The 72089-nt window shown below is 41.5% G+C and overlaps 1 protein-coding gene across 1 annotated transcript; it reads right to left on the reverse strand.

Moving 5' to 3' along the window:
* Positions 1-6297: 6297 nt before the first annotated feature.
* On the reverse strand, positions 6298-25728 carry nicn1 (nicolin 1). The gene is made up of 7 exons (XM_075461985.1): positions 25644-25728; positions 23273-23411; positions 20446-20619; positions 13257-13370; positions 11107-11175; positions 8324-8428; positions 6298-6792 (listed from the first exon to the last, which is right to left on the reverse strand). The coding sequence occupies exons 2-7, from the start codon at positions 23396-23398 to the stop codon at positions 6751-6753; spliced, it is 630 nt and encodes a 209-aa protein (XP_075318100.1). The 5' UTR covers positions 23399-23411; positions 25644-25728; the 3' UTR covers positions 6298-6750.
* Positions 25729-72089: the final 46361 nt, after the last annotated feature.

Below are 72089 nucleotides of genomic sequence, written 5' to 3' on the forward strand. Positions count from 1 at the left end.
GCCAAACTCCATCAGAGAATCATCAATAAGTTCAGCAAATGTTTCTCAGAGTCAGACAGTAAAGAACTTTGGTCTTTCAGCATCTACAGAGCAGAATATGGAGGAAAGATTCAGGGAGTCTGGGGAAACCTCAGCGTGGAAAGGCCAGGGACAGAAAGCCGTGCTGGAGGAGCTGGGAGCCCTCAGGCAGCTTCAGGCAGAACACCAGCTCGTCTCAGATGGACAGAAGGACAGTGGACACGTGTTCTGTGGACAGATGAGTCCACGTTTCAGCTGCTGCTGGGAAAAACTGCTGAGAAAGAGCATCCAGGCTGTTCTCAGAGGAAGGTTTAAAGCCAGCGTCTGTGATGGTATAAATTTTCTGTTCCAAACTTCCTCCTGAGCATATATTTATTCTAGGGCTGGGCAACGATTAAAGAGTTTAATCTAATTAATCACATGATTTCCCTGATTAATCACGATTAATCGCATTTGTACGCAGAACCCAAAAATGAATCCAAAAGTAGTGTATAGCTTTTAGCATTTAGTTTTATTTTAAATGTGCTGCCATATGAATGAAAGTGCCATAACATTTGTTGTGCAAACACACTTTTAACATCAGCATCTTTCTGTAGTTTTTAAGTAGAAATTAATAAAATAAAAATAAAATTTGAAAAAAAACTTTAAAAAAAACTGCGTTCATGCGCGATAAAATATTTATCGGCGTTAAATAAATAACGAGTTAACGCGATAATAACGAGTTAACTTGTGTTAACACTTGAGTTAAGTGCAGTGCCTGTAGATATAACCAACTAAAGCTAACGATCCAACAGGTTTAATCGCTGACTCGTCTTGTTGGGAAACCCAGGACAGTCGTGGTTTTAGTAAAGAAAGACAGAAATCCAATGTGACAAAGAAAAGTGGATCCAATCTGAGTCTTATTGTTAGAGTATGTGCACCAGCAGAACAAACAGGCTGCTCTGTGGTCAGAAGGGAATATTCAGATAAGGATGCACCTTTAATTCTGTCTGAAGCTGTTCTGACCTGCAGATGGATGGAGGGGGGGGAGGAGAAGACAGCAGATCTTTCACTCTGCTGCTGCAGGTTCGGGCTTCCATCCGTCTCTATCTGTTTCCCTCCTCCCCTCATTGACTTTTCAGAGCTCCAGAAAGCATCAACCAGCAGGGCGACAGAAGAGGGGAAGCTGGAGGAATTCAAACGTCAAGTGCACGCCCCCCTCCTCTCATCTGTTGCACTGCTTCCTGTCAGATGACCCCGGGGTCCGGGAATGAATCTCAGAGAAACGCTGAGAGAAACCTGGCTGCTGACCGGTCTTCCTCCGCTGGTCGTGCTGCGCCTGTATCTGGGTCATGTCTCTATCAGTAAAATCAGGTTGGATCTGACTCGGACTGCCACCAACTCCTGGACAGATCGTGTTTATCTCCCCCTCAGATGGTCCAGAACACAGCTGAGCATCTGCTGTTCCATCAGCCACAGAACAGAGAACACTCCGTAACTCACGCTGACTTTGGACTTTCTGCTCCGTCCTTTGAGTAGATTTGGTGCTTAATACTTTAAGGGTTTCTTATAGGGCTGGGCAACGATTAAAATGTATAATCTAATTTGTACGCAGAATCCAAAAATGAATCCAAAAGTAGTGTATAGCTTTTAGCATTTAGTTTTATTTTAAATGTGCTGCCATATGAATGTTTCTACAAAGCACAGGCTGAAGGATAAAGCTTTTATTCGTTGTTACAGAGCGGAAAACAACGGATTCTGTCCAAATTACAGCCAGAACCTGCAGTCAGAGAAATAAACTGATGATCAGATCTTTACATTTTGTCACACAAATTGACATATCAGTCAACAGATTTAATCGGGTACAATTTTTCCATTTTAACGATTTCTAATCCACTCTTTTTTCCAATTATTGTAAAGAAATACAATTTGATTAGACTTTCACTGTACAGTGAGTTCCTCAGTGACATCATTTATTAAGTATTTTATCCATCAGTTAGCTTCGACTCTTTATATCAGAGAAAATACATGAACTAACACATGAACACGTTGGCGCTCAAAACCTAAAACACATGGAAAAATTAGCAGATCCTTGAAAGATACAGAGTTTACAGTAATTTATATTCAATGTTTCCTGATTAAACAACCCAGGCAAAGAATCTGAATCTGTGTTTATAGTGACTTCTCCTTTCTATCAGCTTGTAGTCTTCCAAAATGACCGTAAATAAGGCGCCTGTTGTGGTCCCAGCCATCTTTGCGTGCAGACCACGGTAATAGAGAGCAAACTGGAGATTAACTGAAACCACAGACAAAATCAGCAGCATCACAACAGGTAGTTAGACTTGTTTATTGTCACCATCAGGGGACCAAAGAAAGTTTCACAGCAATATTAACATTCAAAGACCAATAAGCTCAGTGAGATGCGCAGTGTTATTGACCGTGTTGATATTATTCTGAATGACATTCAGAGTTGCTGCAAAGCGTCTGAATCTGCTTTGGTTCTGCTGCAGGATGTGGAGTCCTACCAAAAACTTAACAACCCTGTGACTGTTGAGATGTCTTTACTCTGTTTGCAGTACAAGCAGCTATCTGTTCTCTGAAGCGTAAATCAGGAATAAAAAGAACTCTTTATTTCAGTCAGCACTGCTGAAGAAACATCAGGAGAAGCCTGGGCTATTCAAATAAAAGAGCTGGTGTATAAGTAGCACCACTGGGACTCCAGCAGCTGCACTAAACTGTAGATTATTCTTCCTCAACTCCCCAAGTTAACATTGCTTGATAACCGCTTAGCTGAACAAACACAGCAGAGACAATAAGATTTGTTTTATTGATGTGAGGCAAACAAGATTACATCTTCCTGCATCTGTCACGATCATTTCCGCTGTGACAACGCAAAAGTACAAACACGGAAACATTTAGATAAACTTATATCAGCAAAAGGGATCCTGCAGCTCAAATCCAATCACAATCAGTTTGTCACGGATAAAAAAGAAAACTTCTCATTTCTGAAAAGCAGCAAACAGCTAATTAAGATGTCGTCGTGTCAACGTGCCGTTATGTCAACGTGTTGTTATGTCTACATGTCGTCATGGCAACATGTCACCATGTCATCGTGTCAACATATCAACCCGTCGCCACGGCAACATGTCGTTTTGGCAAAATTTCATTATGTCAACATGTCGTCATGGCAACATGTCGTCATGGCAACATGTCGTCATGGCAACATGTCGTCATGGCAACATGTCATCATGTCAAAGTGTTGCATGGCAACAGATCGTCATGTCAACGTGTCGCCATGGCAATAGGTTGTCATGTCAACGCGCCGTCATGGCAACGTGTCGTCATGTCAACGCGTCGTCATGGCAATGCGTCGTCATGGCAACGCGTCGTCATGGCAACGCGTCGTCATGGCAACGTGTCGTCATGTCAACGCGTCGCCATGGCAACATGTCGTCCTGGTAACATGTTGTCATGGCAAAATTTCATCGTCAACGTGTTGCCATGGCAACAGGTCGTCATGTCAACGTGTCGTCATGTCAACGTGTCGTCATGGCAACGTGTCGTCATGGCAACGCGTCGTCATGGCAATGCGTCGTCATGGCAACGTGTCGTCATGTCAACGCGTCGCCATGGCAACATGTCGTCATGGCAACATGTTGTCATGGCAAAATTTCATCGTCAACGTGTTGTCATGGCAACAGGTCGTCGCGTCAACAGGTCGTCATGTCAAAGTGTTGCCATGGCAACGTGTCGTCTTGTCAACGTGTCGTCATGGCAACGTGTCGTCATGGCAACGCATCGTCATGGCAACGTGTCGTCATGTCAACGCGTCGCCATGGCAACATGTCGTCATGGCAACATGTTGTCATGGCAAAATTTCATCGTCAACGTGTTGCCATGGCAACAGGTCGTCGCGTCAACAGGTCGTCATGTCAAAGTGTTGCCATGGCAACGTGTCGTCATGTCAACATGTCGTCTTGTCAACGTGTCGTCATGGCAACAGGTTGTCATGGCAACAGGTCGTCATGTCAACGTGTCGTCATGGCAACATGTCGTCGCGTCAACGTGTCGTCGCGTCAACATGTCGTCATGTCAAAGTGTTGCCATGGCAACAGGTCGTCATGTCAACGTGTCGTCATGGCAACATGTCGTCATGGCAACATGTCGTCATGGCAACATGTTGTCATGGCAACATGTCGTCATGGCAAAATTTCATCGTCAACGTGTTGCCATGGCAACAGGTCGTCGCGTCAACAGGTCGTCATGTCAAAGTGTTGCCATGGCAACGTGTCGTCATGTCAACATGTCGTCTTGTCAACGTGTCGTCATGGCAACAGGTTGTCATGGCAACAGGTCGTCATGGCAACAGATCGTCATGGCAACAGGTCGTCATGTCAACGTGTCGTCATGTCAAAGTGTTGCCATGGCAACGTGTCGTCATGTCAACTTGTCGTCTTGTCAACGTGTCGTCATGGCAACATGTCGTCGCGTCAACATGTCGTCATGTCAAAGTGTTGCCATGGCAACAGGTCGTCATGTCAACATGTCGTCATTGCAACATGTCGTCGCGTCAACATGTCGTCATGCCAAAGTGTTGCCATGGCAACAGGTCTCCATGTTTGGTGGATCCGCCAATTACTTTCTTTTCCTGTTCCACAGCAGACAGCAACAGACTTTTACAAAATAAAAGCCTGTGAGCAACAGACTTTTACAGAATAAAAGCCTGTGAGCAGCAGACTTTTACAAATTAAAGCCTGTGAGCAACAGACTTTTACAGAATAAAAGCCTGTGAGCAACAGACTTTTACAATATTAAAATAAATGTAAAAAATTAAAAAAATTAAGAACTGCGTTAATGCGCGATAAAATATTTATCGGGGTTAAATAATTAATGATTTAACGCGATAATAACAAGTTAACTCACCCAGCCCTAATAAAAACAAATCTTGTTACAGCATATCCAAAAAAATAAAAAATGTATCAGGTCACACAAATATTGCACCAAAGCGACAGGATCGCGGCCTTTAACTTCAACTGAACTGCAACAGATGAACAGAAAGGAATACTTTCCGTTAATTACGAAATGTACGACGTCGAGTTGGTTAGAAAATGTATTAACATGTGTTTAAGGAGAGAAGAAAGACTTTAAAATTAGCCTTACAGTTGAAAAAGTCTTATCCGTGCGACTCTGAACAGAACATTCTCTGATCCGTCCCTGAAAGTGAACTTTTTCACAATATTTCCAGCCAACATCAGAATGTTGTGATTTTAAAAGAGGTTTTTGTTGTGATTAATCTTTCCGTCTGTAGCTTTCAGCTGATCCATTGGCTGCTCTTCAGTATATTTGAACGACCAGTTGGTCGCCACCTCCGTGTCTCGGTATCTCTCATTGGTTCATCTGTTGGATACAGTTTGAAACTCGGCTTTTCTCTACAGCAGGGGTGTCAAACTGATCTGTGAAAGGGCCGGTGCTTAGTGATTAGTTTCCTTCAATCAACTGAACTGGTTCAGACCTTCAGTGCAGTTCAGTTGATTGAATGAAACATGTCAGCTGTGCTGCTGCAGGGTTGGAACAATAACCTGCAGCAGCACCGGCCCTTTCATGGGTCAGTTTGACACCCCTACTCTACGGAAACATGCTGAATAATCAGTTAGTTGATTAATTTCAGCCCTTTTGCTGGTGAACTCTCCACACATTGCCACCATTATAACTACACCTGTGTGTATTTTATCTGATGTTTTTTAATTTTTTTAAAATTTATTTTAGTATTATTATTGTTTTAAATTATATAGCTGTTTTATGTCTTTTAATTTATTCTTGTATTTCATTCTTTTAATTTTTCTGTACAGCACTTTGATCGACTGAGGTTGTTGTAAAATGCTTTATGAATAAAATTGGATTGGATAATCCGGTCAAAATTTTGTTTATGATTCATTTTTATCACCAGATACTTAAACCTGTTATTTATTTTACCAGGTGAAATGAATTGAGAACAGCTTCTTGTTTACAATGATGATCTGGCAGCAGACAAAAGAAAAGAAAAACAGATAAAAAGAAACCGTACACATGAATCCAAGACACGCAAACCAATGATGAAGAGACAAAGAAGTTAAAAACAGCATAAATAACATCTTCATTTAGAGTCAGAATAATTTCAACTTATTTGAATATATGTATGAAAAAAACAAAATTCTTAAGTCTAACTCTGAACATTTGATCTCAAACCAAACCAGATGGATCGGAATAATTGGACAAAGATTTGTCAGGTGTGCATGATTTATTACTGATTACATCGCTGTGTTTTACAGATTAGTCACAAACTCAAACGTTGTCTCGGTGAGCATCCAGATAAGTGTGAGCAAAACAAAGTCTTCGTTCTTCAGCAGTTTGGTGATGAGAACGAAGCTCCGGGTCATCGGTTAAAACCAGTAGCAGCTGCTGTTTACAATCTGCTGCCACCGTGTGTCAGTGCTGAGTATTACACACTTTAGAGCTCTTTCTCAGGTTTTCTATGTTCTTACACATTCAGGCGCCTCGGGATGTTGTAACTGTGTTTGAATAACAGGACTCGCTGAAACCTGCTGCAATCAGGTGCAATTCCACAAATTTAACCTGTAGTCCTATTAAAGAAAAGAAACCTGTTGATTCCATGCTTAAATACTGTCACATTATCATTAAAATGGAGCTTTAGATGGAGCGTCATGTGAAGGATCTGATGCTGTGCTGCAGAAAGGCCTCCGTGTGTCAGCTGTGTTACGTCAGGGAGAGTAAGTTGATGTCATAGCATCCGTCCACCTGCAGCCACAAAGAAAACACCATTATTCATTGTTCCATTCACCTCTGAAACTCCTTTTAAAAGTAAATGTACTTTTTTATACAGCCCTTTACAGACAATCCTTATGGTGTAACCAAAGTGCTTTACAGCAGGTGATCAATAAAGAGAAGAAGAAGTAAAAACAAATAAAAACAATAAAAGAACAGTGAAAGCAATAAAATACAACAAAATCTAATAAGATAAAAGTGTCATCATGCTACTGGGTATTAAAAGCCATCCTAAATAAGTAGGTTTTTAGCCTGGATCTGAAGAGGCCCAGGTCAGAAATAAGACGCAGCTGGACGGGGGGCTTATTCCAGAGCCTGGGGGCAGCTTTGGGAAAAGGCTCGGTCACCCCAGGGTTTGTATTCTGACCTGGGCACTTCCAGCAGAAACTGATCTGTTGACCTCAAAGCTCTACCAGGACTGTTAAAAGCTCAGATAAATACGATGGGACGAGGCCGTTAAGAGCTTTAAAAGTTTAAAAGTTTTGAAAAGTTTCAAATCAGTTCTCTAAAGGACAGGAAGCCAATGGAGGGAGTTAAGAACAGGAGTGATGTGCACACGTCTGTTGGTGTTGGTTAAAGACGGGCAGCAGCTTTCTGCACCAGCTGAAGGCGGCTGAGAGAAGAATTAACCCTAACCTACTCTAACCCTAACCTTACCCTAACCCTAACCCAACCCTAGCCCTACCCTAACCCTAGCCCTACCCTAACCTTACCCTAACCCTAACCCAACCCTAACCCTAACCCTAACCCTAACCCAACCCTAACCCTAACCCCAACCCTAACCTTACCCTAACCCTAACCCAACCCTCACCCTAACCCTGGGAGACGCCAACATAAAGTGCATTGCAATAGTCTGACCTTGAACTTATTAGGGCATGGATGGCTTTCTCAAGGTCATGATGACTTAAAAACATTTTAACTTTGGCCAGGAGACGCAGCTGGAAAAAACTAGTCCTGACGACATTGTTCATTTGTTTGTCCAACCTCAGATCAAAGGTCAAAGGTCACTCCCAGATTTCTGACGGTTGAACTAAGCTTTGAAGACGAGGTGCCAAAGCCAGCCGTCACAGTGTCCCCAAACACAATGCATTCAGTTCTGTCATCATTTAAATGAAGAAGTAATTAATTTAATAGTTTTGTGAGTAAAACTGTACAGTAGAGCAGCCTAAAAGATTTTATTAACATTTTAGATGACGAGCATGAAGCGCAGCCTTTTTAGAGATCTGCCCGAGGATTTCATCTCAGAAAGTTCATGCTGACAAACTGCTGGAAGGGTTTTAAATGTTCTATCCACACATTTAGAAACAGGGTGTAGATCTGTCCTGGGACCATTCCTATTCTTTCTAAATATTAACAGTCCTAATCGACATCCATATCTGTGTTAATCCGAGATCCTTCAGCCCTCACACCCCACTGGAGCTTGCTCAGGTTGGATAGTCGGCCCTTTGACTGTTTGTATCTGTCTGTCCCTAAAGCCTGTGTGGAGCTAAAGAAACGGACTCACATCAAACCGTCCGATTGAGGCCGTTGTTTGGTTGGTCTGCATCACCTCAGTCAGAGCCCACATCTGCTGGATACTGGAGGAAACTGTCTGGGGATCCGGGAGGCCCTGAAGAGATGCCACAAAAACAGAAGTTTGTTTGATGATTGATGGAAAAAAACACAAACATGGGTTTTATTTGAGCTCATAGCGTGAACAAGATTTCACAAGAGAAGAAAATGGCTGCAAACCGTGGTCTTTATCCATGGCTGTGTTCGAAACCGCATACTACACCTACTAACTTTTTGAGTTAGTATGCGAGTTTGAGTGAGCGAGAAGTTCCCGGATGCATACTAGATTCTCTGAAATGTTGGGTATGCATCATGAGGTTACTACTCATACTCAAACTACCCAAGATGCAACGTAACGTGATGTCGCCGATCGTCATTTCCTGTCAAAACGGCAGTTTCAAGCTAGCTACAACGAGGGTAGGTTCACTTCCTGTTTTCAAAACAAAAGCACCAATTGTATGGTAATGGCTTTCCCTATGATAAAAGGCAACGGGTATTTTATTTTGTGAAAATAACCAGAAGCACGTTGCTCACTGCGGCTAGCTTTAGTAGCGCCGAATTCGTGGGAACAAAATTGTAAACAGCCGGTATTTTGTCAGGTTTTCAACACGTTGGGGATCTAAACGACTACTTTCTCACCTGAAAATGTTTCAAATGTTGCTAAAGTTTACAGAGTTTAGAGCTTAAGGGAAATCAGCTTCAGGCCGGCTGATTTCGGCTCGGGCAGGAGCGAAATGCATTGTGGGTAAACGCTCTGCATACTGTCTGATCGATGAGTATGCAGTATGTAGTATGTAGTATGCAGTATGTAGTATGCGGTATGCGGTATGCAGTATGTAGTATGCAGTATGCGGTATGCAGTATGTAGTATGTAGTATGTAGTATGCGGTATGCAGTATGCAGTATATAGTATATAGTATGCGGTATGCAGTATGCAGTATGTAGTATGTAGTATGCAGTATGTAGTATATAGTATGCAGTATGCAGTATGTAGTATGGGGTATGCAGTATGCAGTATGTAGTATGTAGTATGCAGTATGCGGTATGCAGTATGCAGTATGTAGTATGCGGTATGCGGTATGTAGTATGTAGTATGCAGTATGTAGTATGCGGTATGCAGTATGTAGTATGCAGTATGTAGTATGTAGTATGCAGTATGCAGTATGCAGTATGCAGTATGTAGTATGCAGTATGTAGTATGTAGTATGCAGCATGTAGTATGTAGTATGCAGTATGTAGTATGTAGTATGCAGTATGCAGTATGTAGTATGTAGTATGCGGTATGCAGTATGTAGTATGTAGTATGCAGTATGTAGTATGCGGTATGCAGTATGTAGTATGCAGTATGTAGTATGTAGTATGCAGTATGTAGTATGCAGTATGTAGTATGCAGTATGTAGTATGCAGTATGTAGTATGTAGTATGCAGTATGCAGTATGTAGTATGCAGTATGTAGTATGTAGTATGCAGTATGTAGTATGTAGTATGCAGCATGTAGTATGTAGTATGCAGTATGTAGTATGCGGTATGCAGTATGTAGTATGCAGTATGTAGTATGTAGTATGCAGTATGTAGTATGTAGTATGCAGTATGCAGTATGTAGTATGCAGTATGTAGTATGTAGTATGCAGCATGCAGTATGTAGTATGCAGTATGTAGTATGTAGTATGCAGCATGTAGTATGTAGTATGCAGTATGTAGTATGCGGTATGCAGTATGTAGTATGCAGTATGTAGTATGTAGTATGCAGTATGCAGTATGTAGTATGCAGTATGCAGTATGCAGTATGCAGTATGCAGTATGTAGTATGCAGTATGTAGTATGTAGTATGCAGTATGTAGTATGTAGTATGCAGTATGCAGTATGTAGTATGCAGTATGTAGTATGTAGTATGCAGTATGTAGTATGCAGTATGTAGTATGTAGTATGCAGTATGTAGTATGCAGTATGTAGTATGTAGTATGCAGTATGCAGTATGTAGTATGCAGTATGTAGTATGTAGTATGCAGTATGTAGTATGTAGTATGCAGCATGTAGTATGTAGTATGCAGTATGTAGTATGCGGTATGCAGTATGTAGTATGCAGTATGTAGTATGTAGTATGCAGTATGTAGTATGTAGTATGCAGTATGCAGTATGTAGTATGCAGTATGTAGTATGTAGTATGCAGCATGCAGTATGTAGTATGCAGTATGTAGTATGTAGTATGCAGCATGTAGTATGCAGTATGTAGTATGCGGTATGCAGTATGTAGTATGCAGTATGTAGTATGTAGTATGCAGTATGCAGTATGTAGTATGCAGTATGTAGTATGCAGTATGCAGTATGTAGTATGCAGCATGTAGTATGTAGTATGCAGTATGTAGTATGTAGTATGCAGTATGCAGTATGTAGTATGTAGTATGCAGTATGCGGTATGCAGTATGTAGTATGTTGTCTGCTGTTTCGAACACAGCCCCTGAGTGCATCGAATAATGTTTGTGCCAATAATAATAAAAAAACAATAATAATCCAAGAATCTTTACAGGTTTATCTGATGTGAGAAGTGTAGCCGTTGTGCCCCCCCCCAACCCCAACCCTGCCCATCCCAGTTAATTCCAAAAGTAGCTCAAGTTGCAGATACTGAGTACAATAGTACGTGACCGAGCCGATAAAATGTGAAGTGCTGCAGGCTGAATTCGTGTAAAAACCCAAGTGGATTCTGGGTCTGAACGCACACATTCAGACACAACATACCTCCAGATCAGGGTGTTGGTCAACAAGAATCAAGTCAGACAACCAATCAGAAACCTCTTTCTCTGGGTCCTGGAAGACAGAAAACAGTAAATGTTGGAATAATCGAGAGTGAGTTTACTTTGGCGCCCTCTGGTGGAGGCATCCTGAACAGTACTGAAACAGCCCTGATGTTGCAGAGGTTTCCCCTGATCTCCTCCACAGATTCAGACGGGACTCTACAGAAGGTCTACAGATGCTTTCTGTACATCAGGTACATTTATTTATGTAGCAGAAGCTTTTATCCAAAGGGACTTTCAGGTGAGGATCCCATCGGTTCAGCATGTTTCCAGATGATTCTTCAATATGTGATGGGGTCGAGTTGGAGATCAAACCAGCAACCTTCTGCTGAAAATCAACCATGCTTTCAGACATGTGAAGAGTTACTTTAAGGTTCACATTTACAAGCTGTGAGCATCATGGAGCGACAGAGGATGAATCCAAATGCTGCTCATTTTTTCAGAAATACCATACCAACTTTATTTATAAAGCACTTTATACACCCACAGGACTAAAGTGCTATACACAATCATAAAATAGAAGGGTCAAATATAAAAGCAGTACTAAAGTAATTAAAATGTAAACACAATAAAACGAAGTCAAACATCTCAGATTGTGCCAAAAGCCAAAGAAAAAAGATGGGTCTTATGTTGGGATTTAAAAACAGCAAGTGAAGAGGCCTGTCTTATGTCCAAAGGAAGGTCATTCCATAGCTTAGGAGCTGCCACAGAAAAAGCACGGTCCCCTCTGAGCTTGCGCTTTGTCTTTGGGACCCTGAGAAACAACTGGTCAGCTGACCTGAGGGAACGGGAGGGTGTGTAGGAATGTAGCAGCTCAGACAGGTAGGGAGGGGCAAGGCCATTTAGAGCTTTAAAAGCAAATAAAAGGATTTTAAAATGAATCCTAAAATATACTGGCAACCAGTGTAAAGAAATTAAAACAGGGGAAATATGGTCAAATTTTCGTGTACCTGTTAAAAGTCGTGCAGCAGCATTTTGAACCCTCTGAAGCTGGGAAATGCATGAATCACTGACGCCTATATACAGTGCATTACAGTAATCCAGCCGTGAGGTCACAAATGCATGGATTGCTGTTTCAAAGTGCTGTCTAGGAAGAATGGGTTTAACTTTGGCCAGCTGCCTTAAGTGAAAAAAGCTGGATTTTACAACAGCTCTGATGTGAGCTTCCAGCTTAAGACCAGCATCCATCTTGACCCCTAAATTTGTAGCAACCGGCTTGACATACTGAGCCAAGGAGCAAGCATCGGACAGAGAGTCTTCATTGGAACTGCCAAAAATCACTACCTCTGTCTTATCTTCATTAAGTTTCAAGAAATTTAAAGCCATCCAGGCCTTCAAATCTTCCAGACATAAGAACAGAGACCGAAGAGAGGTGGAGTCTGCTTTCTTCAATGGTATGTAAATCTGTGTGTCATCCGCATAACAACGAAAAGCAATCCCATATTTCTTAAAAACAGAACCAAGAGGAAGGAGGTACAACAAGAAGAGAAGAGGGCCTAGAACTGAGCCCTGTGGGACACCACACGACAGTGGAGCAGAGGAGGACCTACGGCCACCAAGACAGACACAAAAAGTACGCTTGGCTAAATAAGATTTAAACCAATCTAGGGCTATATGACCAATGCCCACCCACTTTTCCAAACAGGAAAGTAAAATTCTGTGATTAACTGTGTCAAAAGCAGCTGATAGATCCAACAACACCAAGACAACACAGTCACCAGAATCAGTTGCTAAAAATATATCATTAAAAACTTTTAAAAGAGCTGACTCTGTGCTTTGAAATGATTTAAAACCGGACTGAAAAACCTCTAAAATATTATGTTCAATGAGATAGGCCGTTAGCTGATTACAGACTACCTTCTCAAGAATTTTTTAAACAAAAGGCAGTTTAGAGATAAGTCTATAGTTCGCCAAGACAGCAGGATCCAAGAAATTTCCATCTTAAACAACATGTTGCCCATCAGACACTCAACAGTCATTGAATCGCTGCCTCATTAAGTTCATCGCTCCCTTTTTCCTTCACCGTGTTTCAGATTAACATCTGTTTCCCTAAAACATTCAACACAGTCAAACTGAACAGAAACAGCGACTGACCAGCTCCACATGAGGAAATATCTTGATCTCTTCCAGGCTGAAAGTCAGCCAGGCGGAGGACGGCTGCCTCAGGATCAGTCTCACCGACACCACATGATCCGACTCCACCTGCATCTGGAAAAGAACATTAAAGGACATTAAAGAGCAGTAAAGAACATTAAAGAGCAGTAAAGAGCAGTGAAGAACATTAAAGAACATTAAAGAGCAGTAAAGAACATTAAAGAACAGTAAAGAGCAGTAAAGAACATTAAAGAGCAGTAAAGAGCAGTAAAGAACATTAAAGAGCAGTAAAGAGCAGTGAAGAACATTAAAGAACATTAAAGAGCAGTAAAGAACATTAAAGAACATTAAAGAGCAGTAAAGAACATTAAAGAACATTAAAGAGCAGTAAATTACATTAAAGAACATTAAAGAACATTAAAGAGCAGTAAATGACATTAAAGAACATTAAAGAGCAGTAAAGAACATTAAAGAGCAGTAAAGAGCAGTGAAGAACATTAAAGAACATTAAAGAGCAGTAAAGAACAGTAAAGAACATTAAAGAGCAGTAAATTACATTAAAGAACATTAAAGAGCAGTAAATTACATTAAAGAACATTAAAGAACATTAAAGAGCAGTAAAGAACATTAAAGAACATTAAAGAGCAGTAAAGAACATTAAAGAGCAGTAAAGAGCAGTGAAGAACATTAAAGAACATTAAAGAGCAGTAAAGAACAGTAAAGAACATTAAAGAGCAGTAAATTACATTAAAGAACATTAAAGAGCAGTAAATTACATTAAAGAACATTAAAGAACATTAAAGAGCAGTAAATGACATTAAAGAACATTAAAGAGCAGTAAAGAACATTAAAGAACATTAAAGAGCAGTAAAGGACATTAAAGAACATTAAAGAACATTAAAGAGCAGTAAAGAACATTAAAGAACATTAAAGAACATTAAAGAGCAGTAAAGAACATTAAAGAGCAGTAAAGGACATTAAAGGACATTAAAGAACATTAAAGAGCAGTAAAGAATATTAAAGAGCAGTAAAGAGCAGTGAAGAACATTAAAGAACATTAAAGAGCAGTAAAGAACAGTAAAGAACATTAAAGAGCAGTAAATTACATTAAAGAACATTAAAGAGCAGTAAATTACATTAAAGAACATTAAAGAACATTAAAGAGCAGTAAATGACATTAAAGAACATTAAAGAGCAGTAAAGAACATTAAAGAGCAGTAAAGAGCAGTGAAGAACATTAAAGAACATTAAAGAGCAGTAAAGAACAGTAAAGAACATTAAAGAGCAGTAAATTACATTAAAGAACATTAAAGAGCAGTAAATTACATTAAAGAACATTAAAGAACATTAAAGAGCAGTAAATGACATTAAAGAACATTAAAGAGCAGTAAAGAACATTAAAGAACATTAAAGAGCAGTAAATTACATTAAAGAACATTAAAGAACATTAAAGAGCAGTAAAGAACATTAAAGAACATTAAAGAGCAGTAAAGAACATTAAAGAGCAGTAAAGAGCAGTGAAGAACATTAAAGAACATTAAAGAGCAGTAAAGAACAGTAAAGAACATTAAAGAGCAGTAAATTACATTAAAGAACATTAAAGAGCAGTAAATTACATTAAAGAACATTAAAGAACATTAAAGAGCAGTAAATGACATTAAAGAACATTAAAGAGCAGTAAAGAACATTAAAGAACATTAAAGAGCAGTAAAGGACATTAAAGAACATTAAAGAACATTAAAGAGCAGTAAAGAACATTAAAGAACATTAAAGAACATTAAAGAGCAGTAAAGAACATTAAAGAGCAGTAAAGGACATTAAAGGACATTAAAGAACATTAAAGAGCAGTAAAGAATATTAAAGAGCAGTAAAGAACATTTAAGAGCAGTAAAGAGCAGTGAAGAACATTAAAGAACATTAAAGAGCAGTAAAGAACAGTAAAGAACATTAAAGAGCAGTAAATTACATTAAAGAACATTAAAGAGCAGTAAATTACATTAAAGAACATTAAAGAACATTAAAGAGCAGTAAATTACATTAAAGAACATTAAAGAACATTAAAGAGCAGTAAATGACATTAAAGAACATTAAAGAACATTAAAGGACATTAAAGAACATTAAAGAACATTAAAGAGCAGTAAAGAGCATTAAAGAACATTAAAGAGCAGTAAAGGACATTAAAGAACATTAAAGAACATTAAAGGGCAGTAAAGAACATTAAAGAACATTAAAGAACATTAAAGAGCAGTAAAGAACATTAAAGAGCAGTAAAGGACATTAAAGGACATTAAAGAACATTAAAGAGCAGTAAAGAACATTAAAGAGCAGTAAAGAACATTAAAGGACATTAAAGAGCAGTAAAGAACATTAAAGAACATTAAAGAGCAGTAAAAAACAGTAAAGAACATTAAAGAACATTAAAGGACATTAAAGAACAGTAAAGAACATTAAAGAGCAGTAAAGAACAGTAAAGAACATTAAAGAACATTAAAGGACATTAAAGAACATTAAAGAACATTAAAGAGCAGTAAAGAACATTAAAGGACATTAAAGAGCAGTAAAGAACATTAAAGGACATTAAAGAACATTAAAGGACATTAAAGAGCAGTAAAGAACATTAAAGGACATTAAAGAGCAGTAAAGAATATTAAAGGACATTAAAGAACATTAAAGAACATTAAAGAGCAGTAAAGAACATTAAAGAACATTAAAGGACATTAAAGAGCAGTAAAGAACATTAAAGAACATTAAAGGACATTAAAGAGCAGTAAAGAACAGTAAAGAACATTAAAGAACATTAAAGGACATTAAAGAACATTAAAGAACATTAAAGAGCAGTAAAGAACATTAAAGAACATTAAAGAGCAGTAAAGAACATTAAAGAACATTAAAGGACATTAAAGAACATTAAAGAACATTAAAGAGCAGTAAAGAACATTAAAGGACATTAAAGAGCAGTAAAGAACATTAAAGAACATTAAAGAGCAGTAAATTACATTAAAGAACATTAAAGAGCAGTAAATGACATTAAAGAACATTAAAGAACATTAAAGAGCAGTAAATTACATTAAAGAACATTAAAGAACATTAAAGAGCAGTAAATGACATTAAAGAACATTAAAGAACATTAAAGGACATTAAAGAGCAGTAAAGAACAGTAAAGAACATTAAAGAACATTAAAGGACATTAAAGAACATTAAAGAGCAGTAAAGAACATTAAAGAGCAGTAAAGAACATTAAAGAGCAGTAAAGAACATTAAAGGACATTAAAGAGCAGTAAAGAACATTAAAGGACATTAAAGAGCAGTAAAGAACATTAAAGAACATTAAAGAGCAGTAAAGAACATTAAAGGACATTAAAGAGCAGTAAAGAACATTAAAGGACATTAAAGAGCAGTAAAGAACATTAAAGAACATTAAAGAGCAGTAAAGAACATTAAAGAACATTAAAGAGCAGTAAATTACATTAAAGAACATTAAAGAACATTAAAGAGCAGTAAATGACATTAAAGAACATTAAAGAACATTAAAGAGCAGTAAAGGACATTAAAGAGCAGTAAAGAACATTTAAGAGCAGTAAAGAACATTAAAGAACATTAAAGAGCAGTAAATTACATTAAAGAACATTAAAGAACATTAAAGAGCAGTAAATGACATTAAAGAACATTAAAGAACATTAAAGAGCAGTAAAGGACATTAAAGAGCAGTAAAGAACATTTAAGAGCAGTAAAGAACATTAAAGAACATTAAAGAACATTAAAGAGCAGTAAAGAACATTAAAGAACATTAAAGAACATTAAAGAGCAGTAAAGAACATTAAAGAGCAGTAAAGGACATTAAAGAGCAGTAAAGAACATTTAAGAGCAGTAAAGAACATTAAAGAACATTAAAGAACATTAAAGAGCAGTAAAAAACAGTAAAGAACATTAAAGAACATTAAAGAGCAGTAAAGAACAGTAAAGAACATTAAAGAACATTAAAGAGCAGTAAAGAACAGTAAAGAACATTAAAGAGCAGTAAAGAACATTAAAGGACATTAAAGAGCAGTAAAGAACATTAAAGGACATTAAAGGACATTAAAGAACATTAAAGAGCAGTAAAGAACATTAAAGGACATTAAAGGACATTAAAGAACATTAAAGAGCAGTAAAGAACATTAAAGGACATTAAAGGACATTAAAGAACATTAAAGAGCAGTAAAGAACATTAAAGGACATTAAAGAACATTAAAGGACATTAAAGAGCAGTAAAGAACATTAAAGAACATTAAAGAACATTAAAGAGCAGTAAAGAACATTAAAGGACATTAAAGGACATTAAAGAACATTAAAGAGCAGTAAAGAACATTAAAGGACATTAAAGGACATTAAAGAGCAGTAAAGAACATTAAAGGACATTAAAGGACATTAAAGAACATTAAAGAGCAGTAAAGAACATTAAAGGACATTAAAGGACATTAAAGAACATTAAAGAGCAGTAAAGAACATTAAAGGACATTAAAGAACATTAAAGAGCAGTAAAGAACATTAAAGAACATTAAAGGACATTAAAGGACATTAAAGAACATTAAAGAGCAGTAAAGAACATTAAAGGACATTAAAGAACATTAAAGAGCAGTAAAGAACATTAAAGGACATTAAAGGACATTAAAGAACATTAAAGAGCAGTAAAGAACATTAAAGGACATTAAAGGACATTAAAGGACATTAAAGAGCAGTAAAGAACATTAAAGGACATTAAAGGACATTAAAGGACATTAAAGAGCAGTAAAGAACATTAAAGGACATTAAAGAACATTAAAGGACATTAAAGAGCAGTAAAGAACATTAAAGAACATTAAAGAACATTAAAGAGCAGTAAAGAACATTAAAGGACATTAAAGAGCAGTAAAGAACATTAAAGGACATTAAAGGACATTAAAGAACATTAAAGAGCAGTAAAGAACATTAAAGGACATTAAAGAACATTAAAGAGCAGTAAAGAACATTAAAGGACATTAAAGAGCAGTAAAGAACATTAAAGGACATTAAAGGACATTAAAGAACATTAAAGAGCAGTAAAGAACATTAAAGGACATTAAAGAACATTAAAGGACATTAAAGAGCAGTAAAGAACATTAAAGAACATTAAAGAACAGTAAAGAACATTAAAGGACATTAAAGGACATTAAAGAACATTAAAGAGCAGTAAAGAACATTAAAGGACATTAAAGGACATTAAAGGACATTAAAGAGCAGTAAAGAACATTAAAGGACATTAAAGAGCAGTAAAGAACATTAAAGAACATTAAAGAACATTAAAGAACATTAAAGAGCAGTAAAGAACATTAAAGAACATTAAAGAACAGTAAAGAACATTAAAGGACATTAAAGGACATTAAAGAACATTAAAGAGCAGTAAAGAACATTAAAGGACATTAAAGAGCAGTAAAGAACATTAAAGAACATTAAAGAACATTAAAGGACATTAAAGAGCAGTAAAGAACATTAAAGAACATTAAAGGACATTAAAGGACATTAAAGGACATTAAAGAGCAGTAAAGAACATTAAAGAACATTAAAGAGCAGTAAAGAACATTAAAGAACAGTAAAGAACATTAAAGAGCAGTAAAGAACAGTAAAGAACATTAAAGAACAGTAAAGGACATTAAAGAACATTAAAGAACATTAAAGGACATTAAAGGACATTAAAGGACATTAAAGAACATTAAAGAGCAGTAAAGAACATTAAAGAACATTAAAGAACATTAAAGGACATTAAAGAGCAGTAAAGAACATTAAAGAACATTAAAGGACATTAAAGGACATTAAAGGACATTAAAGAGCAGTAAAGAACATTAAAGGACATTAAAAAGCAGTAAAGAACATTAAAGAACATTAAAGGACATTAAAGAACAGCAGAACATCAGAGGTCACAGAGCCTTTGTTGCATCACTGTTGGGTTTTCGTGCCGTGGACGATTCTTCTGGACGTTATTCTTTAAACTGTATTTTCTAAATGAGCATCGTGGCATTTCCACTCACACCCTGAATCCATCTTACAAATCAGCCTGTTCTCTGACGCTCGGTTCCACAGCACGGAAAAAGGAAATCGTGTCAGAAAAAGAACATTACAGGAAACAAGAAGGAGTTGAACGGTTTGCTTTAAAGTAACATGAGTGGAGGCGGTGGATGCTGACGGTGCCGTCTCTCCTCACAGCTCAGTGGAACGGGAACCTTTCAGAGCTTTGGCTCCACCCAGATTATTTATGAATGATCAGTAAATCTGCTGAAAAGCAAATGTATTGAATTCCTCTATTCAAATCTTTAAATGCCGTTTTCTCAAAATCATTTTTTTTTGTATTTTTCCAGTATCAATATCTCAGCCTATGGAGCACCTACTAACACCAAACTGAAATGAAAAAAGAATTTTGCACCTGGCTTTATCATATGTTCAGATCTATCTTCCGGAAATATATGCAAATGTACGCATATCTAATGAGAAAATGCCTAATTTGCATAATTTAACATACAAATTTCTACAAAACTTGTAATACATTTTTTTTTATACTTGTATAAGTAATGAACTGAGGAAGTTTTATGGTGATATCTATTATTTTAAAATATTACCCTATTCACCTGTAGTGTCTCGCCTTAAATCTTTAAATGCTGTTTTCTCAAAATCAGTTTTTTTCTATTTTTCCAGTAACAATATCTCAGCCTATGGAGCACCTACTAACACCAAACTTTCTAGTTATACACTTAGCAGTATTCTGAAGATATTTACAGAAGGATTTATTGATAAATCATTCCTCGCCTGATTTATGTGACATTATAATAAAAAACATGGCGAAAATTGATGTTTTTTAGGCTATGGGCAGTATATTTTGATTTCCTAGGAACTGAAAGCAGATATCCTGAAATCCCTCTGTAATTTTCTTTTCATTTAGTGTGTAAACAAAATGAAAAAAAGAATTTTGCACCTGGCATTATCATATGTTCAGATCCATCTTCCGGAAATATATGCAAATGTGCGCATATTTCTAAATCTGTAAATTTCTAAAACTTGTAATACATTTTTTTCATACTTGTATAAGTAATCAACTGAGGAAGTTTCATGGTGATATCTATTATTTTAAAATATCACCCTATTCACCTGTAGTGCCTTAAACAGGCCAGGTGTGTGGATGTGCGGTGTCAGACTGGCCCACCTGTGTTCTGTGGACGGAGCAGTAGTCTTGGGACCCCCCTTCGGTGTGGGGGTTGTCCATCAGTGGGAGGTCTCTCAGGGCAGTGAACCACTTGGCCTCCTGCCCGGGGCCCCTCTTCAGCAGTCGCACAGTCACGTAGGCGGTGTAGTAGTTCTTAAAGCTGATCTCCTCGATCTGAAAGCGAGACTGTGGGTTACAAAGCGTCCCGCCCTGGTGAAGCCCTGCTGCTTGAAGATACGATCTGAGCGCATTCCGAGCGAGAGCCAAACATGAAACAAGCTCGGGGGCGCGCTCCTTTGAAGCCGAAGCTCTGAGTTAATGAGGAATCACTGCATTTAAACTGAGTCATAATTAGAAATAAATGCTGGAAAGTAGGTCGGTGCCCAAAAAATGTTGGAAGCCCCTGTGGAGGCAGAAGTGTAGCTTTATATCTGCACAAATGTTTTCATGCTTGTTGCTTTATTAAACAGAGCCGGTGGCAGACGGCAGACACGACGCCGTTACTTCCAGTAACACAAGCGAGCGCAACTGCAAACAAGTGAATGTCATTTCAGATTATACTGTTGCTTAAACATCACATTACTCTGTCCAGAGCAATATCAGGTACAGTTTCCTGGAGTTTAAGATGACATATTACCCTCAGACAGAAGACAAGACATCCCCAGAGAAGGGAAATACATCCTCTGCCTTGGTTTCCCCTGGTGGATAAATCATTTACGATTTAGCTTTTAATCATTTAATGTTTATCTGCTGCAGCTTCTGACCCAACCTGGATATTTAGGTTTTATCAAAGTCCCCCACGAGGTCAGAAATCACGTTTTTACTCTTGCTAACATGTCTACGGGAAGTTTTTTATTTAGGGCTGGGCGAGTTAACGCATTATTATCACGTTAACTTGTTAATTATTTAATGCCGATAAATATTTTATCGCGCATTATCGCAGGTTTTATTATTGTAAAAGTCTGTTGAAAAGTTTTTTTGCTATTTTTTGCCTACGGGAGTAGTGGTACGATCCTGATGTAGTGATTTTTGGTGATCTGGAGTCTGTGCTGTTGCTGAAGCTGTTGGACTCTCAGGATCTTCAGAAGATGCCTTCTGAGCTGGTGATTTTTGATATTGTGGGGGCTGTTCCCTTGCATCCTGATCTGAGTTACAGACGGCGTCTGGCTCAGGAGCTTCATGACTGCTTGATGTAGCTATTTGTGGTTCTGGACGTTCATGAGATATTTTGTGATCTTTCATTTCAGAATCTCCTTGCATGTTTACTGCTCCTGACAGTGTGGGATGTAGCCCTGCAGGCTCATGCTGCCCGATCTTATCCACTTCTACCTGTTCCCTTAGTACTGCTACGCCCTCCTTCAAATTCCTTCTATAGCGAAGACCTTCATTTTCAAAGAAGTGTAAAACTTTTAATTCAAGCTCTCTCTTTTTCTGTCTCTTTTTGCTTTTGTCCTTTGGTTTGTAATCTTTAATTCTTTGTTCCATAATCTCACAGATAGCTACATCGAAAGTGCCACCTTTTGGCCAGGGTGGGAACATAGTTTTTGTTTGTTTTCCCATTTTTGAGATATTTTTTGAATATCTTTGAAATGTTCTGGATGCTTGGCACTGATGGTTATTGTTGGTGTTACATCCATTGTTTCACCTATTTAGTTCCTCCTCTTTTAAAAAAAAAAAAACTCTTGGAAGTAAGTTTAAACTAAACTAACATTAAAACTAATGCTAATTTAATGCTGGGCTAAATTTAACTTATATGCTGCTAATTATGCTAATTGTTGGCTTGGATACTGTCGGTGCTAATGTTAGTGTTAGCCTATGTTAGCTTTGAAGGCTTATGCTGCGGCGCAACCGGAAAAGAAAGTAATCGGCGGATCCACCAAACATGGAGAAGGGTACGGAACTTTTAATCGGCCATTTTCATTTTAAAGTTCTTCCAGACGGCGGAGTCGACAGAACCAAAGTCATCTGTAAACACTGCCAAGTTGAATTGTCTTCTCAGCGTAGTAGTTCCAGTCTAAAATATCACTTAAAGGCAAAACACACAACTGATAGCAGCAAGTCATTCAAGGAAACAGACAGTGGAGCGAGGCTTCTACATAAAAACTACAGAAAGATGCTGATGTTAAAAGTGTGTTTGCACAACAAATGTTATGGCACTTTCATTCATATGGCAGCACATTTAAAATAAAGCTAAATGCTAAAAGCTATACGCTACTTTTGGATTCATTTTTGGATTCTGCGTACAAATGCGATTAATCGCGATTAATCAGGGAAATAATGTGATTAATTAGATTAAAAATTCATGTGCCATCCATGTGGTGGCTGAGGATTTCTTGGGTGGGGATGTACAGCTAATATGCAGGAACTGTGAGATAGTGATGGACTGAGAAACCAGCAAGTTAGGTGGAGAAACGAGTTGATTTGTTTCGCTCTTGTTGAGGAGACCCGACATGATGTGATGGCAGGAAATCAGATTCTGGAAGCCTTCCTGTCTTATCCAAAGATGTTAAACTACAACAAAAGTGGACTTAGCTTATGTTAAAAGCAAAATTCAACCCCAAAGACAGCTGAATTTCACCACTTAACCATAAAGTTTGACACCATCCCGAGCATTTATCCGATTTTTCTCTGTCCCAGGTATTTTTTAAGTATGAAATGATTAAAACCATCCTGATGCTTGCATCTGCATGTAAACTTGTATGATTTGGCTTCCTTTTCTTGAGAATACCTCTCTGATTCCAGCTGACAGCGAGCTGCAGTTCAGAGTGAACACGAGGTCGATGCTGTGCTGTTTCTGAGTGGCTTTCTGTGGTGTGTGGCGGCTTACGTTGACAGGCTTTCCGAACGGGAGGCTGACGTCCACCACGCAGACGCCAGAGTGGGCCGAGCCTGCTTTGCAGTCTCCAATCTGCAGGTAGACCGGAGATTTGACCGTGCACGGCACAGGCTTCATGCTGTCGGCGCTCCTGGAAACAAACAAGAGACTCTTGGGTCACAAAGTTAAGCCTGCGCACACCAGAAGACATGAAGTTTGTGACGTGTTGGTTTCAGAAGCAGGCAGACTGTTGAAATTCATCACTTTAACACCGTGTTCTTCTGCATGCGACTGGCTTCTGACGTTCTTCAGATGACTGAACTCATTTCCATCTCAGTGAGCTCTGATAAACCTCCAGATGGTCACAACACAAAGTGTTGGAGCAGAAACAAACCACTCTCAATGAAAACAAGTTGTAGTTAATTCAATATTTCACATGATGCACACCCTGGCAACCAGTTCAGGGTGATCCCCGCCTCTCGTCCAATGGGAGGCCCCCACCTGGACTAAGGTGTATAGAAAATGGATGGACGGTGTACACTTTGTGAGATTATATCAATACTGTTCCTTTTACGATGTGTGTGTGGCAGTGTGATTACAAGCTTAGACGGATGTTGCTACCATATACGGCCCGTTTCCTGTTAATAACCATATAAAGCCTGTTTCCTGTTAATAACCATATAAGGCCCGTTTCCTGTTAATAACCATATAAGGCCCGTTTCCTGTTAATAACCATATACGGCCCGTTTCCTGTTAATAACCATATAAAGCCCGTTTCCTGTTAATAACCATATAAGGCCCGTTTCCTGTTAATAACCATATAAGGCCCGTTTCCTGTTAATAACCATATAAGGCCCGTTTCCTGTTAATAACCATATAAGGCCCGTTTCCTGTTAATAACCATATAAGGCCCGTTTCCTGTTAATAACCATATAAGGCCCGTTTCCTGTTAATAACCATATAAGGCCCGTTTCCTGTTATGCTGCCGGTTCTGCAAGAAGACCTAGAGCAACTGATAACGCAAATACTGAACAGAAGGGAGAAGAGAAGATCCTCGGATCCCACTTAGCAGCAGGACAGAATGCATATCATGTAACTGTGTGATCTCCAGAAGCTTCTGTAATAAACCAACTAAACCTTGGACTGAGTCTTGGCCTTTATGCTAACACTACGATCAACAAACTCAGGGAAGCCAGCTATAATCGGGGCTTCAACAACTTCTTTTTGGTACCAGTGTCATTTATTACGGAAACCCAGAGCGGACGTGGTACGTATAAACGTTTTTCTGATCGTTGTCTCGAGATAACGAGTTAATTTACCGATGGTTTTCGAGGCCACCTTTTCTCCCCAGTCCGCCCCTGTTTATATGTGTTTATATGTATTTCTGGCAAAATGTTTTCACCCAGCTTTACCCCCCTTTCATTGAAAACTGAATAAAGTAGCTTATGAATCATTCAAGAAAAGATAGTCAACTCGTGATCTCGAACACCGTCGGTAAATCAACTCGTTATCTCAAGAAAACCATTAAAAAAAAGTTTATACGTACAACGTCCGCTCTGGGCTTCCGTAATTTACTGAGCATCTGTAAGTGCTGAAGATGGAAAAAGAGTTTTATTTTTTTGATTTTCAGAGAAAATGTTTGTAAATGTTTAAAGAGAAGAAATACTCATGGAGATAAATATGTGTCGGCTGAGTTGATTATCTTATCCTTATCAATGATATTTATAATAATGATTGATTCTTAAATAGTCAAGTTTTCATATTTGATCAGGTGTTTTTTGCAAAAAAAAAGTCATGTCATTTGCATTCAGTAACGGATCATAATAATTCCAACATTCTTTGATGTCTGATTATGTCTTCATGAACAAAGCAAGCCGCAGTGGGCTTCAGATCATCTCGATTTGGAGTTTTAAAACATGTTCAAAATGGAAATAAATAGCACAAATGGAACCAAAAAGCCGAGCCGAATTTTCACTAACGATATACACTCACTGAAAATTGCTAGTTTCTACAAGAAAAAAGGAAGCTTCTTGACTAAAAGCTTCTGTCAGAGAAATAAATCGCTTTTTCTGCGTTCAGTCTGGCTGCGGCAGCTGTCCGCGCTCTGCTAGCACCATGGACAGCGACGCCGAGGACGAAAAACAGCAACACGGCGTGAACACACCGACCCTCACTGGCGGGTTTGAATGTTTAAAATGGGACGTTTCTGATACTGAACATCTGCCGTGTAACACAAACCGAGTTACAACACGGTTAGCATGGAAGCTAACGGTGCTGACACTTGGCATGGAAGCTAACGGCCCACTAACAGACGTTAGCACGGAAGCTAACGGCCGCGACGTCACTTCTGCTGGCTCCAGGCTCTGATAAACACAGTTCTCACCTTCCTGTGTGACAGATGAGCCACAGCTCCCCGGAGTCAATGGGAAAGTCAAATGAATAATAACATTGACATGAAAAGCTCAAAACCTGCAGATGTTTACATGCTAAAGACGGTTGGTGCCAGTTCCTGACTGTTACCAAGGCGACAGAGGGAGTCTTAAAGGGCCAGCAGCATTCTGAGCCGCTCTGCTTTGCTCTCTTTGAAGGAAATCCTGCAGAGAAAAGTGTTCAAACATTTGAGTTTTTATGTTTTTAAAGTCCCACAGAGGCAGGTTAAAAGCGCGCCTCCAGTTTCAACATTTCGTTTATGACAGAGGAGAAACCATCTTCATCATTCAGGGAATATAGACACACATAGATCAGTGGATGTGTGCGCATCCAGGCAGTCACATTACTGTAATAAACCTCTTTATAAACCAACTTGCAAACTTAATTTTACTAGTGGGGGACCTTAAAGGGATAGTTCGCCTCTTTTGACATGAAGCTGTGTAACATCCCATATCAGCAACATCATTTCTGAACATCTTCTTACCCCCTGCTGCGTCCTGTGAGCAGAGTTCCAGCCTCGTTTTGGTGTTGATGAAGGTAGTCCGGCTAGTTGGCTGGGGTTTAAAAAATAAAGCGTTTTGCTTCTCAAAACAATATGTGTTCAACAGAGTAATACATTTGCATCACAAAATCGTTCTCCAGGAAAAAGTCACAATCTCTTGGCCCTATTTTCTCTCCCTTTGTATCACTGCCTGCTGCCGCCTGCCGGCAGCCGCGCCTGTTACGTAACTCGCCATAAATGTATTACTCTTTTGAACGCATATTGTTCTGAGAAGCAACACGCTTTATTTTTTAAACCCCAGCCAACTAGCCGGACTACCTTCATCAACACCAAAACGAGGCTGGAACTCTGCTCACAGGACGCAGCAGGGGGTAAGAAGATGTTCAGAAATGATGTTGCTGATATGGGATGTCATACAGCTTCATGTCAAAAGAGGCGAACTATCCCTTTAACAGAGTTTTTGGAATTTGATATGAAATGATCTGATGAATCCTTAAAAATTTGCTTTATTCTAAAATACTTAAGTTTTCCATTTTTGTCACGAGAGCCTGGAAAAGGTGAATGATTTGAGTCCTTCAGCATCTGTAGCAGTTTTTTCTAATTTATGAACAACATTCTACCACAACTAACAAAATGGACATGTTTCATTAGTACAGACACCATAAAACTGTTATTCTGCAACAATGACTGTGGCCAGAGAAAATAAGCTTTCGGGAGAATTCATTGTTTTCAGAATTATAAATCTTACAGTATTCTAACTTATTCCATGCACATGAATGAGGCAGACTGAACAAATCTGCAGTGTTAGCTGTGATAACTAAAAAGTAAAACCCTGACCAGAGATCCTACCAGAAGACAAAAAAAAGTCAATTTGATCCAACCAAACAGGCATCTTGTTAGGTTTTATTCTCTTATTGTTACTTTTGTTCGTTATTTTTGTTTCACTCCAGCTTTATGTTTTGGTAGAATTTGTTTTATTTCTGTTTCACTTCTTAGAACCCTTTCCCTCGTACATTCTGTGTACCTTTGCTTTTCTCTGTTGTCGCCCATCATTCACCTTCGATGTCCTCAGCTACCCTTATTGTGCCTTGATTTTACCACCTGATTCTCGTCTTCTCACCTCATCCTCCCCAGTTTGATCTCTTCTCTTTGTTCCACGTGCTGCCAGGTCCTCAGGGACAGGTCAGGTTCTGTGTTCTACATTTCAACCATTGGAGTAGATAAAAGTTTAGTTTTGCTTTCATCCGGCAGGGATCTTGCGTTTGGGACCTCTTCGGTGACCGAAAGTGACGGATTCTTTGCGGTGTGTGATGTCGAGTTGCTGTTGAAATGATAATATGTGTTAGACTTCTGACGAAGGGGATCAGAGCAGAGCAGCGAGTCCACATCAAAGAGAATAATGTTTTCTTTTCTTTGAATAAAAGCTCTGCCACAGTGGCAGAAAACAGAAAGAAACGCACAGTTTTAGTTCTGGTCCTAATTGTTTCATTTCTGGGGTCAGACATCTGTATCATTCATACGGGAACAAATATTTCTTCTATACGAGCCGACCTGCAAAGTGTAGGTGAACAACCAGCTCTGCTACAGAGATAAATCATGAAGAAATGAGGGACCTCTTCTGTTTAACATCTACATGCTCCCACTGGCACAGATTATAAAAAACAACAAAATAAACTACCACAGCTATGCAGATGACATGCAGATATACATTACAATGTCACCAGGAGACCGAGGCCCTGTACAGGCTCTTGGTAAATGCATTGAGGAGATTAATGACTGGATGTGCCACAACTTTCTCCAGCTAAACAAAAACAAAACTGAGGTAATCGTCTTTGGAGCCAAAGAGAAACGATTACAGGTCACCACAGAACTTCAATCTATACACCTAGAAACTACCAACCAGGCCAGAAATCTGGGTGTAGTGATGGACTCAGACCTAAATTTGGAAAAACACATTAAGGCAGTAACAAAGTCAGCCTACTATCACCTTAAGAATATATCAAGGTTAAAGGATCTGATGTGTCAGCAGGACCTGGAGAAACTAGTCCATGCATTCATCTTCAGTCGGCTTGATTACTGTAACAGCATCTTTACAGGTCTACCTAAAAACTGCAGCTCATTCAGAACTCTGCTGCTCGAGTCCTCACTGAGACCAAAGAACAGGACCCCATCAGTCCAGCTCTGAGGTCTTTACACCGGCTGCCTGTCCATCAGAGAGTAGACTTTAAAGCTCTGATGCTGCTCTATAAAGCTCTGAATGGTCCAGGACCAGAACACATCAGTGACCTCCTGACCCAGTATGAACCTTCCAGACCCCTCAGCTCATCTGGATCCGGTCTTCTATCAGTTCCCAGAGTCAGAACCAGACATGGAGGAGCTGCATTCAGCTTCTATGCTCCACATGTCTGGAACAAACTCCCAGAAAGCCTCAGATCAGCTGAAACACTCAGTGTGTTTAAGTCCAGGCTGAAGACACACCTGTTTTCAGCTGAATAAAGCTCCAAATCTGAAGCTTAAGTTTTAAAACTTAATCACATTTTAACTACTGATTTTATCTATTGTTCTTATTTCTTTCTTTTTTGTTTAAGATTTAAATCATGCTTTTTATTTCTACTGTTTTAACGTCTCTGTAAAGCACTTTGAATCACCTTGTTGTTGGATTGTGCCGCACAGATAAACCTGCCTTGCCTAAACTTGCCTATAATGTTTGATGGCACCATGAAATAATCATTACAGGTGAACTGTAGCAGCTCTGCATCAGTCAGCAGCAGACAGCTGTGTCCTTCCACAGGTTGGGCAGCAGATGGCAGCGTTGCCACGTGCATCTGAGCTGAATATCAGCGCGAGGATGATGATGTGTTCAGATTCATACATCTCTGTCTCCTCCAAGCTCGCCGCCTCCATCACATCTGCACGCCGCACCTAAAGCATCTCCATAAAAACCAGATATATGTTCGGCCCTAACAGGCACAATCTTCCATCAAAATGAGATTCAGGTGAGCAGCGGTGATACGAGAGGGAGCCGGCTCGCTTCTGCTTTATCAGGCAGGGGCAGAAATTTCTCTGTGGCCTTGTAAAGATAACACCCCCCCCCCCCCCCCCCCCCAAACCGAAACAAGCTTCCCTGAATGTCTCGTCTCGGCTGTGAACAAAGTGCATTACTCGACGCCCCTCGCTGTTTCTGTGAGCTGAGTGGGCACAGCGGGGAGCCTGACAACCCTGAAGATAATCAGCTCAGATCCAACAATGCAAACTGAGACACATCAGGGGATGAAAGCAAAGAGAGGTTACTCATTCACAGGACTTAGGCTACAGCTACACGAAAACGTTTTTCACTGTAACCGATACTTTTGCTTATCGTTTGGCTGTCGCGGCCACACAGAGCCGGCGTTCCCACTACCCCAAAACGATAGTTTTTGAGAATGGGTTCCAGAGTGGGAAGATTTGAAAACGGGGTCGTTTCGTTTCCATTGTTACAGCGAAAACGGATTTGTTGACATCTGCGTCATAGCCACATGGCCAACGCAGTGACGTATACACATACGTCAGTGACCAGAACAAAAAGCGGCTTCCATTCAAAATCCGGAAGAAGAAGACAACACAACAAGGACAGACAGCGATCATCATGGACCCCACAACATTGATAGCTGCAGACACTGCTAACTACAGCGGCGTTGTTGAAGGAACAACGTGAGCTTCGCGCTGGTCGAAGTAGGGGCGTACACGCATGCGCATTGCTTCTTCTATTGTTCTGGTGTAACCGGTGGGGGGGGCTTACAGCGCACCTAGAGGTGTTTCGTGTGTACTGCATCGTTTTCAGCAAGCGCGTGGTCGACATCGTTTTCGTACCCGTTTTAAAAAAAAACCTTGTTTCGTTTTCGTGTAGCCGTAGCCTTAGATACACCCAGAAGCACCTCACTCATCCTGGCAGTTGATTGACTTACAGAATGTAAAGATCTTTAAAAAATGGCCCAAACAACATCAACCCATCCGTTCATTATTTAATTATTTCAATATGATGAACGCCGGTTCTGGTATATCACATCATCCCTGTTGTGAAAACGTACACATAATTGTTGTGAACAGGGATGGGCAACGATTAAAATTTTTAATCTAAATGTGCTGCCATATGAATGAAAGTGCCATAACATTTGTTGTGCAAACACACTTTTAACATCAGCATCTTTCTGTAGTTTTTATGTAGAAGCCTCGCTCCACTGTCTGTTGGACAGAATAAAAGCCTGTGAGCGACAGACTGTTACAAAATAAAATAAATAATAAAACAGGGGTGGTCTGTGGCATAGTGGGTTGAGCAGGCGCCCCATGTACAGAGGCTATAGTCCTCGCTGCAGCTGGCCCTGTGCTGCATGTTGTACCCCCTCTTCATGCTTCCTGTCTCTCTGAACTTTCCTATCCATTAAAGGCACAAAAGCCCCAAAAAATAATAAATAAAAAAAAAACTGTGTTAATGCGCAATAAAATATTTATCAGCGTTAGATAATTAACCAGTTAACGTGATAATAACGAGTTAACGCGATAATAACGAGTTAACGTGATAATAACAAGTTAACGTGATATTAACGAGTTAACGTGATAATAACGAGTTAACGTGATATTAACAAGTTAACGCGATAATAACGAGTTAACGCGATAATAACGAGTTAACGCGATAATAACGAGTTAACGCGATAATAACAAGTTAACGTGATAATAACAAGTTAACGTGATAATAACAAGTTAACGTGATATTAACGAGTTAACGTGATAATAACGAGTTAACTCGATAATAACGAGTTAACGTGATAATAACGAGTTAACGTGATAATAACGAGTTAACGCGGTAATAACGAGTTAACGCGATAATAACGAGTTAACGTGATAATAACAAGTTAATGTGATAATAACAAGTTAACGTGATAATAACAAGTTAACGCGGTAATAACGAGTTAACGCGATAATAACGAGTTAACGCGATAATAACGAGTTAACGTGATAATAACAAGTTAACGTGATATTAACAAGTTAACGTGATAATAACGAGTTAACGTGATATTAACAAGTTAACGCGATAATAACGAGTTAACGCGATAATAACGAGTTAACGCGATAATAACGAGTTAACGCGATAATAACAAGTTAACGTGATAATAACAAGTTAACGTGATAATAACAAGTTAACGTGATATTAACGAGTTAACGTGATAATAACGAGTTAACTCGATAATAACGAGTTAACGTGATAATAACAAGTTAACGTGATAATAACGAGTTAACGTGATAATAACAAGTTAACGTGATAATAACAAGTTAACGTGATAATAACGAGTTAACGTGATAATAACAAGTTAACGTGATAATAACAAGTTAACGTGATAATAACGAGTTAACGTGATAATAACGAGTTAACGCGATAATAACGAGTTAACGTGATAATAACGAGTTAACGTGATAATAACGAGTTAACGTGATAATAACGAGTTAACGTGATAATAACGAGTTAACGTGATATTAACGAGTTAACGTGATAATAACGAGTTAACTCGATAATAACGAGTTAACGTGATAATAACAAGTTAACGTGATAATAACGAGTTAACGTGATAATAACGTGATAATAACAAGTTAACGTGATAATAACAAGTTAACGTGATAATAACGAGTTAACGTGATAATAACGAGTTAACGTGATAATAACAAGTTAACGTGATAATAACGAGTTAACGCGATAATAACGAGTTAACGTGATAATAACGAGTTAACGTGATAATAACAAGTTAACGTGATAATAACGAGTTAACGTGATAATAACGAGTTAACGTAATAATAACAAGTTAACGTGATAACAACAAGTTAACGTGATAATAACCAGTTAACGTGATAACAACAAGTTAACGTGATAATAACGAGTTAACGTGATAACAACAAGTTAACTCACCCAGCCCTATAAAAAAATAAAAGGAAAAAGGCCAATGTGGGTGAAAACTTTAACTAACTAACATATGGAATACATTAACCTGTTGTATAATATCGTCATATTTAATATCTAATCGGAGCTTGAAATAATAGTGACGTGTCATTTAAAAAAAACAAAACAACAGAATTATTTAAAAGAAAATGTTTGAATAATAATAAAACTGATTATGTTGAAGACCTGAACTAAATAAATGTTGAAAACATGGTGAAAATGATGCTGCTCCACCTCTGCCCCCCCCCCCCCCCCGCAGATATACGGTGCATTGGCATACTTTCATCCATTCTGTTGCCTGCGTTTGAGGCCGGGGGGAGCAGAGCTTTCCAAAGCCCCCGGATCAGCGCAGGAAGCTGGCACCGCGGGTCCCTCTGCAGGAACAATCCCCTTTTCCAACGGATGGTGCGCGCCGGCGAGCATGTAGCTGCGGGGGCTTAGAGGAGACGGGGGGTGGGGGCTACATGTCCAAGCAGCGAGGTCCAGGGTTTCTCTCTCTTTCTTTAATCTCTGATGCCCAAACCTCTGGCATTCACTGACTCGGCCCTCCTTTTCCTTTGTGCCAGCACCAACTGTGATTTCTTCAAAATGTTTCCAAACCAAACACATGAGGACAGGCTGGGGGACTGTCTGTCTCTTTCTTGCTTTTGAAGCTGCCTCCCCTGCCGGTTTAAGGAGAGAAAATGCATTCTGCCCGGTGGATGACATGTTTCTTACATAAGAGAGACACCGAGGTGTCGCTGCGACGTGAAGAAGCGTGCAGCCGACAGAGCTTTGATGCCGCAGCACATTATCAGCAGAGGAATAACCCTCAGAGACCGAGGAGAGCAGGGGGGCGGAGGGAGACGCAATCCGTCACGGAAAAATTAGAAGAAAATTCCTCTTAAAGTGCCCAAAAACAATTTCAAATAACAGCAAAACTGAAGCCTGGAGCCATCTGTGGATCCAATTACTGCAGAGAGGGCTAAGCTTTTTGATGCTGGGAGTATTTAACCGCTGTTCTTTTGGAGAAATAAAAACTCAATTCCAAAAGTTTATAATGTTTTACTTCAAAGTTTTGATGCGCAATACAGTGGGCTAAAACTTACGTGGTAAGGTTTAGGCAACAATCCCCACATGTCACACATCTGGCTCGCTGGATAACTCTGAGACACAGGGGCGGATCTACCGGGGTGGCATAGGGTGGCAAATCCCACCCTAAACGAAAGCCCCCAGCCAGCATGTGCATGTGGGGCCCATAAGGTTTACATTTGGGCTACAGATAAGGGTCCCAGGTGAGTTTGTTCGCAGTTTCCACGGTGGCCCCACCTGTGTTTGCCCATATTGGTTTCAAAGTGCAATTTGAAGGGTTAGGGGTTAGGGTTACCCTAAGCCTTAAATTATTCCAAAGGCAATACAGATAAACACATCACACAAAGTAAAATGTTCACATTCAGATTGGCTAAATGCAAAGTCCAACCAAAGCCACACAGAGACTTGAAACCCTTTTCTGCAGCCCAAATTTAAACCTTATGGGCCCCACATGGACATGCTGGCTGGGTCTCTCTTTGGATCTTGAAGCTTAAAGGGACAGTTCGCCTCTTTTGACATGAAGCTGTATGACATCCCATATCAGCAACATCATTTCTGAACATCTTCTTACCCCCTGCTGCGTCCTGTGAGCAGAGTTCCAGCCTCGTTTTGGTGTTGATGAAGGTAGTCCGGCTAGTTGGCTGGGACTTAAAAAATAAAGCGTTTTGCTCCTCAAAACAATATGCGTTCAACAGAGTAATACATTTGCATCACAAAATGGTTCTCCAGGAAAAAGTCAGACTTAAAAAAAAAAAAGGGGTGAGACACAACACTTCCATAAATTCCACACTTTAGTTTCATGCTTCTCCCGTGTTTGACTGTGAGAGTCGGCCGGATGCGGTGACTCACCGCGTGCTGAATTTAACAGATTTAGGGCGCTCTGGCTTTAACAATGATGCTGATGAGGATTAACAGAGAGCGGCGCGCCTGTAGGTAAGCGGTGAAAGCTCAGGTTTCCATGTTGGCAGCAGCTAACTCCAAATGGAAAACCCAAACCGCTGTGACCGTGTTATTTCAGGTGAAACAAGTGTTGCTGCAGGCATGTCAAACAGGTGAAATCAGGAGAGAGAAAGTTACCGAGAGGACGACTCCGGAGGAAAGGATGAGTCCCGGCTTGGTGGTAAAGATCAGTGAGCTCTGGCCCGCAGATTGAAAACGCTGGGAGTGTTTGAACCTCAGTGAGTGAACCTTGTCAGAGCCATCTCCCCTGATATCGATCTGTGGCTTCAGAGTGTTGCCCCTGGATGCAGCGGCCTCATTACAGCTACACTTCAGGGTTTTTTACCTTTAACTTTCACTGTCACTTCTGCTGTCAGATGGTTATTGGGCTTTTTTCTGGTCCTGAACTTTCATCTCACGGCACTACTCCAATCCACTTTTCTGGTGAGGAAGTATCAGAGAATCATCCTGTCTTCTGCTGACTTTAGCTCAAACTTTTTAAAGCTTTTTCCTCTCGGTTTCCTTGTCTGTAACCGTTCCCATTTCTGTGAATAAAAGTTTTGTTGTAGCTTTTGGCTCCAGGTTGGGAGGATACAGAGTACAGAGTACCTCTATTAGCTAATTTTAGGCCCATCTCTAAGCTGCCTTTTATCTCAAAAGTTTTAGAGAAAATTGTTCTTTCTCAGGTCATGCCCTTTATAGATGAACACAACTTTATGGAGGTTTTTCAGTCAGGTTTTAAAACTCGGCACAGCACAGAGTCTGCTTTGGTGAGAGTTTTTAATGACATATTCAGGGCAAATGACTCAAATGTGAATATGTTGTTCTGGTTCTGCTCGACCTAACCGCTGCTTTCAATACAGTGGACCACAATATTTTCTCGTTTACAGACCCAACTTGGTTTTCGTGTTACCGCATTAAATCAACAATTACAATCATTGTAAATATTTATAATTTTTTTGAGCTACTTGACTAATTTGAATTTCCCCCATTGGGGGATGAATAAAGTATTTTTCTATTCTATTTCTATTCTTCTTTCTAAAATGGTTTAGGTCTTATTTGTCAGACAGAACCATGTCTGTACACGTAGCTGGTTCTGAATCTTGCACTGCTCCTCTACTTTATGGGGTTCCACAGGGCTCAATCCTCGGCCCCCTGCGTTTTACTCTTTATTTGCTTCCTTTAGGTTCAATACTCAGAAAGCACGGGATCTCCTTTCATTGTTATGCCGACGACAGTCAAATATACATGCCACTAAAAAAAAGGAGCTTTATCGATCAAGCCTCTACTTCTATGTCTTGAAGACATTAAAGCCTGGATGGCTTTAAATTTCCTAAACTTTAACGACAAGAAAACAGAAGTGGTTGTGTTTTGACCGAGCAGCCTCTGTGAAACATCCCTTATTAATCTGGGCCCCTTGACGTCTTATTTGAAGCACAGCATTTCTAATTTGGGTTTTTATAATAGACGGTGATCTTAAATTAGATCGCCAGGTTGGAGCAGTGGTCAAGTCCTGTTTCTATCATCTTAGGCAGCTGGCAAAGATTAAGCAAATTCTTTTAAGATAAGATTTTGAAACAGTAATTCATGCCTTCATTCCAACTCGGCTGGATTACTGTAACGCTCTTTACTTTGGAGTTAGCCGGTCTTCCCTCAGGCGTCTCCAGTTGGTCCAGAACGCTGCTGCCCGGCTTTTGAAAATCGAAAAGAGTCGAAAAGAAAATCATCACGTCTTCTGCTGACTTTAGTTTTTACTTTTTAAAGCTTTTTCCTCTCCGCTGAAGCAAAGCGACAGATCTTCAGAGTTAATGAAAACTTGTTAACACCAACATTATTTCATCCATAGCATGTAGCATTGTTAGATTTTTCTGTATTTTCATTTAAATTAAACCCTTTGGTGCCACAGAGTTCCCTACAGGCTCTTCTCCTTTGCTGTTAACTGCTGAAGGATCATCTTTCTCTGATAAAATCCACTTTGTTCTGCTTCTTTCATAAAATGTGCTGCAGCATAGATGTTCTTTTGATTTGAACGTTTGATTTAATGATCATCTGTTTGAGTTTGAGTTTATTTATTTAAAGCAGGGACAATACATATTCAATGAACATATTCATGTAAATATGCAAAGATTATAGCCAACGGCTAATTTCCACCTTTAGTCCCTTCGGCAGATTGATGTCAACAACATAGGATGATAAAATCAATAAAACAACAGTAACAACAATTAGAATAGTTAACTTTCATGGCCACTGTCAACAGAGAGAATAATTACAGAGAGAGGAAACACAATAGGAAAGAAAATAAAACAGAAAAGCAAGAACAATGAAGAGTTTAGTGGATCATAAAACGCACAGAGGTGGGTAGAGCAACCAAAAGTATAAACTCAAGTAAAAGTACTGTTACTTTAGAATAATATGACTCAAGTAAGAGTAAAAAGTGTCTTCTGTGTCAACCAAAACAAATGCACATTTCAGCAGAAACTCAACATCTAACTTGAGGAAACATGTAGCGCTAAGTTTCCTAAACTCGTTTTTCCCCCCATGGATAGGTGAATGTTTGTTTTTTAGGTTACATATGTTTTAAACATTTCCTAAGTCTCTTTTATTTTTTATTGAATTTACCTGGATAATTTTAATTTAAGCTATTTTGTAATTTATTCATTCATTTTAATTTATTTTATCAATTGGATGAACTCTAATTTGCCTAAAGATGATTATTTAGTATTTTTGTCTGTCTGATTGAATGCTTGTGTTAACAAATAAATCAGACGTTACTCAACAGTTAGTTACCCCACATGGGTTTCAAGTGGCTGTGTGGCTTTGGTTGGACATTGCATTTAGCCAATTTGAATGTGAACATTCTTTTACTTTATGTGATGTGTTTATCTGTATTGCCTTTGGAATAATTTAAGGCTTAGGGTAACCCTAACCCTTTAAGTTGCACTTTGAAACCCATATGGGCAAACACAGGTGAGGCCACCATGGAAACTGCGGATAAACCCACTTGGGATCCTTATCTGCAGCCCAAATTTAAACCTTATGGGCCCCACATGTACATGCTGGCTGGGATAGAGCCACTTCCTGTTGACCTCTTCACCACCAACAACAACAACAAACTCAGGCATTGGAGAAAGATGGAGAACGCAGAGCCAGATGAAGCTACGTCCCTCTACATTTGCTCTGTGATGAGCTGCTTGTTGCACAAACTCGATGCCCAACGGAGCATTCTCCATCGCGTTGTTTGTTTCTTTCTGACGGCGACAACAACAGGAATATCGTCTCCTTTGACTTCCGGTTCACGACCCCGGGAAAACATCTGGAGCATGCGCAGAACGCAAAGTCTGATTCACCACGTGCTTCAGCGTCTACAAGCAGGTTTAGTGTGACTTTCAACCCAGTTATCTCGGGGTCTGAATCCGATCCGATCCAGTTCTTAGTCAGATTAAGGTGTCTACATGCACTTAATAACTCAGTCTGATTGTAATTCAGCCAATAATCCGATCCTTTCAGAGCCATGTGACCCCACTGAGTGAGAGCCTTCATTACACACAGATTGTTGTCTTAACTTATTCGTCTGTCGGTTCTGGTTGAAAATCCAACGTTTATCCAACATCCGGCGTGAACTTTGAGTTTGGTTTCGTTGTCAGAACGTATTCAGGAAAACAATCTGCTTTTTTACGGCCCGATTCAACCTGAAACTTTGAGCATAATTTACCTCAGAGGTCATCTATTCAGCATCAGTTTCCATGGTGACGATAAGCTGAACCTCCTATTTAGGGGCTCTATACTTTCTGACCAATTAATCCGTCTTCTCTGGAAAAAATAATGAAAAACAATAAGAATAATAACTGTTTATTCCAGCCTTAATGTTATTGGATAATTATGGAGAATAATTAGCTCTCCTTTCTGCCCATTAGTGTGCTTTGAGGTCTGACATTCTTCTAAAACAAGAACACGTAACATCTTGTGAGTTAGCAGACCTCCTGTTTCCCACATTAAAAAGATGAATATGCTGAGTTCTCCTTCCATTCCTCCTTTTTTCTCCCACCCAGTTTAATAGACAGATTGCATTTATCCAACGACACACACCGAATAAGATACCATAACAATGCTTTGTGCTTTTTCCCCCGCAGCTGATAGATTATCTGCGCGACGTCTGGCTCGATTTCTGACGGCTGCCTCCTCTTAATCACGTCGTGAGGAATGCACGTTGCTTTCGGAGAGAGAACGGAAGAGAGGAACGGTTAGAGATTGAGCTGAAAAAAGAGGGATGGAGGGTAAAAAAGGAGGGAGACTGGCGGCAGAAGAGAAATGATCCCGCGAACGCTGGCCTGATTCTTCGCCTGGAGAAGCACGCCAGTGCAAACACCTGCAGATTTTTATTTTCCATGCATTTGTTATCAGGCCGGTGCTTTATACTCGGGTCCCGTAATGGTGTGGTAAATCACTGCTGACAAGTCAGGGGCCGTCAGAGGCCCACCGCTGCCTGAAAGGAGGGACGAGTGATGGAGCCCAGGCATTAAAAGCTGGGGTGTCATGCTCCAGTAACAGACTGAATACTGTTTCTGTGAATGTCTGAAAATGATTGTGTGAGGTGTGAATGTGTTGATCTGTCATGTACCGGCAGCGTCTGGATCTGCTGCTCTTTGCTTTACTCTGACTGAACTGGAAGCAGGAGACATGACCAGCGGACATCCGGTTAGAACTCTGAACAAGTCTTCACAGCAATAACTCACAGCCAGATGTGGTGTAACATCTGGTCGTTATGACAACTATGGCCAGTGACCCTCGCTTTCTGATTGACTGTGTGAATGTTTTATAGAAAAATACTTTATTCATCCCCCAATGGGGGAAATTCAAGTAGCTCAAAAAGAATGATAAATGTGTCACGAACATGGGTTTTTACGCCATGTTTTTAGTTCTTAGTTTAGTGTTTTATCATGTTTTAGTTTATCTCATGCTTTGGTGTTTAGTTCCTTCTTAGTCCTTAGTTTTACCGGGTTTTTAGTTTAGTCATATTTTAGTTTTCAAGTTCATGTTTAGTCCCTAGTCTTGCCATGTTTTAGTTTTCTCCCAGGCCTTAGTTTCTTAGTTCAGTCCAGTATTTAGTTTTGCCATGTTTTCACCACAGTTTATGTTGCTCATCCATCACATTACATTACATTACGGTCATTCTGCAGACGCTTTAATCCAAAGCGACTTACAATAAGTGTGTTCCACATCGGTAGGCAAAAGAACTTCAGGTCACAAGAAATCATAAGTGCATTTCCTTCCTAAACCAAACAGCTAAGAGCATAACTAATGCTAGAGTAAGTGCGGTAAGTTAGGTACCGAGACACATGGGAAGACAATTTAGGAAACAAATAAGTGCGTAAGGAGCTGGGAGGAAACAGGTGATGGCACCTTCATTCACTTCGCCTGTAGTTTCCCATCAGCTGCACTCATTCACCCTTCACACCAAGCCAAGTTAAGTTAAGTTAAGTATTTTCACATCATGTCAAGTTCCTTGTTTGTTCATAGCTTTAGTCGTGTTTAATTTTGCCACGGTCTAGTTCTGTTATCCGGCTTTATGTTGACCTCGTTTTAAGAAATAAACCAAGTTTGCTTTTATCTTTGAAGTCCGCATCCGTGTCCTTCCACGCCTCGCACCCATATAAAAAATACTAATAAAAATACTGGTAATGCTACTACTAATAACAATAAATGACAAAATAAAGAAATTAATAAATTTGAGGAAAACTCAGCAGTCCCTGTTAAAAATACATTTACGGCTAGTTACCGTAACAGGCGCGGCTGTCGGCAGGCGGCAGCAGGCAGTGATATGAAGGGAGAGAAAATAGGGCCAAGCGATTGTGAGGTCTGACTTTTTACTGGAGAACCATTTTGTGATGCAAATGTATTACTCTGTTGAACGCATATTGTTCTGAGAAGCAAGACGCTTTATTTTTTAAACCCCAGCCAACTAGCCGGACTACCTTCATCAACACCAAAACGAGGCTGGAACTCTGCTCACAGGACGCAGCAGGGGGTAAGAAGATGTTCAGAAATGATGTTGCTGATATGGGATGTTATACAGCTTCATGTCAAAAGAGGCGAACTATCCCTTTAACTACGCGTTTGCTTGGGCAGCGAAACTGTGTCTGCCTGCATCAGGCTCAGATCTCTTTACTTTGGGCCTATAAAAAGCACTTAAATCCTTAAATTCTTCCACAGATCAGCAGCCTGCGTTCCATTGATCAGAGACAGACTCTTGAAATACAACAACAAGCATTTTTTCATAGAAAACACGAGCGACAGACGTTGTTCTGCTGATCGCTTTCTCATTCTTGAGCCATAACTGACACGTATTCCTCCACCTGAAGTCCTTTTGAGACTGTTCACCTTCATTTTTACCTCATTGATTTGGAATTAATTCCCAGTCTTCAGCTGAGAAAAGAACACGTTTATTGACCGGCCTCCACATTCAGGGGAGGTAAACGCCATTCAGTGTTTCTTTTAGCCTCCCCTCCCTGTCACCTGCTGCCACCCTCCGTCCTGCTTTCCCTCCATCACCTCTTTGTTGTTCCTCCTCCGTTCTGGTAGCAGTTTTTATCTAAAAAGGCAAATTAATTCTCCCCTGGCTTGTGTATGAATGTAAATGTGGGCACATCCAAAGGTCACCGATTGCATCGGTGTCTGCAGGGATCTGGGCTCCTGTCTGTCCTCTGTGTGGATTCTCTCTACATTTCCATCTTTGGCTCATTTGAATGTGTTTTTAATTATCTGCCCTCAACAGGCTGCGAGGAGAGCGAGAAACCGACGGATCCAGGTTGTGTAAAGGACGTGCGTTAATGTCTGACTGCCTGCGAGATTCAAATTAATTCCAGAGGACTCAATTTGGTTGGCTCCTGCCTCTCCGTTGCCTCGGGCGCCGTCGAGCTGAGCCGTTGGAAAGTTTGACATTTCATCTCCTCGTCGTCGGAAACTCTCAATGATCCTGACGAAGACTTCCTCGCTGCTCGAGTCTTGATGCGTCTCGGCAGCCGGAGGACATCATCAGAAGTCTCTGCTTTTCAACCTTGACCTTGAACAAAGTCGAATCCTCTGCACCGATCTCCGAGAGACTGAAGTCCACCCCGAACCTCCGGTTCCGTGTTTCTACTCTGACATCACAACTCTGTAGTGATCCTTACGTTAAACTCGGGCTGGGCGAGTTAACTCGTTATTATCACATTAACTCGTTAGTTATTTAACGTCGATAAATATTTGATCGCGCATTAACGCAGGTTTTATTTATTACATTTTTTTTAATAAAAAAAAGTAAAAAATTTGTGGGGGGCTTTTAATGGATAGGAACGTTCAGAGAGACAGGAAGCAGGGGGCAGAGAGAGGGGGAACAACATGCAGCACAGGGCCGTCCGATGCGGGACTGGAACCGGGGCCAGCTGCAGCGAGGACTATAGCCTCTGTACATGGGGCGCCTGCTCAACCCACTACACCACGGACCCCCCCTGTTTTATTATTTATTTTATTATTGTAAAAGTCTGTTGCTCACAGGCTTTTATTTTGTAAAAGTCTGTTGCTCACAGGCTTTTATTTTGTAAAAGTCTGTTGCTCACAGGCTTTTATTCTGTAAAAGTCTGTCGCTCACAGGCTTTTATTTTGTAAAAGTCTGTTGCTCACAGGCTTTTATTCTGTAAAAGTCTGTCGCTCACAGGCTTTTATTTTGTAAAAGTCTGTTGCTCACAGGCTTTTATTTTGTAAAAGTCTGTCGCTCACAGGCTTTTATTTTGTAAAAGTCTGTCGCTCACAGGCTTTTATTTTGTAAAAGTCTGTTGCTGTCTGCTGTGGAACAGGAAAAGAAAGTAGTCGGCGGATCCACCAAACATGGAGAAGGGTACGGAACTTTTACTCGGCCATTTTCATTTTAAAGTTCTTCCAGACGGCGGAGTCGACAGAACCAAAGTCATCTGTAAACACTGCCAAGTTGAATTGTCTTCTCAGCGTAGTAGTTCCAGTCTAAAATATCACTTAAAGGCAAAACACACAACTGATAGCAGCAAGTCATTCAAGGAAACAGACAGTGGAGCGAGGCTTCTACATAAAAACTACAGAAAGATGCTGATGTTAAAAGTGTGTTTGCACAACAAATGTTATGGCACTTTCATTCATATGGCAGCACATTTAAAATAAAGCTAAATGCTAAAAGCTATACACTACTTTTGGATTCATTTTTGGATTCTGCGTACAAATGAGATTAATCGTGATTAATCAGGGAATCATCATTATTAGGAAACTCACAAATAATTGGACACACACACATTATTACAGAATGATTGGGAATCAAATGAAATAATAATTACAGCTGGAAAATTAAAATGACTCATTCTGCAGTTACAGCCAAACACAGTTCTTCACCTTTGACCTTTGACCTTTCAGATCCCGACAATGAGAAATGCAAGCACACCTTGGACTGTTCACGCCCTGCATTAAGCTGCCTTTCAGCAAACATCTGGATATGAGAGAGACCAGTGGCGATTCTAGAGTCTGTGGGGGCCCCAAGCAAAAAAATCCTAGGGGGCCCTACCAACCAGTGTTCGTCACCAAAACATCTGACACCAACGAAAAATGTATGAAATAAAACCTCTTTTTATTCCAAACATGTTCCAAACATGAAAAACATTGTTATTTTTAAAATATACATGTAAAGAATAAATAAATAACTAAAAAAGGCTACGTTGTCTACGTTGGCACTTGATATTCGCCTGTTGCTATTTATCTACCGGGTGTAGCTGGCCATCCAATAATAATTGTGTTCATTTAAAGATTCTTTGTGACAAGTAAAGCTGTTCATGATATCGATTTCATAAGTATGGTTTTTATTTTCCACTAGCCTTGAATTTCCGGCGAACGTTGCCAACAATCACAAACACTCTGAGGGGCTAGTTCTCCGCGAACATAGCCTACAGTGGAACCTGACGTGAGTTTGACGAAGTCAACAATGCAATTATGGAATTATAGAATGGCATGTTAACTAGACAATCTTTGACTAAATCATTTAAATTGAACTGTTCAAAGAAAACATGTTCACCACGAACGTTCGCCACTGTTTGAGACAGTTTATAAAGTAACTAGACAATCTTTGATTGAATGCACCTCAGTGTAGCAGCTGTAGTCTGGTTGCATGTATAATGAACACTCTGATGGCCAGAATATAGGATCTGCACTTTAATGCCAATAAGAGCAGAGGGACACAGTGAGCAGACACACAGGCATAAGCTCTCCCTCAGCAACATCACACGCACCTCCCACCTTCTGGGTTTTTAAAAGAAATATACATATATAATTACAAATAAAATGTACACACTAAAATGTGCCATTAGCTATTAATTCTGCTTTTCAAAATTAAATTAAGAACAACAATGAAAAACAAACAATACAAAAATATAACATATATAAAGTGACTTGGGTCCCTGTTTAAATAAAATAAAATAAAAATGTTTTTCCTTTGTGCACCTTTGACATGTATAACACACTGTGGATATCCCTCTAATGCAGACCATATAGAATTAATTATAAAATTAACAGCTTTAACAATTTAATAACAAATGCAATGACAAACCTATAAGAGCAGAGGGCCACAGTGAGCAGACACACCAGCTCTCCCTCAGCAACTGCAACGGGTAGGAAAATATGCAAATGAGGTCCAACTCGGACCAAACAGGTAGAAAACGATTTTTTTATAATGACTAAAACACATCAAAACATTAAAGACAACCTGGCGCTACATTTACTGGACGTTTTCAACTAAACAAACAACTTTTAAACACGCTAGCTTAATTTAATGACAGAGGTTTCTTGCTGTTAAAAGGGAGTCGTTTCTCTCCACAGTCGCCTCAGGCACGCTCAGGACGGGAGATTGGACCGAAAAAGAAAAGTTTTCAGTGCAATCTGTTGGTTTCCTTAGCTAGGAAATTGTTTTTGAATTGGCTCTATATGAACGAATTGGATTATTTTATGAATAATTATGATTACAATTAATTGAATTCCAATTGGCTTGAATTGGACTTTATTATCTAAGTGCCTTGAGATGACATTTGTTGTATTTGGCGCTATATAAATAAAAATGAATTGAATTGAATTGAATTGAGAGCATCCCAACACAGCTTACCATCACACACACCTCCCACGTTCTGGGCACAAAGGTGCGGTGACGCTGTACATGCGTCATACACCGTGCATCGTCAATTAAGACCCCCGCTGCAACAAGTAAACCGGAACTATGTACGATGTCAATAAATCAAACAAAAATAAAAAATAAAACAGAAATAAAGACACTAACACATAGTTTTGAGAATGTTCACCTTGCTAATAACAAAATAGACATTTAAATTATAATCAAAATATTGGCACAGCTACATCAGCTCTCGGGGCCCCCTAGTGGCTCGGGGCTCCAAGCAGTTGCCTGCCTTGCCTGTTGACAAGGTGCGCCTCTGAGAGAGACGGCAGCCTTTTATTCAAACCTGACAGAAGTCAGGGGATTTAGTCCACATCCACCCCTCCAGCCTCCCCCTGTGGACTGCTGTCCACATCCACCCCTCCAGCCTCCCCCTGTGGACTGCTGTCCACCTCCACCCCTCCAGCCTCCTCCTGTGGACAGAAGACAGAAAGACAGAACAGCTGATCTGAACGGCCTAAGTGTCCCTGAGGGGGAGCAGCATCATTTCTGAGTGACAGCCTTCAGTTATGTTCCTCAGCTCACAGATGACATGCTGTCACCGTGGTAACGTCCTGTGACGTCTGTTCTGTCTTCTCTCCTTTATTCCCCAGAGTAATCCTTCATTTTCAGTCTTTCACCTATTTCTCTCCTCAGCTCGTCTGTCTCTTCCCTCGTCTCTCCCGTCCTACCCCCGTCTCCCCAGTCCTTCCCTCGTCTCTCCCGTCCTTCCCTCGTCTCTCCCGTCCTTCCCCCGTCTCTCCAGTCCTTCCCTCGTCTCTCCCGTCCTTCTCTCGTCTCTCCCGTCCTACCCCCGTCTCTCCAGTCCTTCCCTCGTCTCTCCCGTCCTTCTCTCGTCTCTCCCGTCCTTCCCTCGTCTCTCCCGTCCTACCCCCGTCTCTCCCCGTCCTTCTCTCGTCTCTCCTGTCCTTCCCCCGTCCTTCCCTCGTCTCTCCCGTCCTACCCCCGTCTCTCCCGTCCTTCCCTCGTCTCTCCCGTCCTACCCCCGTCTCTCCAGTCCTTCCCTCGTCTCTCCCGTCCTTCCCTCGTCTCTCCCGTCCTTCTCTCGTCTCTCCTGTCCTTCCCCCGTCCTACCCCCGTCTCTCCCGTCCTTCCCTCGTCTCTCCCGTCCTTCCCCCGTCTCTCCCCGTCCTTCCCTCGTCTCTCCCGTCCTTCCCTCGTCTCTCCCCGTCCTTTCCCGTCTCTCCCCGTCCTTCCCTCGTCTCTCCCGTCCTTCCCCCGTCTCTCCCGTCCTTCCCCGTCTCTCCCCGTCCTTCCCCCGTCTCTCCCGTCCTTTCCCCGTCTCTCCCGTCCTTCCCTCGTCTCTCCCCGTCCTTCCCCGTCTCTCCCCGTCCTTCCCTCGTCTCTCCCGTCCTTCCCCCGTCTCTCCCGTCCTTCCCCGTCTCTCCCCGTCCTTCCCCCGTCTCTCCCGTCCTTCCCCGTCTCTCCCCGTCCTTCCCCGTCTCTCCCGTCCTTCCCCGTCTCTCCCGTCCTTCCCCGTCTCTCCCCGTCCTTCCCTTGTCTCTCCCGTCCTTCCCTCGTCTCTCCCGTCCTTCCCCGTCTCTCCCCGTCCTTCCCCGTCTCTCCCGTCCTTCCCTCGTCTCTCCCGTCCTTCCCCGTCTCTCCCGTCCTTCCCTCGTCTCTACCCGTCCTTCCCCGTCTCTCCCCGTCCTTCCCTCGTCTCTCCCGTCCTTCCCCCGTCTCTCCCGTCCTTCCCCGTCTCTCCCCGTCCTTCCCCCGTCTCTCCCGTCCTTCCCCGTCTCTCCCCGTCCTTCCCCCATCTCTCCCGTCCTTCCCCGTCTCTCCCCGTCCTTCCCCGTCTCTCCCGTCCTTCCCTCGTCTCTCCCGTCCTTCCCTCGTCTCTCCCGTCCTTCCCTCGTCTCTCCCGTCCTTCCCTCGTCTCTCCCGTCCTTCCCTCGTCTCTCCCCGTCCTTCCCCCGTCTCTCCCGTCCTTCCCTCGTCTCTCCCGTCCTTCCCTCGTCTCTCCCGTCCTTCCCCGTCTCTCCCGTCCTTCCCTCGTCTCTCCCCGTCCTTCCCTCGTCTCTCCCGTCCTTCCCTCGTCTCTCCCCGTCCTTCCCTCGTCTCTCCCGTCCTTCCCTTGTCTCTCCCGTCCTTCCCTCGTCTCGCCCGTCCTTCCCTCGTCTCTCCCCGTCCTTCCCTCGTCTCTCCCGTCCATACCCCGTCTCTCCCCGTCCTTCTCTCGTCTCGCCCGTCCTTCCCTCGTCTCTCCCGTCCTTCCCTCGTCTCTCCCGTCCTTCCCTCGTCTCTCCCCGTCCTTCCCCCGTCTCTCCCGTCCTTCCCTCGTCTCTCCCGTCCTTCCCTCGTCTCTCCCCGTCCTTCCCCCGTCTCTCCCGTCCTTCCCTCGTCTCTCCCGTCCTTCCCCGTCTCTCCCGTCCTTCTCTCGTCTCTCCCGTCCTTCCTCGTCTCTCCCGTCCTTCCCTCGTCTCTCCCGTCCTTCCCCGTCTCTCCCGTCCTTCTCTCGTCTCTCCCGTCCTTCCTCGTCTCTCCCCGTCCTTCTCTCGTCTCTCCCGTCCTTCCCTCGTCTCTCCCGTCCTTCCCTCGTCTCTCCCCGTCCTTCCCTCGTCTCTCCCGTCCTTCCCTCGTCTCTCCCCGTCCTTCTCTCGTCTCTCCCGTCCTTCCTCGTCTCTCCCGTCCTTCCCTCGTCTCTCCCGTCCTTCCCCGTCTCTCCCGTCCTTCTCTCGTCTCTCCCGTCCTTCCTCGTCTCTCCCCGTCCTTCTCTCGTCTCTCCCGTCCTTCCCTCGTCTCTCCCGTCCTTCCCTCGTCTCTCCCCGTCCTTCCCTCGTCTCTCCCGTCCTTCCCTCGTCTCTCCCCGTCCTTCTCTCGTCTCTCCCGTCCTTCTCTTTCCTCAGCTCCCTCTCGTTCCACTCTGAGTGACATATTGTTGTGAAGACACGTCCCCGGCTAACTATCCTCTCAGTCCTGATGGTGTGACAGCTCCCTTCTGAGAACCGCGGGAACAGAGGAAGACAGGTATGAGACGTGAGAAACACATAATTATAAACAGGAAGTTACAGGAAGCCACGGACAGCGTGGACAACCCACCGTTTCATGAAGTGTGGGAGAAACCTCTGGGGAACACTGGGTCCTGCATCTGTTCCAGCAGCTTCATGGCAGAAGAGTCCGGCTGCTGCAGTCCAGATGTTTCACCACCTGAAAACATCTGGACAGACCTGCTGCAGTGCAGATGTTTCACCGGGAACGGGACAACATTCCTCTGGTCTCCTCAGGTCCCTATGTTTCACCACCTGAAAGTCCAGATGTTTTCAGGTGGTGAAACATCTGGACTTTCAGCTGCAGTCCAGATGTTTCACCACCTGAAAGTCCAGATGTTTCACCACCTGAAAACTTCTGGACTGACCTGCTGCATTCCAGATGTTTCACCACCTGAAAGTCCAGATGTTTCACCACCTGAAAACATCTGGACTGACCTGTCTGCGGTCCAGATGTTTCACCACCTGAATGTCCAGATGTTTTACCCCCTGAAAACATCTGGATACAGCAAAGATGACCCAGGAGTCCTCCATCAGACGGGAACGGGACAACACTCCTCTGCCAAAGGTCCAGATGTTTCCAGATGTTTCACCCCTGAAAACATCTGCTGCAGTCCAGATGTTTCACCACCTGAATGTCCAGATGTTTCCAGATGTTTAGGGCTACGATCCTTACAGGTACGCTGCAGCTCGATGCTTTCTGTTGGCGCCGGAGGCAGATTCTGGGAGAAGCTAACCTGGATATCAGCTGCAAAGGAAACTCATTGTTTCAGGATCTGATACTCTGAGCCTCAGTTCTGGAAACTTTGTCTGTTTGAGCCTGCAGACCGTACATGACCCCGGATAAACCTCTGATTAGTTAAGCCTGTTTAAAACAAAACACATAAAGAACTTACCTTAGAAAACTACGTTTAACCTGGTAAAATTAAGTAAGGAGAAGATATGATCACTAAGATAAGTGGAATAAACTGAAATGTGTAAGAAAGCATTTTTAAAGCATTTATTTATGAATGTGTCTCGTGTTTTTGAAGCATTTAATCCAAACTGCAGGAAAAGAATGCTGCTAAACTTAGAAAGTAGATCTCTGAGCGCCACGCTCGTCCCATCTTCAGTCTTTCTCACACTTTCAGCTCGGTTTGCTCATCAGCTGCTTAACGATTGGAAGGTGGTGATTACTGCCCTCATGTTCCCTGCAGTGTATAAACTGGTTTTACTGCCGTGTGGAACATTTGGTGTTGTTAACTTTCTTTGAACTCCTTTAAAATGAGACGCTGTGATGCAGAATGGGTTTTACTGTTGAGACGTGGACAGAGAAGCTGCTGGGGGGGGGGGGGATCAGTGTGGGCGGGGTGCCACAGAAAGATGGTGGAGTTTTGTTTTGTCCTGATATCTCCTCTTTGGTCCATACTGAGGGATTCTGGGAAAGTTGAGGCCAGAGTGCTCGACGGAAATGAAACGTGCTGCATGTCTAAGGTCGGCTGCACTCTGGTGACGGTGGGCAGTATACCTCAAGGTTCCTGGTTCGGATCTCGGCCGGGTTCTGGTGTCACTGTGGAACCTTCTCCAGGTTCCTCCCGCTGTCCAAAAACCTGCAAGTTAGGTCCCATCGTGCTTCTTAATGAACTGTAGTGTACATGGTTTGTCTCGTTCAGGGCCGGTTTTTGCTGCTATGGGCAATGTGGGCGACCGCCCAGGGCTCACTCGTTATTATCGCGTTAACTCGTTAATTATTTAATCGCCCATTAACGCAGGTTTTATTTATTCTTTTATTTAAAAAACAAAATTTAATATTTTTCAGGGCTTTTGTGCCTTTAATGGAAAGTTCAGAGAGACAGGAAGCAGGGGGCAGAGAGAGGGGGAACAACACGCAGCTCTGGTAATAGGTAATATATATAATATATAATAAAAAAGATACAGTTCCACATAGCATCGAGGGCAGCAGAGCAGGGCCGTTACAGACCAAACAGATTTATGTCCCCTCAACATGCGAGCAGACACACAAACTGAAACAGGAAACTCGCGCTTCCCCCTGTTGACCCGTCTGGTGTTGCATTACTGAGAAAGGAACACCGCGGTGTGTCCACATTAAAGTTCCTCTCCGTGACTGACAGCAGCAGGTTCGTAACACCGAGATGAATTCAGTGTGAGAAACATCATACAGACGTGAAATAGAATGGAAAGCAGACGGAGGTGGGATTGTTCACCAGAGATGAGAAAACACCTGAATGTGTGTGTGATCAGAAGTGTATTTGATTCTGCTGAGTCTGATGCTCTCTACAACACAATAATAGATAATAAAAAGTTTATATAGTAAATAAATAGGACAATGACACGTGTGTGTATGTGGAACGGTGCAAAAATGCTAAGGTGCTACAGAAATAAGTATGAAGTAGGCAAGGCAATTTTATTTATAGAGCACAATTCGTACACAAGGTAATTCAAAGTGCTTTACAGCCACATAAAATCACAAGAAGGCAATAAAATCATTAAAAATAAATAAATAAAAAAAATTAAATTAAATAGAATAAAAAATAAAAAACCCGTTAAAAATAATCATTAATTCATTCATTTAAAAGTGAAGAGTGCAGATAAAATACTTTCAGGTGTCATGTGCACAGCTAAATAGAACTGTTTTCAGTTCTATTTGAGTAATGCATGATGACAGCTAATCAGTGTATATGGACAGTATGCATTATATATATATTAGGGCTGTCAAAATGAACGCGTTAAAGCGAGATGATTGATTTCAGGAATTAACCGCAATAATAAAAATAACGCATTTCCGCCCTATTTTACCCACAATTCAGTCCCTACCGCCTTCAGTCGTTGTCGCATAAACAGCACGGCTGACACGAGCGACATGAAGGAGTCCAAAGAACCCGTTGGCCCTCTGGATGGACAGTTTGGGTACACTGAAAAAAACAACTCATAAGATTTACTTTAAAAACCCTTTGTAAGTATTTGCACTCAAATGATTTAAGTAATATTTAATGCTGTATTATCAAGTAAATTTTACTTACCATAAAACATAACAGTTTTGAAGATATTAAGTAACGTTTACCTAATTACGTTTTAAGTTATATTTAGTTAAACAAATGAAGTAAACTCTACTTGTTTTTCATAGGCAGGAACATCATTTCACTCAAAATTTTAAGTAAATTTTATATATCTGTAGTATTTGCTGTTATGAAGTAACTTAGTAGATTTTAACGATACACTTTCAGAGTAAAGTTTATGTAGTATTTCTAGGTTTACGTACATACAACTATTAAACATTTAAATTTTATGAGGAAACCTAAGTAAAACTTACTCTTCCCCCATAATTCATGTATTACGTTAATAAAATGTTTCATTTTACTTAAGAAGCTCTAGTTCTTACTGAATCTTAAAAACACAAGGTAGAAATGATGACAGTTACTCTAATAGAGTTTACTTCAACAAAAAGTCACTTTTTTCAGTGTATAAAAAGAACAAAGATGTGGTTTGCTCACACTGCAGGAAGGACTTTTCCTTCAAGCCTTCAGTATCATCTTAACGCCTGAAGGCATTCATTTGTTGGGGCTTCAACTTCAGGTGTTCCACCTGGCATGCATCAGCAGGGCATGCGTTACCCAACGCAGGGCATTAAGGAAGACACCATCTGAGAAGCTGACCGACACAACGGATAGCCCAGGACTGGAGACCGATTAATATTGTCGAGGACACGGGCATGGCAGAAGTTTTGAAAGGTGCACGGTGCTCACTAAAATCAACAAACTCTATGACGCTAAAAAGAAAACGAAGGAAGAGGAGTTGGCTTTTCAGAATTTCGCATTCATACATTTTTTTATGAATGACAAATCCATTTTTTCTTAATCAAAAAATAAATGTTAAATCCACTTCTTGTCATTTATCTTTCTGTTCTAACAACAATACACAGAAAATGTGAATTTTTCAGTCATATGTAGGATGGAATTCATCAAAATTAATTCACAGCAACCCTGGGATTTTTTAGATTAAAATGTTTAATCGTTTGACAGCCCTAATATATATATATACATGGTGCATTATATACAGCATTATTGCAGTATTTGAGTGTACATCAGAGCGATGGCCTCTGGAAAGAAGTCGTTCCCGTGTCTGGTGGTTTTTGTGCGCAGCGCCTGCCAGATGTGTGCTGGTCAGCAGCTGCTGGTGGAAGATATGAGCCCCGCTATTTGTGCATATTAAATGCGTCACATTCAGCTCTTTCTTCCTTACAACATTGTAGAATGCCCCCCCCATACTTCCATCCACTGACGATGGAACTGGTTGTTTTTTCCGCTGAATTTCTTGCTGCTTCTCGTTGATTAAATGACCAACTCTGAAGTTAAAGCTCATTTCAGCAGCAACTAACTTGCATCCTGCTGCTCTCTGTACTAAATGATCACCGTGTCACTGCTGCTTTAAAGTTCAGCTGTAGGGAAACTCTCGAGGCTAAACTGAAATTATAGTCTGTAAGTGCCTCAGACCAGACTTTTTAATTAGGGCTGGGCAACGATTAAAAGTTTTTAATCTAATTAATCGCATGATTTCCCTGATTAATCACGATTAATCTCATTTGTACGCAGAATCCAAAAATGAATCCAAAAGTAGCGTATAGCTTTTAGCATTTAGCTTTATTTTAAATGTGCTGCCATATGAATGAAAGTGCCATAACATTTGTTGTGCAAACACACTTTTAACATCAGCATCTTTCTGTAGTTTTTATGTAGAAGCCTCGCTCCACTGTCTGTTTCCTTGAATGACTTGCTGCTATCAGTTGTGTGTTTTGCCTTTAAGTGATATTTTAGACTGGAACTACTACGCTGAGAAGACAATTCAACTTGGCAGTGTTTACAGATGACTTTGGTTCTGTCGACTCCGCCGTCTGGAAGAACTTTAAAATGAAAATGGCCGAGTAAAAGTTCCGTACCCTTCTCCATGTTTGGTGGATCCGCCGATTACTTTCTTTTCCTGTTCCACAGCAGACAGCAACAGACTTTTACAAAATAAAAGCCTGTGAGCAATAGACTTTTACAAAATAAAAGCCTGTGAGCAATAGACTTTTACAAAATAAAAGCCTGTGAGCAACAGACTTTTACAGAATAAAAGCCTGTGAGCAACAGACTTTTACAAAATAAAAGCCTGTGAGCAACAGACTTTTACAAAATAAAAGCCTGTGAGCAACAGACTTTTACCATAATAAAATAAATGAAAAATAATAATAAAAAAACTGCGTTAATGCGCGATAAAATATTTATTGGCGTTAAATAATTAACGAGTTAACTCGCCCAGCCCTACTTTATTCTAAATGTGCTCAAAAGTGATATTTGGAAACAGTGTCAGCCACATTAATCAGTAACCTTCCAACACTAAAAATCAGACTTTAATGTGATATTTGTAATGTTGTCCACACACATACACACACCCATACATCTGCTATGTCAGGTTATGTTTAAACACGAGTTTCTCAGTTAAACAGTTCGGTGTTTTGGAGCCGTTACAGAGACTTCCATAAGCACAGTTCATTATTCCAACACCCCGACAGATGGCTCCTTTTCCAGCTGCGAGCTGCACCTCCGGAACTACTGCCAACAAAACAAATGATCCTTTTGATTCATCTGCCAATAAATAATACTGTAAGTGCACACTTCACTAGCTCTGTCTGCTGTAAACACCTGTTTTCAGATGTATTAAGTTTCTGTCATTGAAGCTGTTGGAGTCCTCATTAAAATGCCAATAAAAAAAAATACCTTATTACTGCGTTATTTCAGATATTTTTCTCTTTTGAATTCACTGTAAAGATTCATTGTAAAAGGAATAACTGAAACAAAGGTGAACCAGAAACAAAAAGAGCTGACAACAGCTTGGAAAAGAGCAGACTGAGGGCCGCGTCTCACCAGTCAATATCTGCAATCTGACTTCATTACTGGCACACTTTGGTGCCAAGAGCCGAGCAAGAAGAGTTGTGTAAGTTTCAGAGGTTTTCTGCTCGGCTTCTCTTCTTTCTGCCTCCTTACGATGGTTTCACGGTCAGGTTTTGAAGTGTACCGCCTGTTCTTGGTTTGGAAGTGTGTGTGATGTCTATGGCGTCTTTTTAAAATCTTTGATAAGATTTAAAGAGTCTTTCACGTGTGGAAATAAATCCACAAGCCTTTGATCTTTTGGCTTTGAAATCCCCCGTTATCAAAGTGTGTGTAAACTTTAGTGGTATTCTGTGTGTCGATCACTTATATTTGTCGCTCTGTAAAATGGTTACACAGGTGAGTAACGATTTGGTTCTCATCAGGGTTCCATAAAGTGCTTTACGATGTGTCCATAAAGTCGTACAGTGCTTGATATCCTATAGATGTAGTGGCGTTTTTCTTATTATAGATACACTGACACACCAATAAGCATATTGGACACAGCGATGCTCAGGGGCTTTTCTAAGGACACTTTGACACATAGATAGAACCAACGACCACAAATTTAGAAACATAGATGTTTTATTTAAAAGAAAAAATTAAAACCACATTAAAATCTAATGACTTCAAAAACAAACTCCAATGGCATTAGCGTCCCTCGCACCAATCATTAGGTGCTGTATGTACCGTGTCGACACCTTCAGGCTGGGTTCGTGGGTTCCCAGCCATTTGGGACTGCTGATGCACATAATGGTCTATGTGATCTGATCGGTTCACCGAGTGGGTTTTCCTGTAATGGTGTTGATCCAATTCTCAAGCAAAGTTTCTGCTCCAAACAAGCGGTGGCTTTCTTCCTCTGGTCCTCATCCTCTTTTTGGGGGGCAACCGCCATTCCGACATGCAAAATGTCCAGCGGGTGGCCAGACATCCGGCGACGTGGCAGGGGGAGCCCCCCCTTTAAGGGATGGATTCCAGACGTCCCAAAAAGAGGTTGGGAGGGAGGGGCTTGAGACTGCGGGTCCCCGGGCTGCGGCCCTCCAGGCTCTCTGGGCTCTGTGGCTGCCAGCTCTCTAGGCTGGGTTGCTGGAGAGATGATGGAGGAAGTGTACAGCGCGCATACCTTTTCTGGCTCCATGCCGAAAATGACCAGCATAACAGCGGGGCGCCGTACACGCCTCGCCTCATCCCAGATGTGTGATGTGGGGACATCCCATGTCTCGCGAACTTGTTTTTCACAAAAAAAATCCAGGAGTTCCTTAGACACCAGCAATTTCTTCCACGAGCTGCAGTCCCCTACCGAGCAGTCCCAGAGCTTCATTGTCAGGTCCCAGAAAGCCTCAATGTCCGCCGTGTCCATTGTTGGTGAGATCCTTCTGTTAAGATGCGTTGGTTTGCGAGGCGTAAAGGGCAGATTATAGTTCTGCGTCTATCGTCTTGACGTGTTGCTTTGCTCTGGTCGCGAACCACTTTTCATGTTATGGTTCTGCAACCATAACGTGACTCTCGCGAGTCGCGAGAACTTCAGTGGGGGGAGTTTATATATTCCGCTGACACGCTGATCCTGGTCAAAACAACAATGGCGCGTCTGCAAGATACTATGGAGATGGATATGGAGTTGCTCGACCTTGAAGAAGAAAGGATTCTGCTATTGGAGTTGGCGAAAAGACGAAGAAGGAAGCGTAGGTGGTCTGTACGCCCGTTGAACCAGACCAGGGAAGAGACTGGGGAGTTTGCTACACTTGTTAAACCCGGAAAAGCACACCGAGGACCAATCACGGCCGCTTTTGTCTGCGCACTTCCGTTGGTGGTCTGCGTGCGTCTGTCGCGTAGTCAGGATTTTTCTGAGGTGCACGAGAACGCGCGCAGAGCCTCTGCGTGGGGGAGTGGTCAAGATTTTGACGCTCGCAGAAGCTCTGCGTCCGAGCGTCAGAGGCTTTGCGTCTGAAGCATAAATCAGGCTTTAGGACACGAATGGAGACTTAAAAAATAAGACTTGATTTATTAATCACAAAAACAGAACAAGGTTAACATAAGGCGCGGCTGAGCCGGATGACAAGAACGAAATTATGAAAACAAAACATGATCATGGAAAAACAGAAGCCTTAACCTAACTTGGTGTGGCGTAAAAGGTAAATGTGCATGGCGGAAGGATCTCACACCGACTGAGAACAAACAGGGAAGCTAAGTACTGTGGGGACTGATGAGTAAATGAGTGCAGGTGAATGAATCTAATGACCTGGCATGGGAAGTGAGGGAAAAGCAAATGGCAAAACTTATCTAAACATGGGCTGTGTTTGCAAAACCTCATACTACATACTGCATACTACATACTGCACACTGCACACTACATACTGCATACTACATACTGCATACTGCCTACTCATCGATCAGACAGTATGCAGAGCGTTTACCCACAATGCATTTCGCTCCTGCCCGAGCCGAAATCAGCCGGCCTGAAGCTGATTTCTCTTAAGCTCTAAACTCTGTAAACTTTAGCAACATTTGAAACATTTTCAGGTGAGAAAGTAGTCGTTTAGATCCCCAACGTGTTGAAAACCTGACAAAATACCGGCTGTTTACAATTTTGTTCCCACGAATTCGGCGCTACTAAAGCTAGCCGCAGTGAGCAACGCACTTCCGGTTATTTTCACAAAATAAAATACCCGTTGCCTTTTATCATAGGGAAAGCCATTACCATACAATTGGTGCTTTTGTTTTGAAAACAGGAAGTGAACCTACCCTCGTTGTGGCTAGCTTGAAACTGCCGTTTTGACAGGAAATGACGATCGGCGACGTCACGTTACGTTGCATCTTGGGTAGTTTGAGTATGAGTAGTAACCTCATGATGCATACCCAACATTTCGGAGAATCTACAGTAGTATGCATTCGGGAAAAAAGTCAGTAGGAGTAGTAGGACTAGTATGAGAAGTATGCGGTTTCGAACACAGCCATGGACTAGAAAACTAAAGACTAAAAACAAAAGCATGAGAAACTAAAAACATGGCACCAAACCTGGTCAGGCTTATGCATTAAATGCATCTAAATGGTTTAAAATAGCCATGAAACCCCCCTGAAAGACATCACTTTTAAAAGTGTGTCGTGTGGAACAGAAACATAAAAAAAAACTCATCACTAATCTCCATTTCATGCCCACAGAACACTTTTCTGTGGGCGTCCACACACACTGCATGTATCTCTAAACTTAATTGGAATGAAGCTCATAGTTTCTCAGTTGTGTACACGTTGATGTAACATCCATTTACGGACTACCCCCTCCACCTTGCCCCCCCCTTCCACCACCACTCCTCCCCTGCTGGCACATCAATAGGAAATCAATGGCTGTCTGGGAGAGAAGGAGCGAGAGGTGGCAGCAGAAAAGCTATTGCTCCACGTTCCTGATGCTGCGTGCCTGGAATACCAAGAAGCAGGTGAAGACAGGAGAAAGGAGGCCAGAGGAGATAAGAGTGGAAGTGTTCGGGGAGGGAGGGGCTGTTCCTGTAAAGCTTTCTCTTCTTATTGACTGAGGAGGATATACTGTACATGGAGTAGAGATTATCTCTCCTCGGAGGACTTCTCTCCTCTGTGTGTCTTTCCCACTTTTCAGTCTTTCAGGCCGTCTCACTCGCTGCCTCCCCACGGCTGATGGAGGTATCAGAGGCAGATTGCAGTGATCCCTGGGTGATACCATCTCTCTCTCACACTCTAAAGACGGATGCGGGAAGAGATGGGAAGGTTGTAAGGGGGTGGAGGAGATAATGGAGAGGTGGGAAAATGTGCGAGGAGTGCAACCGGCTGAAGTGGAGGGGAGACAGAAAGAAGAAGGGGGCCGGGGAAAAGAACTAAACGTTTTCATGATATTGAGAGGGAACATGACCTGAAACAGTTCGTTGCTGATTAATATTTGGAGGGAAAAGTAGACATTTTCTTTTTGGTAACAAATCACCTCGTCTCTCATATGCAGTTTTAGCAGTTTTTATTTAATTTAGTTGTCTTTTGTGTGATGCACTTCTGAGTGGTTTCAAAGTTTTCCTGTTCAGGAGAAGAGCCGCGACTTCATAAGTAAGTAGAAATAATTCTGTCCGGGATACGATGGAACTCCAGATGCATGGGATGTGGATGTGGACGATTTCCCTGATTTCATTTCCTGTTCCACAGCAGACAGCAACAGACTTTTACAAAATAAAAGCCTGTGAGCTACAGACTTTTACAAAATAAAATAAACAATAAAACAGGGGTGGTCCGTGGCGTAGTGGGTTGAGCAGGCGCCCCATGTACAGAGGCTATAGTCCTCGCTGCAGCTGGCCCCGGTTCGAGTCCTGTATCGGACGGCCCTGTGCTGCATGTTGTTCCCCCTCTCTCTGCCCCCTGCTTCCTGTCTCTCTGAACTTTCCTATCCATTAAAGGCACAAAAGCCCCCCCCCCCCCCAAAAAAAATTGTTAGCTAACATTACTAATTCTGCAGCACAACTATTGGCAAAGGAAAACACCAGGAGCCTGGAAAATGTAGCCAAATGTCACTAAATGATGTCTAAAACACTAATTTGCATAATCATTATAAATTGAAATCGCATTTTGCTTCGTTTCAGTCTTTAAATCAATTTGCTGGTAACCTCTCTGTGTTCACATTTAGCTCGGTCATCCGATGCATCATCATCTACACTAAGACAACACCTGCTGTGATTCCTGCAATATTTCCATTATCAAAGTTAGAAGTGCCAGAATGTCTCATAAAGCATGGGCAGCAGCTGCTTCTGTCTCTTCTTCTTGCTTAATACAAGAACCAGAAATATTTTGGGTTTTAGATAAATGTTTTATTGCGTATTAACGCTGTTTTTTTTATTAATTATTTTTATTTTATTATTGTAAAAGCCTAATTTATACAGCATATTTCACTGTTGTATGATATATTGATTTTATCCACCCACACATAAAAACATACAGAAAGCTGATATTAGTCTGAACAAAGTGAAATAAATTACATTGAGTGACGAAGCATAAGGACAGAAGGGAAAAGACGGGCAAAGGAATGAGAAACTGAAGAAAGGATGAGAAGAAAAAGGAGGAGAGGCATCAGAAAAGGGGAAAAGCAGCAACATTATCACCTGATCCCCCCCCCCCATTGAACTCTGACCTCAAGTTTTAGTTTGTTTGTCTGAGTTCTCCAGGATTACAACCATACAAGCATATCAATTGGTTTTTCATGTTGTTAATGACAAGAGAGAGGAAAAAGCTTAGAGCTCTAATGTAGCGTCCCTTTTACAGTAATGACAGAAACAAGCCCAGTGGATGTAACGCCTTTGCTTTTGATGGGGACTAATGGCAGCTCGCTGCATCTCCGGGAAAATGAGCACGTTGGGGTTCGTCTCCGAAGCATTTTTTCACATCACCAGATGTGAGTCTGGTTGATGTGCCACACATCAGCAGACATCAAGGGGATAAAGTTTCCCGGGAAACTTTAAAGCACGCATCAGATTAGGAGAAACTTCTTTTGATGTGGTTCACCGACGCACAGGAGGCGCCGCGGCTGTCCGCGGGCGTCGGACTCAGGTGAACCCGCGGGTTTGTCTGAGTTTAACCATCCATTCTATCAATCATGGGCTGAATAAGTTCCCTTTTTTTTCCATCCGCTCAGTTCTGATCACACACACTAACATCTGCAACACGCTGACAGCGCACTTCCAGCTCAGCAGGCAACACCTCACTCAATAATTTACAGCTTCAGCCTCGGTTGCACCAAGACTGACCCAAAGGGGAACTTAACCCTGCTGGAGTGGAGTGGCCCCATCAGCAGTTCAGATGCATTAACAATCACAGCGAGCAGCAGGGGAGAAAAGTTTGGCTTTCATGTTTCCTGTTGGGGCGCCGCTCTCCTTCTCCGTGTGTCCAGGATGTGATGTCACAGCCAGAGGTGGGTGCAGCAGCCAAAAACTGTACTCAAGTAAAAGTACTGTTACTTCAGAATAATATGACTCAAGTAAAAGTAAAAAGTAGTCATCCAAATGATTACTCTAGTAAGAGTAAAAAAGGTGAAAAAACTACTCAAGTACTGAGTAACTGTTGAGTAACGTCTGATTTATTTGTTAACACAAGCATTCAATCAGACAGACAAAAATACTAAATAATCATCTTTAGGCAAATTAGAGTTCATCCAAATGATAAAATAGATTAAAATTAATTCATTAATTACAAAATAGCTTAAATTAAAATAATACAGGTAAGTACAAGAACTTCAATAAAAAATGAAAGAGACTTAGGAAATGTTTAAAACATATGTAACCCATATGTAACCTAAAAAACAAACATTCACCTATCCATGGGGGAAAAACGAGTTTAGGAAACTTAGCGCTACATGTTTCCTCAAGTTAGATGCTGAGTTTCTGCTGAAATGTGCGTTTGTTTTGGTTGACACAGAAGACACATAATGTAGCTGCTGTTTCTCACTCTTTGTAAGGTAAACATGCTTTCAGTATGAGGCCTCGTCTGCGTCTTCATTTCCCACCGTTGGTTCTGACATTTTTCATCTGTTTCTTTCTTTGTTTGCCACGACTGCTAATGCTAAAGCTAACCCGTCCCGCCGCTGAGATCGAGTACGGTCACGTGACCAGACTGCACGGCTGCGTCTGATTGGTGGAACACAGTCAGGTGGTAGAGCCTTTGGTGGAAGTCTCTCTCTCTGTCAGAATAACATTAAAATGAGGCGTACGCGGGGGGATAAAAATAATGAGGCGTAGAATACCAAAGAGGTAAGAAGAAAAGTAACCAGCTCATTGTAGCCTAATGTAGCGGAGTAAGAGGACAGCTTCTGCTGCACACATCTACTCAAGGAAAAGTAAAAAGTATAGAGATTTAAAACTACTCCTAGAAGTATAATGTTTTCAAAAACTTACTCAAATAAATGTAGCTCGTTACTACCCACCTCTGGTCACCGGAGTCGCTGCTTCAGGACTGGACTGCAGCTCCGGTGCCGTTTCTAACCCCAAACCCTCCACGGCCGGTGGAAAATCTGAAGAATACCCGCAGAAACTGTTTCTGTGGTAAATTCAACTCTCTGTTGGCTCTTTTGTGTGTTTACGAGTCTGTTATTCACAAAAAAAGAGGGTTTAACTTGTCAAATGATTTCTGGAAGTGGGTCAAACCTCCAGTGTGCAGGACTACAGCAAATGATCGAGCACCCCTGCTTACCTCTTCTGGGTTACTGTAGTCACACAGTAGTAAACGTCTCCTTACATTATTCTTATTTTGACACAATTCGCTGCTAATAAAAAAAAAAACGTTGACCAAATGTTACAAACTTAACTCGAAGTAACGAATGGAATTGTGACATAAATGGGACTCAAGGCACTTTGGTTATGTTGTGGGATCTGGATCCAAATAAAAAACACAAGATTGACTCAGTGATTCACTCGTCTTTCATACCTGATTTATCCAATTCAGGGTTGCGAGGGGCTGGAACCCATCTCAGTTTCCATTGGGCAGGATGCGGGGTACAGCCTGGGAATAAACATGCTCACACTCGTTCCTCCAATCAATCTGACATGCGTGTTTCTGGTCTGTAGGAGGAAGCCGGTGTACTCCGAAGAAAGCATGTGAAGAAAGAACCCAGCTGAGATACAAACCCTCACAACACAAGATCACACTCAGTGGGGTCACATGGGACTGAAAGGATCGGATTATTGGCTAAATTACAATCAGACTGAGTTATTAAGTGCATGTAGACACCTTAATCTGACTAAGAAGTGGATCTGATCGGATTCAGACCACTCCACAAATGTAGAGGGACGTAGCTTCATCTGGCTCTGCGTTCTCCATCTTTCTCCAACGCCTGAGTTTGTTGTTGTTGTTGGTGGTGAAGAGGTCAACAGGAAGTGGCTCTATTAGCAACAGCTGGAATGGGTACAGCGCCACCGATCATACCGGGGTATGACACGCTTTGTGCCTCTGATCCCATTCATTCACCGCCATATATCCAAGGAGAATTACCCTTTTACCCTTGCTCAACTCATTCTTTAGCCAATAATTTAGCCAATTATCCGATTGGTCTCAGCTGGAACACTGTCACAGAATAAAACGCATCAGATTGGTGCTCTGCCACCAGCCTCAGCCTCTATCTTGTGGCGTCCCTCAGGGTTTTGTATTCGGGTTAGTTTCCCTTTACATGCTCCTTTTCAGTTCCATCCATCCACAGTAAATATGTTCCTCAACCCATTCCATAGTTATGCTGATGATACTCCGATTTACCTTGGAGATGTGACACTGGGTGGGACACACTTTTTAAATGTGATAATCCTGTGTCATCCTGAGATTAAGCCCGGTGCGTAGAGGACACTGTGCCTTTGATGGTGTTTATGGAACCAGCTCCACCTGCTTGTTTGGCAGATTTCACCACCTCTTGTTGTTAAAGGTCGCCTTTAAACACGCTTTTATTTCTTGGCGTTTAATTCCTTACGAGAGTTAAATTATATTGTTTTCATTGGTTTTACTCATTCATTCAAGTTTAATTTCTGGGGTTGGGCAAGTTAACTCGCTAATTATTTAACGCCGATAAATATTTTATCGCGCATTAACGCAGTTTTTTTTATTATCATTATTTTTTTTATTTTTTATTATCATTATTATTTTTTTTTTCAATTTATTTTATTTTGTAAAAGTCTGTTGCTCACAGGCTTTTATTTTGTAAAAGTCTGTTGCTCACAGGCTTTTATTTTGTAAAAGTCTGCTGCTGTCTGCTGTGGAACAGGAAAAGAAAGTAATCGGCGGATCCACCAAACATGGAGAAGGGTACGGAACTTTTACTCGGCCATTTTCATTTTAAAGTTCTTCCAGACGGCGGAGTCGACAGAACCAAAGTCATCTGTAAACACTGCCAAGTTGAATTGTCTTCTCAGCGTAGTAGTTCCAGTCTAAAATATCACTTAAAGGCAAACACACACAACTGATAGCAGCAAGTCATTCAAGGAAACAGACAGTGGAGCGAGGCTTCTACATAAAAACTACAGAAAGATGCTGATGTTAAAAGTGTGTTTGCACAACAAATGTTATGGCACTTTCATTCATATGGCAGCACATTTAAAATAAAGCTAAATGCTAAAAGCTATACGCTACTTTTGGATTCATTTTTGGATTTTGCGTACAAATGATTGTGATTAATCAGGGAAATCATGTGATTAATTAGATTAAACATTTTAATCGTTGCACCAGCCCTATTTATTTCATATCATTACATTATTACATATTAGTACATTTTTGTTGTTTTTAAATGTGCTTTATGATTCGTTTGACTTGACTTTCTTAAAGTTTCTTGGAGTTTTATCGGGGACATGCAGCTTTAACATCTGTTTGTTTTCAGTCGGTCACTCTGCTCTGCGGCTGATTTTCTGACACAATTCTTAATCTTACAACAGCAGCGGCAGCAGAACCGAATGTGAGCTTTGGTAAACACTTTAAACAACCTCATTTTCATCGTTTGGCTCGTCTTTCTCTCCGGTTTGTGCCGCCTGCTGCTGCATTTGGCTCCGATGACGTGTGTCAACACTGATGTTGATGCATCTATAGACTCTCAAATGTTCATTTACAGAACGTTCACTCAAGCTAATCCAACTTTATCTCCAATATTTGCGTGTGTTTGATGCTTTAATGGCACCACGATGCGCAGTTAGTGTGGTTGTGCTGCTCAGTGAGCAGGAAGAGCTGCCTTCACTCTAATCAAACATCCCTAACACAGCTTTAAATGTGATGCTACATCATCACTGGCAGCGACTCTGTATATGCGGGAGTATATGGGAAATCTATTCATACCAGTGAGTAAAGTGATGTTTTACGTTTCTTCAGGCCGTGATGTGCTTCAGTTTATTTCACTGAGCTTTGGCCGGGCCGGGGCGGCCGTCACACACACCGACACGCAGCGTTTCCGTATCGTTTTCCTGTTAATTTACTTGAAATATGGTCTCGCAGCAGCAAACTGCTCCAGTGAGAATCCTTCTCACTCAGTGTGTTTTCCACTGGACCGCAGACGTGACACCTTCCCACCCAGAGCAGATAAATCTTTGTGTTCCCTGGAGTTGGTGCGAGCGAGAGAGAGATGAAGCACTTGGGGGAGACAGAGGATCCTTCATTAGCCGTTTAATTATTGTGGAGATGTGTGACAGACGGGAGGAGTGTGAGGAAATGGAGATGAACAGATTCCAGAGCTGCGAACGCCCCGAAAAGCTGCTTCTCTTCAACGGAAACCCAGCGAACAGGTTGCGAGGTTTGGGATGTTTGTTCTGAATAAATGTGGGATTTCTCTCATTTTAAAGATGTTTTTAAAACTCAGAGTTTAAAGAAAGTGATGAACTTTTATAACTGATGAATGATGTGAAGATGAAAATCTTTTTTATACATACAGAACTGTGCTTAAGTCCTGATTAGGGTAGGGAAGGGTAGGGTAGGGTTAGGGTAGGGTAGGTTAGGGTAGGGTAGGGTAGGTTAGAGTTAGGATAAAGGAGTTAGGGTAGGGTAGGTTAGGGTGGGGTAGGGTAGGGTAGGGTGGGGTAGGGTAGGGTAGGTTAGAGTTAGGGTAAAGGGGGTTAGGGTTAGGGTAACCTTACCCTAACCCTAACCCTACCTTACCATTTCTTTACATTTTCCCTCCAAGCAGCCAGATGTTCCTGCAACCTTTAAAGTGTCCTGATCAGCAGTTCTGCAGCTTCCTGAAGCACTTTCAGAGTTCCTCTTTGGACATTTTCTGCTTCTTCCGTCATCTTCAGGCCAGTCCTTGTACCTGAGCATCTTCAGAGGAATGTGTTTTTTCTTCGTTAAGCCACTTAACTCTGACCTATGAACCATTCAGGCAGGAAAAAGGCTCCTAACTCAAGGGATGAACCAGAGTTGTGTCCACACAGAACAGACAACTTAGCAAAGAAGCCATTTTAAACTGGATCTTTAGGCACTTTGTTCCCAGCAGCCTGTCACAGAGACACATCATTTGTTCCCATTTCTTTAGCTGCATGTGTAAAAAACAGCAAAGATAACACAGTGTGACAGACAGAAAACAGGATTTCTGCAGCAACAAGGTGATTCCCAAAGAGCTGTGAGCTGAAAACTTGGCATATCTCAGCATGGTGTGCAGTGTGTCCTTAAAACATTTGAGGAAACTGGACAAGTGGAGGACAGAAGAAGAAGTGTCAGGCCTAAAGAACTATCTACAGCAGATGAACAGGATCTGAAAGTGATGTCCTTAAGAAAGAGGAAAACATCCAGCAAAGACCTGACACAGGAGCTGAGAGATGCATCTGGACCTTCAGCTGATCCATCTGCTGTTGGCCCAAGCCTCATCAGAAATGGGCTCCATGGAAGGGTGGCTGTCAAGAAGCCGTTCTTCAGGAAGGGAAACAGGGAGAAAAGGCTGAGCTGTGCCAAAGGACACGATGCCAAAACCCTTCTTAAAAAGGAACCCCAACTAATGAAAGTTATTAACATGTTAGCGTTGTTTAGAATGTGTTTCAACTTTCAGATCAAAGTAAAAAAAACACTTTCAAAGTCCATCTGATCACTGCAGATTGGACTCCCTTTAATGAACAGACCTCAGTGAAACACAGACTGACAGTTAATGGCAGCAGCCCTTTGATTTACTGCTGCTTTCCTCCTGTTCCTCACTCATAAAATATGATATATATCCTCAATATTCTCTTTGCCAAAACTGCAGCAGGAGTCAGAAAGTCAATCAGTAGTGTTTACTAATGCCTGAATTGTTGCTGTGCAATAGATAAAATGAGTTTCTGTGAATCAAAGCAGCGTTAAGAACAGAGGCTTTTATTCCCTGCGAGGGGTTTGAGTCCTGCCAGCTCTCCTCTTTAGACATTTTTAGACTTGTTGCTGTTGCCCTGCGGTCACTGGTGCGGCTCCTAGATGTAGGAATGAAAGAGCCAAAACTTTAAATAAAAGAGAAGAGGCAGCGGAACACAAACATGCACATATGAGAGCAGCAGCATGAATATCCCGAAGCATCTCCTCTTCTACACAAACTGCAGACCATCAGATGAACTGCAGGGCAAACGGTCTGCTTCGTTCCCCAGTGATGTGGAGGAAGTCAGGGTCAGCTGCTGCTGCAACCCTGATGGGTTCCGTTCAGACTCCTTTTAATGCAGAGGACAACTTCTTGAATAATTCACTGATCTGTAATAATAACAAAGGGTTTATATTCATGGACATAAAGCGGGGTAGAGCCAGCTGTAAACAAGCAAACACACATTCATGGTAATCAGACATGAAAGAATTTACACGCTCATCGTGTGCAAAGATTAAAAAAATGTGCTTGTTAGTGCCAGCTGGTGCCATCTAGTTTTTACTGTCTTAACCTAACCAGGGACGCTCCGTCCCAGACGCCTCCGAGCCCAGAGAAGTGGACGCCGCCTCTGGACCAGGCTAACATCAGGCTAACATCAGGCTAACACCAGGCTAACATCAGGCTAACATCAGGCTAACATCACGCTAACATCAGGCTAACATCAGGCTAACACCAGGCTAACATCAGGCTAACATCACGCTAACACCAGGCTAACACCAGGCTAACACCAGGCTAACATCAAGTTAACATCAGGCTAACATCAGGCTAACACCAGGCTAACACCAGGCTAACATCAGGCTAACATCAGGCTTACACCAAGCTAACATCAGGCTAACATCACGCTAACATCAGGCTAACATGAGGCTAACACCAGGCTAACATCAGGCTAACTTCAGGCTAACACCAGGCTAACATCAGGCTAACATCAGGCTAACACCAGGCTAACATCAGGCTAACATCACGCTAACACCAGGCTAACATCACGCTAACATCAGGCTAACATCACGCTAACACCAGGCTAACATCAGGCTAACACCAGGCTAACATCAGGCTAACATCACGCTAACATCAGGCTAACATCAGGCTAACATCAGGCTAACATCACGCTAACACCAGGCTAACATCACGCTAACATCAGGCTAACATCACGCTAACATCAGGCTAACACCAGGCTAACATCAGGCTAACATCACGCTAACACCAGGCTAACATCAGGCTAACACCAGGCTAACATCAGGCTAACATCACGCTAACACCAGGCTAACATCAGGCTAACATCAGGCTAACATCAAGTTAACATCAGGCTAACATCAGGCTAACATCACGCTAACATCAGGCTAACATCAGGCTAACATCACGCTAACACCAGGCTAACATCAGGCTAACATCAGGCTAACATCAAGTTAACATCAGGCTAACATCAGGCTAACTTCAGGCTAACACCAGGCTAACATCAAGTTAACATCAGGCTAACATCAGGCTAACATCAGGCTAACTTCAGGCTAACATCAGGCTAACTTCAGGCTAACATCAGGCTTCTTCTCTGCACAGTAAAGGCTGTGAATGGAACTCTGGATCGTGGTGCTGGACAAAGGTTTCCCACAGTAATCCCTTGTCCGTGTGCTTCTATGAATGAGGGTTCTTGATGCAGCGCCGTCTTATACTCATTCAAAGACTGACTGGAAGGAATTCCCCACCTACAATCATAAGAAACAACCTTTTTTTTTTTTTTTTAAATCAAGCATTTCATGGAAACCAGGAATCTGGAAAATATTCACACCTGTTGTTATCAGTGACTGTTTTTCAGGCAGACTCCTTCGGCTGAACCTTTTCTTCCTTTAAACATGTTTACAGCCTCACGTCAAATCAAATCTAAATGCTCTTTGGTGGGAATCCCACAGAGCAGGAATGTGAGCCACTAAGCAGAGACAACACCGGAGATTCTCTCTGTTTGTCAGTTCATTTGCTCTTATGTGTTTGTGTGACTCACTCCTTTGATCTGCTCGTCTTTATTTATATCGTTTTGCTGCAGGATTAATTTTATTCTTCACCCCTTCAGTCAGATTTTATTATTTCAGTCAGCTCATATAGTTTTGCTCTTTATGAACAGGAGAAGGTACGGTGGCCGACACTTGCAAACGCATTGCAAACGGCAAAACAAATCCAACAGTAAAACGCTGCAAGAGAAAAATGCGGCACTCACAAAAACGACCTGAGCACATGCGATGCAAACTTCAAAACACGTGCAAGAAAGAAAAACACAACGGAAGTTTGCCAGGGGTCTCGACCTGTGTGGGATAGGCCCTGTCTGATAGGGGATTGGCTGTGGGAGATCGACCAAAGTAACGAATTAGAGGAGAGTCAAAAAGGTACGTTGTCCTTTTATGTCTTTATGCCAAGTGTTTAAAAAGGACATAAAGGAGAACGTACCTTTTTGACTCTCTTCTAATTCGTTACTTTGGTCGATCTCCCACAGCCAATCCCCTTTCCCAAAGGTCGAGACCCCCTAATGGCCTGGCGAACTTCCGTTGTATTTTGAGAGAACTTGCAGTGTTTCTTTCTTGCATGTATTTTGAACTTTGTAACACGTTTATCTCTTGCATGTGTTTTGAGGGAACTTGCAGCGTTTCTCTCTTGCATGTGTTTTGAGGGAACTTGCAGCGTTTCTCTCTTGCATGTGTTTTGAACTTCGTAACGCGTTTCTCTCTTGCATGTGTTTTGAGGGAACTTGCAGCGTTTCTCTCTTGCATATATTTTTAACTTGGTAACGCGTTTCTCTCTTGCATGTATTTTGAACTTTGTAACGCGTTTCTCTCTTGCATGTGTTTTGAGGGAACTTGCAGCGTTTCTCTCTTGCATGTGTTTTGAACTTTGTAACGCGTTTCTCTCTTGCATGTGTTTTGAGGGAACTTGCAGCGTTTCTCTCTTGCATATATTTTTAACTTGGTAACGCGTTTCTCTCTTGCATGTATGTTGAACTTTGTAACCCATTTCTCTCTTGCATGTGTTTTGAGGGAACTTGCAGCGTTTCTTTCTTGCAGTCGTTTTAACGTTTGCGTCGCGTGTGCTCCGGTCGTTTTTGTGATGCAGCATTTTTCTCTTGCATTATTTTACTGTTGGATTTGTTTTGCTGTTTGCACGTGTCGGCCACAGTAAGAAGGTGATTTTAAAAGTAGTGTTATCCAGAGGGATCAGTGATAATAATTATAGTTCTTTACACAAATGACGACGTTGGGAAGTTACAAAGAGAGTCAGAGGGCTGAGATTCCTTCTCTACATGTAGAGAGAGAAACCTTTTTTAAAAACCGCAGTGACAGAATGCGTTAATAATCCAGGGAATTCCCCTGAAGCTACATCCTGTTCTCACCATTTTACCTGGTGATTTATGGATCACCCACATTCTGCACATACTGTAGTAATAAGGTCGCCAGAGAAAAGTGCTTTTATTGGGAAATGTTAATGTTTTTTACTTTTCTGGAAACTTGGTGGTGAGCTGGTTCTTATCTGCAGTGTATTCGACACCGATGGGTGAAAAGCTGTTAAAAAACTATTTAAGCTTCAGTGATCCGGAGACACTGAGCGAGTTCTGCAGTCCTCATAACTGCTTGTTGCTGATTGTGCTTTTTGCAGATCACAAGTGTTAATGCAGAAAAGTACAGCCTGAGATTCCACTTTATGCAATGCACTTGCGACATTCTGCATTCAGTCTCATATTGACGTGCACAATGAGAGCAAACGCAGTAAAAAAATAAAAGGAGACACGCTCACACTGAAAGCCTGACATGGCTTGTGTTTTTTTTCCCTTTGTTCATTTTCTCATCACTCCCATTCTGCCATCCATCTGAGTCTCACAGAGTGCATCTTTAATAGAAAATAAGACAGCAGAAAAAGACAAAGGCAGGACGGAGAAAGGAGGGCGAGTCGTGAAAGACGAGCAGCCTGTTCCAGACTAATGAAAGCAGCAGGATTGTGAAAGACGAGGTTTAACACATCAATCAGAGTGATGCTTAATGAGGAGAGGGAACGGGGCAGAGAGAAATGGGATGTACAAGATGTTTTACTTTTCTTTCATCTCATTAAAACCTGATTAAACCTGATGCTACGTATTCTGTGTAGCTGAATGTATCAGTATTAGCTACCTTTGATAGAGTCAGAGCTGTCAGGAGAAGGAGCAAAATGTGTCATTTTACACTGGAAACATCAAAAGCTGGCAGTCTGTTGATGCTAATCCATCTTCTGCTTCATGTACAGCAGCATGTACTGTACAGTGGTAGCAGTGGGATGTTATTGTGCTAAATTAGGAGGTAAGCAGTAAGCATTTAGAAGAACTCTGAAGGGACTGAAGCACATATTCGTTTAAAGATGAACACAATGCCGATTAGGATGGCATCGAGGTTACCAAACGCTGGAAACCTAACCAGGTAGCATGTCCACCTAGTTTTTACTGCCTTAACCTAACCAGGTAGTATGTCCACCTAGTTTTTACTGCCTTAACCTAACCAGGTAGCATGTCCACCTAGTTTTTACTGCCTTAATTTAACCAGGTAGCATGTCCACCTAGTTTTTACTGCCTTAACCTAACCAGGTAGTATGTCCACCTAGTTTTTACTGCCTTAACCTAACCAGGTAGTATGTCCACCTAGTTTTTACTGCCTTAACCTAACCAAGGAGTTTAGGCAGTGAAGCTCAAGATAAAAAAGTTTGGCAAAGCTTTTTCACCGAAGCTGGTAATTATTGCAGACACCCAGAGAGCTTTGGGCAGGACTCGTGAACAGTTCAGTCATGAGCAGTTCGGTCATGAACAGTTCAGTCATGAGCAGTTCGGTCATGAACAGTTCAGTCATGAGCAGTTCAGTCTGTTCAGTCATGAACCTGAACCCTGGAAACGTTCCAGGCTGTGAGAGGCCGCAGAGTAAAAACTGATGAAAACCTGAAACAGCCTTGACATTGAAGGGTGTTAAACAGCATGCGACCTCTTACATCCTCGTATTGATGTCTATCGTCTCATTTAGATTTTCCCTGATTCTTTAATCAAGTCTGTCATTCAGAGGGATTCTGTGCTCTCCTTGATCACAGCACCACAAAGTATTTTCTCATCAGTTTACTTTGTTTTAGTTTATCACAAGAGCACAGAGATGTGTCTTTAATGGCCAACTCTGGAAACAGGTTTTTGGCACAGAACCATCAATCCAGTGTAAAACAAGCCTCAGAGGAGTTTTAAACTCACTCTAAGTGCATCCTCTCAGTCCATCACATCTTCCAATGCAGGTGGATCAAATACCAGGCCAGTGCACCAGGGTCAGTGTTCCAGTCCAAACACCGATGTTGTAATTTAATTTCTTCCTCTTCCATCTCTCCGTTTCATCATCAGATTTAAATTCTGACCAACTTTTTAGCCAAATAAACCAGAGGTAACCAGATATTAATGTCTGTCCCAACTACTCTGCAGATAAACATTCCAGCAAAGTGTTTCTGTGTCTCTATTAGGGCTGGGCAACGATTAAAATTTTTAATCAAATTAATCACATGATTTCCCTGATTAATCGCGATTAATCGCATTTGTACGCAAAATCCAAAAATGAATCCAAAAGTAGTGTATAGCTTTTAGCATTTAGCTTTATTTTAAGTGTGCTGCCATATGAATGAAAGTGCCATAACATTTGTTGTGCAAACACACTTTTAACATCAGCATCTTTCTGTAGTTTTTATGTAGAAGCCTCGCTCCACTGTCTGTTTCCTTGAATGACTTGCTGCTATCAGTTGTGTGTTTTGCCTTTAAGTGATATTTTAGACTGGAACTACTACGCTGAGAAGACAATTCAACTTGGCAGTGTTTACAGATGACTTTGGTTCTGTCGACTCCGCCGTCTGGAAGAACTTTAAAATGAAAATGGCCGAGTAAAAGTTCCGTACCCTTCTCCATGTTTGGTGGATCCGCCGATTACTTTCTTTTCCTGTTCCACAGCAGACAGCAACAGACTTTTACAAAATAAAAGCCTTTGAGCAGCAGACTTTTACAGAATAAAAGCCTGTGAGCGACAGACTTTTACAAAATAAAATAAATAATAAAACAGGGGTGGTCCGTGGCGTAGTGGGTTGAGCAGGTGCCCGATGTACAGAGGCTATAGTCCTCGCTGCAGCTGCAGAGTCCCGCATCGGACGGCCCTGTGCTGCATGTTGTTCCCCCTATCTCTAGTTAGTTAATATCTTCACAACTCTTATGTTTTATGGTAAGGAAAATTTACTTGATATTGCAGGATTAAATTTGACTTAAATCATTTGAGTGCAAATACTTTCAAAGGTTTTTTTTAAGTAAATCTTATGAGTTATTTTTTTCAGTGCAGAATCTCAGCCCCTCCATATCAAACCACTAAAACAGTAGTGCTGTTATTTTCTATGTTAATTTTCCTTATAACGTCACTAACGTCAGAGTTTTAAGTGGCTATAGTTTCCCCAACACTAAACAAGCAAAGTTAGGCATTTTCCTCTGCATAGTTTCATAAAATTTGCACTTAAATTGGATGGAAACCTGCCGACTATTAGAATATGATTAGAGTATAATATGGCCGTACGATGGATGAGTCTGTTACCGCTATTAATGGCCAAAATACAGAATGACATTGAACCATGAAGCAAAACATTCAGTGTCAGCATCTGCAGTAGGATTCCCATTAACTCCTTGCATCAAGCTCAAGCTGGTTCTCACACACTCACACAATGCTACACCTGATTCACAGAGTCCATTGTTTTTTTCACATTTCTACACTTTCTTTTAAGCTTTTCATCGAGCTCTCACACATTGTTATCACACAGGTCACGGCATCCATCCACAAACTCTCCATCTCTTGTGGTGTGAGGAGATAAGCCAAAGTTCAGTTTGATTTGGTATTGTTCAGCAGGGAAGACGCACCCGCTTCGCCCACCCGCCCTCCTTCTTCTTCATCCTCTCCCTCCGTCTCTGATCTGCCTCTCTGCGACATCGGCAGCTT

Source organism: Odontesthes bonariensis, chromosome 3 (genome assembly GCF_027942865.1).
Source record: "Odontesthes bonariensis isolate fOdoBon6 chromosome 3, fOdoBon6.hap1, whole genome shotgun sequence".
Classification (NCBI taxonomy): domain Eukaryota; kingdom Metazoa; phylum Chordata; class Actinopteri; order Atheriniformes; family Atherinopsidae; genus Odontesthes; species Odontesthes bonariensis.

Bases quoted from the DNA above. Each gene is read 5' to 3' on its own strand.
- nicn1 (XM_075461985.1), bottom strand. From the start codon at position 23,398: ATGAAGCCTGTGCCGTGCACGGTCAAATCTCCGGTCTACCTGCAGATT. The intron at 20,620-23,272 runs GTAAGCCGCCAC...TCTCGCTTTCAG, and splicing joins CGTTCGGAAAGCCTGTCAAC to ATCGAGGAGATCAGCTTTAA. The intron at 13,371-20,445 runs GTGGGCCAGTCT...GTTCTTTTCCAG, and splicing joins GCTCCGTCCACAGAACACAG to ATGCAGGTGGAGTCGGATCA.